Source organism: Gymnoscopelus microlampas (assembly GCF_963454915.1).
Source record: "Gymnoscopelus microlampas genome assembly, chromosome: 4".
NCBI classification, from domain to species: domain Eukaryota; kingdom Metazoa; phylum Chordata; class Actinopteri; order Myctophiformes; family Myctophidae; genus Gymnoscopelus; species Gymnoscopelus microlampas.
This window is the reverse complement of record NC_139941.1, coordinates 51,970,274-52,042,362: the sequence shown is the minus strand read 5'-3', so window position 1 is coordinate 52,042,362 and position 72,089 is coordinate 51,970,274. Positions and strand designations below refer to the sequence as shown.

General features: G+C 41.7%; 2 protein-coding genes and 1 long non-coding RNA gene across 5 annotated transcripts in view; all 3 read left to right on the top strand.

Moving 5' to 3' along the window:
- The window catches only part of cemip2 (cell migration inducing hyaluronidase 2), a 100,145-nt gene extending 69,475 nt beyond the window's left edge, over positions 1-30,670 (top strand). For 2 of the 3 annotated variants that reach the window (XM_084056186.1, XM_084056184.1), the window contains exons 13-26: positions 3,181-3,269; positions 6,658-6,789; positions 8,370-8,405; positions 10,730-10,885; positions 17,065-17,242; positions 20,071-20,286; positions 20,911-21,125; positions 23,364-23,546; positions 24,281-24,500; positions 24,888-24,989; positions 26,307-26,452; positions 26,643-26,749; positions 26,886-27,346; positions 27,463-30,670. In XM_084056186.1, the coding sequence (XP_083912312.1) occupies positions 3,181-3,269; positions 6,658-6,789; positions 8,370-8,405; positions 10,730-10,885; positions 17,065-17,242; positions 20,071-20,286; positions 20,911-21,125; positions 23,364-23,546; positions 24,281-24,500; positions 24,888-24,989; positions 26,307-26,452; positions 26,643-26,749; positions 26,886-27,094 (1,989 nt within the window). In that variant the 3' untranslated portion in view covers positions 27,095-27,346; positions 27,463-30,670. Of the gene's footprint in view, positions 1-3,180; positions 3,270-6,657; positions 6,790-8,369; positions 8,406-10,729; positions 10,886-17,064; positions 17,243-20,070; positions 20,287-20,910; positions 21,126-23,363; positions 23,547-24,280; positions 24,501-24,887; positions 24,990-26,306; positions 26,453-26,642; positions 26,750-26,885; positions 27,361-27,462 lie in introns of all 3 variants that reach the window. The other variant, XM_084056185.1, reaches the window with a different exon arrangement.
- Positions 30,671-33,813: 3,143 nt separating this feature from the next.
- LOC311043021 (H-2 class II histocompatibility antigen, E-S beta chain-like) lies at positions 33,814-51,012 on the top strand. The gene is made up of 8 exons (XM_084054148.1): positions 33,814-33,961; positions 34,879-35,136; positions 39,836-40,108; positions 46,884-47,100; positions 47,345-47,412; positions 49,618-49,731; positions 50,076-50,132; positions 50,772-51,012. Exons 1-7 carry the CDS (start codon positions 33,895-33,897, stop codon positions 50,111-50,113), a joined length of 1,035 nt encoding a protein of 344 aa, XP_083910274.1. The 5' UTR covers positions 33,814-33,894; the 3' UTR covers positions 50,114-50,132; positions 50,772-51,012.
- Positions 51,013-51,248: 236 nt separating this feature from the next.
- Positions 51,249-51,710, top strand: LOC311043648. Its single transcript, XR_014600624.1, has 2 exons — positions 51,249-51,463; positions 51,536-51,710. It is a non-coding gene; the product is annotated as an uncharacterized lncRNA (long non-coding RNA).
- The last annotated feature ends 20,379 nt before the right edge of the window (positions 51,711-72,089 follow it).

Sequence of the window (72,089 nt, the reverse complement as noted above, 5' to 3'; positions counted from 1 at the left end):
CACTTTTCAAAAACAGGTTTACAAAGTGCTTAACAATACAAATACAATACATTTACAGGGAATATAAAAACAATTCAGTGATGGAAAATGTACAAACAAAGGAACCATAGAAAAGTAATAACATCAAAAATAAGACTGAAAGCAGAGAAATAGCTGACTAATTCCTTCTAGGTAAAGGCCGTTCTAAAGTAATGGGTTTTTAAAAGCTTTTTAAAGGTGGGCACAGAAGTGGCCTGTCTAATATGCAGGGGGAGTTGGTTCCACAGAAATGGAGCCCTCGCAGCAAATGCCCTGTCACCTTCTGTCACAAGGTTTGTCTGGGGGGGGGTCTAGTAAAAGTTTGTGTGCAGATCTGAGATTGCGGGTGGGTTTGTGGGGAGACAGGAGGTCAAAAATATAAATAGGAGCAAGTCCGTTCAGAGCTTTAAAAACGAACAATACAATTTTAAAATCAATTCTGAACGCCACTGGTAGCCAGTGCAGTGAAGCAAGAACCGGGGTGATGTGGTCATATCTCCTGGTTCTAGTAAGAACTCTAGCTGCTGTGTTCTGAATGAGTTGGAGGCGATTGATTGACTTTTTGGGGAGTCCAGAAAAAAGTGAATTACAGTAGTCCAAGTGGTTAGTGACAAAGGCGTGAATAAGGGTTTGTGCATCGCTGAATGAGACAAATGATCTGATTTTTGAAATATTCCTAGTTTGGAAGATGGCTGTTTTTGAAATGTTAGAAAAATGCTTTGTGAAGTTTAGGTCTGAGTCAAATAGGACACCCAGGTTCCTTGCTTCATGGGTGCACTGTAACCCCTGTGTGTGTAGTAACTGCGTTACCCTGTCTCTACGGGTTTTTGGTCCAAACACAATGGTGGTTAGCATAAGGTGTGAAAGTGATTAAACACATTGGTACTATACTGTAGGTGATAAAGGATTGAGCAGTATTTGACGGTAATACACCTGCTCTCCTTGTTTTAGTATTACTATTTGTTGTTGTAGCAAACAGCACTGTGTGGACCACACAACATTGCATTTCAATTCAATTCAAAGGGCTTTATTGGCAACATACGTTTACATTGCCAAAACAAAATAATATATGTACAATTAAAGAAATGATGTGTACACACAGAGCCTGTTACGTTGCAACTGAGGGAGGTCTAACTTACACAATCATTAGAATTGTGTAAATAGTTAGCCTATACAGTATATCCACGTAGGAAAGGTTAGCTTTGGATAAGCTTTTGCAAAGTCATGCACAAATAGCATAGCAGCTGTTTTTCAAAAGTGTTTGAAGGTAAATTGCTCTGTTTGTATTTACAGTGTTTCTACCAATTTACACATGTTTTCAAAGAGTGTTAATTGCTGTACATACAAACTGTACATACAAACGAAGGTAATTGCTTTGTTTGTATGCACAGTGTTTCTACATTTCACTCTTATGCGCCTGTATGAGTGTTATATAGTGACCAGGGCAGGAATTTCACGGCGGCCACGGCGGCCATGGCCGTCTGATGGACAAGAAATATATATTCCTTTTGCAAACCACATCCATAATATCTGTTCGTTTGTCAACAATGTTCTAATTGGGAAGTTTATTTCAACAGCTAGAATGTGACAGTTTTAGTCCGTTTGTTGGTGCGCAACACAGCCCTCGTTAAGTGAATTACTTTCACCTGCAGCACAGTGTGTGGAGTGTGCGCAACAGGGTATATCTCCGCCAAGCCAGGGTGACCTACCCAGGCTCATGAAATTGATATGCAGGCATAGTAGCCAATTAGAATGAAATCTGCAAAAACGGACTCATACAGAACCATTGGCTATATATTATGGCTGTGGGGTGGAAATCTTGTATGTTCCTTTTTTATTATTATTTAAAAACAATTTAAAATCGTGAAAATAGCCAATCTACAAGCTGTAATTATTAATAATTAAGAAATACTATATTTTAAAGAGTGAAAAATCAACTAAAGTCATTATTAGTGCAAGTTCAATCACATTTAATTTGAATGAAAATAACTTGTGGTTGTGGGGAAAAGACAAAATCTCTACCAGAGGTCTTCAACAGGGGGTCCACGACCCCTAGGGGGTCCGCGAAGGTACTGCAGGGGTCCGCGACCCCTAGAGGGTCCGCGAAGGTACTGCAGGGGGTCCGCGAAATTGTTGTTTGATTAAAAAATATTTTTGTTTTTAAAAACTTTCAAAACTTTTTTTCATTCTTTTTTTTTCCAAAAATGTAAATTTGACTTAACATGACAAACATAACATGACATATTTGAATAGCTTAGTAATTAATGCACAATAACATGGTATGTTTATACATATTTTGTAGAGAAAGATCAGTGGTGTCAGTTCAGCAAAAGCTAAGGTATGGCAAGGTTAGGGTTGCCAACTCCCAGAGATTAAAATAAGGGACATCTATCCTTTTTTTTAGGGGGTCAAAACCCCTGAAATGCATAGAAACTATGCATTATACCTATAACACAATGCAAACACAATGGTCTTACACCTGCATTAGGTTACTATTCATGATTTTATTTCTCTTTTTTTTTTCTGGAGCCAAGGTATGGCACCTGCCATGCCTTGCCATACCCAATTGACGCCCTGAGAAAGGTCCTTTTGCACACCTACTGGGTCAACCTGTGCGTAGGAGCAGGCAATTTTTTCATGTGTATTTATATAAAACACAATTTTATACATAAAGATATGATATATATAGCAGCCTACCCCCTATCCCTACGAGGTAGGGGGTCCCTGCTCCATCACCCCATCAGTTTGGGGGTCCCTGGCCTGAAAAGGTTGAAGACCCCTAATCTGTGAATCTAATGTGATTAATGTGACCCCTACTTCAGTCAATGAAGTCCAGGGCTGAATGTGACATATTGAGACCTATATAACCAAATATTGGTATTTGCCAACACATTATTTTGTGAAATAAATGGGTTATATTTCACAGATAGTTATACAATTCTTATAATATATTAAAATACAATCATCCTTAACCTTCAAGTTAAATGCATTATTTCCGTGGACTTAAAAAACTTTTTTTTTTTGGGTGGCCTTCCTGCCCTGGCATTTGGCCTTTGTGCCCTCCAAAAAATTACAACACCAAAGGCCAAGTGGCCTTGCCCCTAAAATGACGAAATTCCAGGCCTGATAGTGACAACATAAAACCTTCTTGTTTTCCTACAGGCTGGGCTGTTCATTGACAAAGGAGTGAAGACCTCTAACGCCAGCAGCGCCGACCCGCGAGAATACCTGTGTCTGGATAATAATGCAAGGTATCTGTGTGTGGGTGTGTGTGTGTAAGTGGGGGTGTGTGTGTGTGTGTGTGTGTGTGTGTCTGTCTCGCGCTGCTGCTGCTGCTACGAAAATATTAAGACATCTACGGTTCCACTAATGTATTTATATTAGTCTGTGACCTGTGACTTTCTTGGGAACGGGGTCTATTTTTAGTCTGGTACGGTGTGTATGTATACCTAGGAGGAGGATGTGGCGTGTGAACGCGGGGCTGGTGGGACGGGCGGGGATCTGGTGGGACGGAGGGGAGATCTCTAACACTGGTGTGATAGTGTGTTTGAGTGTCGGGCCGCTCAGCTGTGTGTTGACAGAGAAAACACAACCTCCACAGATAGAGTTTCCACTCTGACTCCTGCCAAGAAAAAACTCCCGTCTCTCCGCCGAGAGCTTGTGTGTGTGTGTGTGTGTGTGTGTGTGTGTGTGTGTGTGTGTGTGTGTGTGTGTGTGTGTGTGTGTGTGTGTGTGTGTGTGTGTGTGTGTGTGAGAGAGATGTGTGAGATGTGTGTGTACTTGAGATGTATTACTATACTTGTGAGGGCCAAATTAGACCCTCCATAAAAACGTGGGTAAAAATCCTTGATTATCCGATGGAATATGCGGGGGTTTTATGTGAATTTATGCGGTTGAATTGCGTGAATTTGCTTAAATTAAAGGAACTTGCGAAAGTTGCGATGTATGTATGATATTCATACATAAATCAATTTAACCACTTTAATCATATAGACAGTACATTGGCTATTTGAAAATAGCCGATCTACTGTACAATCATGTCACTATGTGATGAGTTGTGAGCGTTTAGATCTGCTATTTTCAAAAAATAATCTTGAAAATAGTTGAAAAATGTTGAATGTCAACAAAAAAATTCAGTTGGGGGTCCGTGCCCAAACACACATTCATTTGGGGGTCCTTGGCATGAAATAGTTTGAGAACCACTGAAACAGACATCATGAGGACAGTTTTCCTGGTCCTCACAAAGATAAATGGTGGTTTTATTGGTTAGAGATGATTTTTACAGTTACTTTAGGGACTAGGGATGTTTGGGATTTTTGAGGTTAGGTTTAGTGGTCAGAGGGTTGGAGGAGTTATGCTTGATTTATGCTTCGTTGTTCTACCAGGTGGCGAATAATTGCCGATCTACAAGCTCACAGTGCTCCATAATGATACGTGTTGTGAGTTTGTAGATCTGCTATTTTCGCTTTAGGGTTAAGCTTATTTTTTTTAAATAAATTGCATTAATACAATTGCAGTTTTTAAACGTGAATGTCCTCACAAGTTTAGAAGTACAAACAAACAACGTGTGTGTGTGTGTGTGTGTGTGTGTGTGTGTGTGTATTTTGCATGCTTTGTGGTTTTGTGGTAGAGATTCCGTGTGTGTGTGTGTGTGTGTGTGTGTGTGTGCGCACACGCGTGTGCGTTGCGTGTGCACATGACTGTGTGTATAAGTGTCCATGTGTGTACTTAGGTGAATTTTGTACACATAGTTTTATGTAGGAGATTTGCATGTGTGTGTGTGTGTTGTGTGCACGTGTGTGAGCGCACACGTGTTCATGTGTGTATTTAGTGGTTGTGTGAGGAGGGGGGGATGAGTAGGAGAATGTGTGTTTAGTATTAAATGTGTGGTTATAAGAGAGAGAGACGTGTGTGTGTGTGTGTGTGTGTGTGTGTGTGTGTGTGTGTGTGTGTGTGTGTGTGTGTGTGTGTGTGTGTGTGTGTGTGTGTGTGTGTGTGTGTGTGTGTGTGTGTGTGTGTGTGTGTGTGTGTGTGTGTGTGTGTGTGTGTGTGAGATTGTGAAGATATATTTTTAGAATCGTAGGAAGTGTGTGTGTATGTCTGCACTGTGTGCATTTTATGGATCATGAGTAAATATCCCTTTTCTCGTTTACTACAATTTTCTTTATTATTATTTCAAAAGATTTTCAAACATTTTAAGAAAATTTAAATAAATCCAATATTAACTCAACCGAATTTCATAATTTTTCAAATTACAGTTTACAAATAGAAAAAGAGTCAGGTTAGGATTAGACATTTAGAATTTAGGGGTTGGAATTAGAGGAGTAGTTCCCCCCAAAAATGACATATTTTCTATCAATTACACACCCCATGAAGCCTTGAATTCAAAGAGATGTTTTGTTTTTGTCGCATTCCTAAGCCAAGAGTCCTAAGAGAGTCCTATTGACCGATATCCCGGTCATCAAATTATTGGCTCAGGAATGCGACAAAAAAAAAATCTCCATGAATTCAAGGCTTCATGTGTAATAATAACCAAAATCTACTAAGTAACTAGTAACTACATTTTTCTAATAATTGTAGTGGTGTAAAAAGTACAATATTTTGTCTCTGAGATGTACGTAGTGGAGTAGAAGTAAAAGTATAGAAAATTGGAAATACTCAAGTTAAGTAAAAAAAATCACACCCTGTGTGAAGGAAGCGGTGCCTTTGGGGCGGGGCTTAACTAATTTCAGTGCGTCCCTATTGGTGGTCTGAGTCCACTTACCAAATTTGTACTTGGTAGCATGCTGCAAACTGGAATAATGGCTGTTTAAAGCCCAGCCAATTGGCAGACAGAGGGGGCGGGGCTTAAGTAATAACAGTTCGTCCCTATTGGTGGTCTAAGTCCGCATACCAAATTTGGACTTGGTGGCATGCTGCAAACTGGAGTTATAGCTGTTTAAATGCCGTGCTCAAACGGACGAACATAACATACGGACAGACATACGGACGTCAAGTGTGTGTGTGTGTGTGTGTGTGTGTGTGCGTGTGTTCGTGTGTGCGCATGTGTGCAGTATTGGCTTGTGTGTGTGTGTGTGTGTGTGTGTGTGTGTGTGTGTGTTGAAGTGGCGCATGTGTGCTTCTTTGCCGTGTTCAAACATACGGACGGACATAACATACGGACGGACGGACGGACGGACGGACACACAGACACAGTCAAATGTAGAGCGGCTGGCACCGCTAAAAACTTGCCACAATGCGTCACGCTGTGACGTGTTGTGGGCTTGTACTGTTATGCCCTGCCAAGCCAAAGTGCAGTAACTACGTTTTTGGACACACCGACTTATTTGTGTATCCAAAAGGTCAAATTAGCCTTTTTGATTTTGGGGGATAAACAATTACCTCAAGAACAGATGTACAATTAGTGTAATATAAATTATATGCCGATATCTCAATTGGCTGACCAGTTGAATCACCATTTTTCAGTGATTTTTTTTTTCGTAGTTACTGCACTTTGGCTTGGCAGGGCTATTTTTCGGCTCTAGCTTACTGTCAAGAAATTGTATAAAAATTACAGAAACAACTTTAAAACTGCGTCCTAAAATGTCGATGTGTGTGTGTGTGTGTGTGTGTGTGTGTGTGTGTGTGTGTGTGTTTCAGGTTTCGCCCACATCAGAGCGCGGACCCCAGCCGTCCTCGTGTGGCGGCCCTCATCGACTCTCTGGTCTCCTTCAAGAATAACGACCTGGGAGCCTGGATACGAGGAGGAGACATCATCATCCAGAACTCTGGGTAGGTCTGGGTACGACCGTTCCCTTCATGGGGCCAGGTCTTCTACAGAGCCTTCTATTGGTGAATAGTGACAAAGCCCTGAACCGGAAGTTCACGGAATGCACTGGAGTCTATGAGCGTTTGTCGCTATTTTCCAGTTTACATGAACCACGTGACGCAACTCTCTAATACAAGGCTCTAGGACTCTGGGTAGGACTGTTAGGACTGGTTAGGACTGGGTAGGAGTGGGTAGGACTGGGTAGGACTGGGTAGGACTGGTTAGGACTGGGTAGGACTGGGTAGGACTTGGTTGGACTTGGGAGGACCTGAAAGCCTGGATACAAGGAAGAGACATCATCATCCAGAACTCTGGGTAGGACTGCTGGCCCATATCACTCCAAATCATAAACAATACCACTGTTATTCCAAACGTTTGACTCGATTAACAATTAAAGGTAGGCTATAAAGTGATTTTCTTTGGTTAAAATAAGTGTTAAATAGCTCTATGTTCTAGTACGCATTGCTATTAAACCCTGTGTGATGTCATCAGAGTGAGACAGACCTCATAGTGGTCAGCTGGGGACGGTGCAGCCAGGGACCCAATGACAGCGAAACACTAATTATTCACAACTAAACCACCTCATTGCCAAGTATGAGTCTCATGCTAGGAATTTACTTTGGCTCTTAAATGCAGAAACGACTCAACATAAAATGACTCTCACAGGACACGCGCATGTCATTACATTTAATGGACAGAACCTGGCTCTATGGTGGGTGGTCATATTTCTTAGAGAGACCGACAGAGAGAGGGGAGGGGGGGCACAACTGCAAACAACTCCAGCAACAACGATAAGAAAAAAGCCACAGCCATAGTTTACGGTTACCATTACGTAAGGGCCCACTTGCAATATCCTCATGGCCCACTTGTGGTCCCCGGTCCACAGTCGCTGATTTACTTAATTTTGTTTTATTTTAATTATTTTTGTACATTTACTAATCTTGATTTATGCTTGGTTTGTATAATGATTGCTTTGGCAATGCAAACGCATGTTTTCTCAGGCCAATAAAGCCCCCTTTTCATTGAATTGATCTCAAGAAGACCAGAATTTCACACTCAACTCGGCCCCGTTTAGACGACAGCAGCATTTTTCGGGGGTTGAAACCGCAACAAAGTGAAACCCCCTTCCAGGGTGGAAATCTTTGAAAACGCTTCCGCCTTGCGTACAACGTCATCATGGCTCATGTCGGCTCACGTCACGTATGCTAGCGTGTAAACGTGGCCTCAAAGCTATGACTCACTAACGGAGCAACGACTCTGTTGTTATTCTGAGGTCAACAACTTCCCGGTCTTAATGGATTAGAATTAGAAGTTGGTGTGATATGGAGATAAGAGGTTTCTGCCCGACAGCAACGATTTCTTGTTGATGCCAAGATCATTAACAAATCTTCTCTCGCTCTCTCTCTCTCTCTGTCTCTGTCTCTGTCTCTGTCTCTGTCTCTCTCTCTCTCTCTCTCTCTCTCTCTCTCTCTCTCTCTCTCTCTCTCTCTCTCTCTCTCTCTCTCTCTCTCTCTCTCTCTCTCTCTCTCTCTCTCGGGGACAGGTTTGCAGACAATGGAGTGGGATTGTCCTTTGCCAGGTGTGTATTCATTTCCATTGGTTTGGTTCATGCTTCTTGTATTTTATTCATGCAGCCTTGCCCGGTCCATCCTGTCCCAGAATGTCTGCCAACTAAAGTACTTCCTAGAGAGATCCTGGGCATAACGGCAGACGTAATGACTTTCCTCTTGAGGGTCAAAATGTCTCTCTTGCTCAATAATACCCCTCTCTCTCTCCCTTCCTCAAGTGGTTGTCAGTCAGTGTTGCCAGATTTTGCGAGAGAAATAAGCGTCCAGGTCTATAAAAACAAGCCCCAAAAAAACTATTTTTGAAACATTTTAACAACACAAATATTGTATCTGGGGCGGGGGGGTCCATGGCACAGCATATTTTCAGATGGGGACTGTAGCCAAATGCATGTTAATTTGGGGGTCCTTGACATGAAATTGTTTGAGAAGCACTGGTTTAAACAACATGGAAACAACAGGAAAGAATACACAACTACTGTTCAGAAACGAGCCCAACAAACAGCAACACACAACTGCCAATAATATATAAGCAACAGAAAAAACAAGTCCAAAGCAGACATGGCAGCACTGGATGTCGTCGCTGTATGTCCAAAACACGTACTTTTCAGGAAATGGGGGAAAAAATGGCCTGTTTTACAATGGATCTAATATAGTTGTTATTTAGTCACAAGCTCTTGTTAATACTTTTCATTGGTTCAAAACCACAGACAGACTTAACCACTTTCACTTAAAACAATAAATAATGAATTGCCTCAATATTAATAAAACCACAAAACACACTTAACCACTGTTAGGGAATTGATGTAGTATGCAGTGATATGCAAAGATGCATATTACACATCATGTGTGTTGGTCACACAGACACTATAGTAGAGACTAACTAGTTTCACCGTCTGCTTGAACTATATTCAGATGAATGCAACATGATGACACATATGATATCTGGTAGGGTCACAAAAAGGGACACTTGTGCTGCTGGCCACTAAAGGTCTGGGTTAAATAAAGACTGGACATAATTAGTACAGCAACATGAACTGTGACGATGGAGACAGGAAGGATGCTCATATTGAGCATCCTTACCCTTAGTGACTGGTGGGGTAAGAATAGACATGAAAGTATATAAGCGTCTTGAAATGACTATTATATACTTTCATGTCTATTCTTACCTGAGTTAAAGGAGCTTCTTCTGACGCAGTTTGTTTTGCTGCTTCCGTCGCCTGCTCTTGCATGTGCTAAAACATTGCAATATGTACTTTTTTGCTGAATAAATACCGGTCTGTCGTCATTGCTCACATTTCCTTGCTCAGAAAATCGTATAGCTGATCTACAAGCTCACCACGCGTTGTGAGCTTGTAGATCTGATATTTTCGCGTCTTATGCACGACGCAAAAGTCTGCACAACAGCATTGCTCCTAAAATAGCTTTTTTTTTCACTTTAAATGTACGTTTTACAAGAGCTCTACAACGTACATATCGAAAATATCCTACCCTAACCAAAAGGTGGTAAACGAGGCTACACAAACCCTGGCACAAAATATGTTCAGATGGGGAGGGTACACGGTCAAATACCTATTATTACTTTGGGATTCCTTGACATGAAAAGGATTGAGAATTACTGTTCTAAATCTTCCAGATCAGTGGTTCTCAACCAGTAGTCTGGGGACCACCAGTGGTCCTTGAGGGGGTTCCAGGTGGCCCCCAGCTAAATGATGGAGAGTTGGTAACCAAATTGACCCTTATAGATCTTTAACTCTTGAGAGCGTAAAATGAAACCAAATGGACCCTTATTACATAGATCTTTAACTCTTGAGAGCGTAAAATGAAACCAAATGGACCCTTACATAGATCTTTAACTCTTGAGAGCGTAAAATGTAACCAAATGGACCCTTACGGGTCCATTTGGTTTCATTTTACTCTCTCAAGAGTTAAATAATTGTTAAACATCTGCATTACTTAATTTACAAGAAGTCACACAATTAGAGAATGTAGAAGTTTTGCCTGTCATCTCTCCTATTGGTACCAACTTCAATACAGCATGGATGGAATTGTGGACAAAATCTTATCCAACAATAACAGTTTTGGGTGTGAGAGTCTAAATCTCATCAAATGGTGGTTCCGTGGCTCAAATGACGAATGAATAATGGACCTTGATATGAAAAGGGATGAAAACCACTGCTCCAGATGACCGACAGAATTGTAGTTACAGTGATATGGATGCATTCTGTGTACTATCACAATCATTGAAAATCAATAACCATATTGTTCAAAAAACAAACAAAGAAATATCCTCCTCCTCTCTCTGTCTCTCTCTCTGTCTCTCTCTCTGTCTCTCCAGTGATGGCAGCTATCCTAAGGACGAGGGCTCCAGCCAGGAGGTGACCCAGTCTCTGTTTGTGGGTGAGAGCCAGAACCGAGGCTCCAACGGAGGGCAGAACAAGTACTGGGGTCTGGGAGGAGCGGACGGCAGGTGGAGAACGCTCCCTAGGAACAGGTAGGGCTGTCACGCTTGACCATTAACTGTCACACACATTATTCCGATTAAGGATTTGATAGGAACATATAATTCGAAATTACGTGTGCCTGCAAACAAAACAAGCCATTCTCCCGAGTCCCGACTCGAGGGAACATCGGCAGAGCGGGCGGGGGTGGGGGGGGGGTAGGGGTGAGGGGGGTCCTGCTCAATCGTTTGTGGGCGGATAGGCTACAGCTGCCGGCTGGGAAGGAGGAGAAACACACGCCCGTCACGGTCTGTGTTTTTGTAAACAATGAGATCGATATATTTTAGTCATGAAATACTAGATACTTCCTCAACATAAAACTGCTAGATTGAAACTGCGTTATTAGAATTTGATACTGAGTTTTTCCATAGTATTTATGTATTTATTTATCAGAGAGATTAATCAACATGTCAGTTTTCACATCCACCTAAATGAGCCAGAGTTAGCCAGAAGCACATTTTCATCTGTAGTCCCTGAGCAGGCTGTTAAAAAGATGGTGATATAGCTATCCATACAAAAACAGACATCAATACAATACAAGACAAGTAGACATAGTACAGGAGACAGAACAATTACAGTAAAATATGAGAAATGACACCAGTGACAAATGGAGCTGATAATTACACATGATTACAAATTTGGTTAGCTTTAAGCCATCTCTTAACTCATTGAGTGCCAGGATTGCCAGAATTATTTCAGAATTGATTCTGAAAAGTGCCAGAGTTTTTTTCACAGAAAACAAAAAGTGCTTAGGAAGCAAGATACAGCCTTTCTCAGTTCTAAGTTAAACAAGGAGTGGATGGAGCTGCACATCTTCAGATGATGATATCTTGGGTTCTGAACATGTTTTCACGTTTGACGTGTTTTTTTCAAAAACACGTCAAACACGTTAATGGCACCCAGCGCCATAGCGGTAAAAACACGTGAAACACGTTAATGGCACTCAGTGAGTTAAAGGTTGAATATGAAGGTCAACTAGTTGGTGGTCTCTCTTACTTCGGTAGGGAGACTATATTCCAGTGATGGGAGGCTCTAACAGAGAAGACTGTTTCACCAAACACATTATGTCTGAATAGTAGGCTGTGTGTTCTGATTGACAGCATGAAGAGGCGATTAGTTGAACACGCGAATGAACACGTTTGTCCCGTCTCAACACCCAGTGACCAAAGTCAAGCCATTCATGCGGCTATACAGATGTTTTATCTTTCGGTGGGAACGCGGTTTAGGAGTGAAAACAGCCAAGTAATTCATCAGGATTTCACATTTGGATTGTGTGTGTTTCGTGAGAGCATCGCTGTCAATGGGGCATAAAGGGCGCCTATTCTATTCATGTATTTTTTTATTTTTAATGGTTGCACACCCCCCTGGTCAAAACTACTTCCCGCGGCCATGCATACCGAAGCTACAATGGAACATGTCCATTATCGTTGAATGACTGTAGTAGAGTCTGCTCAATGTTCAAAACAGAGCTTTATTTGTCTCCCACAAGAATGTTGAGCGAGAAACATTCAACCGTTGAATGGAGGGGCATCAAAGAATGGAAGGAAACTGAATGAACTACGTCCCAAATCATTATGCCGTATTGTGTGTTGATGGACATGACAGACATGGACATAATGAGGACGTTTAAATCGTTTTTCTCCTCTCATCTAGGGAAGTGTTTCCCAAACTGAGGGTCGCTTCAGTTTGTGAGGCGTTGTGAGCTTGCAGTTTGGCTATTTTCACAATATTTATCTGTGGAACCGAGTCAAACTAAATGTAAATGCCTACAATTCCAGGTGCTTGTCAGGGTGTTGGAGTTCAAATATGATTATTTTGGGGGGCACTGAAGAGTTTGGGAACTCGTGCTCAAGGGCTGTCACGACTCACCATCATGAAATTTTACTTGACGATTAATTGTCATACGAATAATTGCGATTAACGATTTGAATTGTGTTTATTTTTCAATTAAAAAAAAAGACAGATCTGATTGGCTTTGTAAAAAAAAATTGCACGGGGCAGATTATATGACGAATACCTTAAAATGTTGTTATCACTGTCGGATGGAAACCTTGTATGTTCAAAACAGTTCCTTTTTTATTATTATTTTAAAAACATTAAAATAGTGCAATAGTAAAATAGTGTTGCCATCCAGCACATTGGTGCTGTGGGAACACACAGGCATCGTTCGAGGACGTCCCACATTAACACATTGGCTGCCATGGACGCAGATCTGCGTTCATTTGCGCAAAAGCCCGCAAATTGCCAAGGACGCAGATCTGCATTCTTTCAAAAAAAAAAAAAAAATCAAAATAATTTTTTTTTTTATTTTTTTTATTTTTTTTATTTAAAAAAAAAAAACAAAGACCAAGGAGATATGATTTTCCGAAGATTTAGACTCGCAGACACTTCCTTGTAACTTAAAACTTAAAAATTCTGTATCTCGGCTCCTAAGTACTTTTTTTTCTCATTGAAAAAGTCTGGCAGCCTACAGTAGGAAAAAAAAAAAAAAGCTGGCAGCCAATGTGTTAACATACGTGGACGTACTCAAGAAAGATGCAGGAGCGCAAAGCACCAACAAGCTGACCAGATGTATGGAGAACCCGGATGACTGGAGGCGACGATGGAGGGCTCGTCTGAGGACGGCCTAGAGAGAAAATAGCAGATATACAAGCTCACAGCGCGTCGCGAAGCGAGGCACTGTGAGCTTGTAGATCTGCTATATTCACTACTTTTGTGCGACACTTGTATGACGATGTAGCGCATTCGTTTACGGAAAAAACATTAATGGAGATACAAGGTTTCTGCCCGACAGCAACGATATACAGAAAAATGACTGACATAGTATAACTTTATACTTTCAACCTTTTTTTTTAAATAGTGGAAATAGCCGATCTACAAGCTAATTACACGTTTACAAGCTGCTTGTAGATCTTCTATTTACGCTATTTGTTTGAAAATGTATTCACATTTTTCAACATGGAAAAAAATTAGGATGATTATCTAAAATAATTGCGATTAATTTCTCTCTCTTTTGGAGGGCTTTTGTCTGTATGAAAACTCTGCAATATCTTCAACAGTTTCTTGTGGAAAAAATGAGGGAAACACACAGAAAGTCAGACAAGTGAATTCACAGTTGTCCTGGGTGTGTATGTGTGTCCTGGGTGTGTATGTGTGTGTGTGTGAAAGGGAGGGTGTTAATGTCTTGTGTAACTTCCCCTCCAGTGATACTTGAGAAGTTTGTTAAAATAGATAGGCACATAAGTGTCAATAGCACTTACGTGTGTGTGGAGGAAATTACTCAATTCTCGCTGATCGCCTAAGCAGATGTCTTTTCTCTTTTTTATAAGACCACTCCCACTCTGTTCTTCTTAAAGCTGTCACCAGTTGAGTCATAACATTTATAATAAACGCAAATAAATTCCATGTCATCTTTTTCAAACACACAACAGCTCCAGCACTTTATGCACCACAGTAAGACCTGAGGTGGAACATCTAAGTACATTTACTTAGATTTTAGCTATATAGCAACATAGGTTTTTCAGAAAACTTTCTGATTGCGACCGTAGGTCGCACTTACTACAGAAAGCTGCTCCAGGTGTCCGTCCGTCACTCCGTCACACACGTCACACTTTTGCCCTGCTCATATCTCCGCACCCGTTGCCCCGATCCATGCCACATTTTGCACACACACTCCTTACCTGCCAAACTACACCCTCCAAGGACCCCCGGAGCTCCAGGGACCCCCAGCTGCCTCAGGGACCCCCAAGTGTAAAAAATGAGCACATGTGGACAAATTACCAAATGACCACCCCAACGGGGCTGCTCACGGGGCATTCCCGGGGACCACCCACTCCTGGTGCTCCAGAACGGATGCAAAAGTGGTGGCGCCCCCAGTGGAGGACCCCCTGCCACTGCAGCTCACATAAAATGCCGTAACTCGGGGGCTTGCCCCCCACAAATACAGCCCTCTTCTGTATACATGTGACCTACGGTCGCTTATCTCCCGATTAGGGAGTCTTACTGGTATGGTATACAAGCGTGTACATCTGTGATATTTTATTTTTATTTTTTGAACACCTTCAAAATGTTTGAATGTTTTTTAAATAATGTCAAAAAAATGTTTTAAGACAAATCTTCATTTCTGGGGGTCCCTGGCACAAAACATTTTCATTTGGAGGGTGGGGGGGTCCAGGGCTAAATACAGTACATATTTTGGTATTTCTCTCTCTCTCTCTCTCTCTCTCTCTCTCTCTCTCTCTCTCTCAGCACAGCTAATTGGTGCCTGTGTGCATTCTGTCACCAGTGTGCCCAGTGAGCGTGGTGCTCACCACTGGTTCACATTTATGAGCATTTATACTGGTTTTCCTGACCGCAGCGTGACCTGTGACTGTGTGTGTGTGTGTGTGTGTGTTGACGTCAATGTGGTCACAGTTCAAAAGAATACAAGTCTGCACAACAGCATTGCTCCTAAAATAGTTTTTTTTTTACTTTAAAACGCAGAAAAGGGTTACAGGTGGTACAGCACATGGCTTTCATCAGGTGAAATGATGAAAGCCCTTATTTAAGTGTGGGTCACACAACACGTAACCACAGTGACATGTTACCGGGCAGAAGTACAGTAGGTTACTTTGGTCATAAATCATTTCACCTGATGAAGACCATTTGTGCCCCAAACGTTGTCTCACCTGATTGATTGAATACTTTATTAGCAGTTTGCACAAAAAAGCAGACCTTGTTGTTTCCATTGGGGTCCTGTGTACTCAATTTATCGAAATATTTAATGACAGACACGATACTATGCAAAACATCTTATAGATAGTTAGAAATCAAAAAGAAAAATAGGTACAGTAAACAGTTCAGGTTTAGAGCGGTTTTGAAGGAGAGTAGGGATTTACACTCCTTTATGACTGTTGGTAGAGCATTCCACATTTTTGTGGCATAGCAGGAGAACGAATTGAACTCCTTGTTTGAGACAAATCTGGGTCGAACGTGATTTGTGGAGCTCCCTCTGGTGTTGTATTTGTGGACGTCTTTGAAGTAGCGTGACAGGTATATGGGTGTCTCTGTGGTGTAGTGTATCTTGTAGACCAGGTTGAAGTATTGTGACCACTTTATTGAGCAGATATAGGTTGCAAATGACATTTGGTTCCTCCTTTCCTCTCTTCTGTGCAGTCATTTTTTTAATACAATTGTTTGGTGCCTTCTTTTTTGTTCCCCTTCCCCCTCCCTCCCTCCCTCCCACCCCTCTCAAGGTCTGTCCACCCGTAGGCACTGAATGGTAATAGTACTGATATTCTTGGCAATAATATCCACAGAACCCTTAATCAATGACATTGAAAAATGACTTTTGAAAAGAAAACCAGGCAACATACTGACATTTTAGAACAAAAAAAGAACAAACCCTAACTAAGTTTTACATGAATAAAAACAAACAAAATAAATAAAGATAGACATGGTCAGGCTTTCTGAGAGGCTGTTTATGTGTTTCTCTTTGCTTTTCGTCCTCCTCTACCCCCTATCCCACGACTAACGGTACCTGTCAAGGTCCAATGCTAGGTAGAAGCAAAACTCTTCCCACGCATATTCTAACTTTATGTGTCAATGCCCTACTTGATCATACTACAGCAGTGGTTCTCAACCAGTGGTCCGGGGACCACCAGTGGTCCTTGAGGAGGTTCCAGGTGGTCACCAGCTAAATGATGGAGAGTTGGTAACCAAATGGACCCTTATACCGTAGATCTTAAACTCTTGAGAGCGTAAAATTAGACCACATTTTTAAAGTCTGCATTACTTAAATTTACAAGAATTCTACACAATTAGAGAATGTAGAAGAATTGTTATTTTGATCAACATTTGCCTGTTATCTCTGCTAATGGTACCAACATCAATACAGCATGGAATTGTGACACAATCTTATCCAATGATAACAAACGTTTTGGGTCTGAGAGTCTAAATCTCATGAAATGGTGGTCCATGACCCAATAAATTATAGTGGACTTGATATGAAAAGGGTTGAAAACCATGTACTACAGCATCACATCAAAAACAGCGTATCATCGTATCGTATAATACATCGTATTGTATCATACTGTGGATTCCATCTCAATCTCTCTCACACCTGCGATATTCACACAGTCTCCTCTCCTCTCCTCTCCTCTCCTCTCCTCTCCTCTCCTCTCTCCCCATGCAGAACGTTTCCCATCCGGGGTTTCCAGATCTACGACGGTCCGGTGAGGCTGACTAGGAGCACGTTCCGTGGCTTCGTGCCCACGGCTGAGCGCTTCAGCAGCGCCGTGGGCTTCAACCTGAAGAACACCTGGCAGCTCACCCCCAAAAACAACCTGTCTCAGCTGGCCTTCCACACCACTGTGAGTCAGTAGAGGGAGTCGTTTCTCCAAATGAGGAAACCGTTTACTTAGCCTCACGTGGCCAGACTGTATCACAGCGTGGATATGAGTCACACGTAGCGGTGCCACACCCAAATCGCCACGGGCAATTTTTTTTTGCACTGGCAGATTCGTCTGGTCCCAGGCTACCGTTTATTTACTTCACTTTACTTTATTTATTTAGACCCCCAAATTTATAATATGTACTTAGCCGCGGACCCCCATCTGAAAATGTTCATGTTCCAGGGACCCCCAGAAGAGAAGATTTATGTTCATATTATAGTCCATATTAATGACCAGTAAATCCGGTCTAAATATACAGGCAACAAAGCATGATACATTACAAGTTTTAACAAACCCTCCTTTTCCCCTCAGCTTTTCGTTTTGTTAGCTATAAAAAAAACACTTTGAAAGTGTATTGCCTTAGATCTGTGGTTCTGATCCAGGTTCCAGGGGGTCCCTAGCTGAATGATTGATAGTTTAGATGGACCCTTACAGGTCTGTAACTCAGCGAGTGTACAAATGGAACCAACTGGCCTTAATGCAGACCAAACATGACATTAAAGCAGTTCTAGAAGCACTCAGCCTCAGGTGACCTCCTCCTTATTTGCCGCTTGTAGTCACTAAATTCTCTCCGTCCCTGTGGTTTCATTCCATCAGGTGCCTTTGGTTTTAGCTCCTTTTTTATTATGCTAAACGACAACAGCTCTCTGGTGGTGTTTTTATATCGTCGCTGTCAGGCAGAAACCTCATATGTCCATATTTGAACTTTTTATGTTTTTTTTTTTGTGAAACATAAAATCATACAAGAGTGTCCCACAAAAGTAGTGGAAAAGATGCGAGCCGTTGTGAGCTTGTAGATCGGTGAGCTTGTAGATCTTGTAGAATAGCACATCGGCTTGTACAGTAGATCTGCTATTTTTGAAAAATCTTGAACGTTTGTGCAAATCTTTGAATATATATATATTTTTTTGAAACCACATTTCTAACTCAAATCTTCGTTTTGGAGCCTGGAACAACATATTTTGATGGGGATCGGTGGCCAAAAACATATAATTTTTTTCTTGACAAGAAAAGGTTTGAGCACCACTGATATTATAGCAACAATAGTTTCAGAAAAATTAAGACATTTGTTGAGACATTTGACAGTTACAAATGTTCACTTCACAAAAATATATTTTCAATGATTTGCACACACGTTCGCTTTTTGTGAATAGCCAAAGACATCTTAAAATGACAGATGCGTTCCCCAGTCTTAATGGATTGTATAATAAGGAAAAAAGGAAGGGTTTTGTACTTAGAAGGTTTCCACCCGACAGCAGAGGAATTAGGCTGAAACGAGAAACATGTGAGTTCACATGCTCTGGTGTAGCGCTGGGTCATTCTGAACAGCTGTCTTACTTTGAGCCGTCTTTCATCCACCGTTCTCCCATTGTTGTTCAGTGGTCTGCTTTCTTCTCTCTCTCTCTTTATTCTCTCTCTCCATCTCTCTCTCTCTCTCTCTCCCCCCCTCTCTCTCTGTCTCTCTCTGTATCTGTCTCTCTCTCTCTCTCTCTCTCTCTCTCTCTCTGATTCTCTTCTGCGCTCGAACCGGTGATGACAGATTCTTGTTATTCACCAGGAGCTTACATACTTCCTTCACTTGATCTCTCTCCCTCTCTCTCTCTCTCTCTCTCTCTCTCTCACTCTCTCTCTCTCTCTCTCTCTCTGTGTGTCTGGTCTATCCTGAGGGTGTGTTTGTTTTGTTATACAGTATGGTCCTATTTGTTCCTTAACCCCCCCCCCCCCCGATCTTGATCACAGCTAGGCGAGTTACATGAGTTACTGGTTTGGTTGTGCGCACGGGGGAGAGGGGGGGGGGGGGACTGTGTGTGTGTGAGAGAAGCCCCATGCAGAGTCAGGACTGTCAAAATAGTTTCAATAATAGTTCTACTGCCCTCTAGTGTTGGCAGCGTTGACAGTGTATCAAAATAATAGCGGTGCTCAATACTGGCTCCCTAAAGCGGGGCGCATGCTACCATTTTTGGTGCTTTGAAAACTACGACTACAACATGACGTCACTGACAGTGGCGTGCACAGACATTTTGAGGGGCAGGTGCTCAAGTAAATTATACTTTTTTTGTTGACTTGGTCTGCTCTTTTTTCCCTCTACACCTATACCTCTTTGCCAAAAATAGCCGATCTACAAGCCCACAACGCCTCGCAGCGTGAGGCGTTGTGGGCTTGTAGATCTGCTATTTTTGGCTAAAGTTCTCCTCAGAAAAGGGATGCTAGGGTTCGAGTGGTTTTGGTAAAAAGAAAAATGATATCACATGAAGAATTGGCGGACCCCCTGTAGTGACTCTGAGGACCCCCTAGGGGTCCCGGACCCCCTGTTGAAGACCCCTGCAGTAAACTGAAAGAAAAAAAAAACTTTTCTTTTTCAAAAGGGCACTTCTGGTCAAGAGGGCAAAGGGCAGGTGCTCTAGCACCACCTAGAGTCTATCTGTGCACGTCCCTGGTCACTTGAGCTGCGATGATAAGTGACTCACCGCTCACCTCAACACTGACCGACATCACCGGACTATGAGCGCCTAGTATCACAATCATCTTTTAGGTGAAAATGTTTCCACCTAAAAGATTAAAGGGTTATCACCTACAATGGTAGCATGCAGCCACCTTTACAGTACCAAGGGCAGCAGTTTCACCACCATACAATGCAGTCCTAGAACCACAGTCCTAGGAAAGTTGTTGATGACAACAAAAAACAACAACATAGATTGTGTATTGTTGTCTTCTTTTACTAACGGCGTCCTCTCTCTCTCTTTTAGGTGGGTCTGAGGGCGTTCTTCGGTCGCCCGGGTCAGTGGTTCGAGGAGAACGACCTGGACGGAGATAAGAACTCTATCTTCCACGACGTGGACGGCTCAGTGAGCGGATACAGAGACACCTACGTGGGCCGGGCAGACAACTACCTGCTGCAGCATCCTGCCTGTGTCAACGTCTCTAAGTGGAACGCTGTGGTCTGCAGCGGAGCGTACTCTCAGGTACACAAGATACCGTCGATGTCGGCAAGAAACCTCTTATCTCTGTATTTTTTTACTTTTTGTGTTTTTTTTTGTAAATCAATGCTCTACTTCAGTGGTTCTCAACCAGCGGTCCGGGGACCACCAGTGGTCCTTGAGGGGTTTCCAGGTGGTCCCCAGCTAAATGATGGAGAGTTGGTAACCAAATGGACCCTTATAAATCTTTAACTCTTTAGAGTGTAAAATGAAACCAAATGAACCCTTACGGGTCCATTTGGTTTCATTTCACGCTCTCAAGAGTTAAATAATTGTTAAACATCTGCATTACTTAATTAAATAATTGTTATTTTGATCAGCATTTGTCTGTTATCTCTCCTATGGTACCAACATCAATACAGCATGGATGGAATTGTGGACAAAATCTTGGTTCTGAGAGGCTAAATCTCAAACGGTTCAAATGCCCAATAAATAATGGACCTTGATATGAAAAGGGTTGAAAAACCACTGCTCTACTTGATCATACTACAGCGTCACACACAAGCATTAAAAGTAGCAGATCTTCTTCACTTATTTTCTCTCACTCTCTCTCTCCCACACACACACACACACACACACACACACACACACACACACACACACACACAGGTGTACATCCAGACTCAGGGAGCCCCCAGCAGCCTCAGCCTGTCCATCAGTAGAGATGAGTACCCGGCCGCCCCTCTGGTCCTGAGAGGCATCAACAGCCAGGGGGCGCTGTCCCAGCAGTACCAGCCCATCCTCATGATGAGTAAGAGCTACACGCTGCACTGGAACGGCCTGGCGCCCCGCGAGTTGGTCCTGTCTCTCATCAACTTCAACAAGTATGTCTGTTTCTACCACTCACCACGCACTTTACAATCACTGTTAACCCAAACTCATTCACCGCCATTCTACCGTCCCCTTGCCTGTGAAAACAGTGATTTTACTGTACCTTTGAAGAAAAATCATGGAATATTCTTCGTGACCTCCGTCCTCATGGAGATCGGCTCATTACACTTACGGGGGTGTTGTAGTATAGCGGTGGGGGAATTGGCTTTTTTTTCCTTTTTCAAAAACACGTGAAACACGTGATTGCACCATAGCGGTAAAACATGTGAAACACGTGAATGGCACTCAATGAGTTAAGAGCTATGGCCGTTTGAATGTGGCTTTGATATGAAGACAAAATTAAAACAATGCAATGGCCGCTGGTCCGGGCACTTAGGCCCTAATGTAGCCTGACAGCGCATCGTGGGTTCGAGTCCCGTTCCAGACGATCTGTGTGTGTGTGCGTGAAATAAAAAATGTGATGACTAAAACTATGACTAATTAGAATTGATAATTTCGTCAACAAATAGAAACTAGACTAAAATCTTAGTGGACAAGAGATCCAGCAGAACTATGACACGTCATCTTATGCTTGGTGGCGTGTGGGTGTCACGCTCCGAAAATAGCTAATATACAAGCACACTGTGAGCTTGTAGATCGGCTATTTTCGGCACACAGCAAGTATACATCTGGCATTACGACGCTATCGATGCCTGTCAACATATTTGTCGATTAATTCAACTAGATTTTGTTGACTGAAATCTCTCTCTCTCTCTCTCTCAGTGGCGTCAGTTCAGCCAAAGCTAGGGTATGGCAGCAGCGCGCGTGCATGAGCCCCCCGTGCGCGCGCAAAGCGCGCGCGCGAAATTTTTGTGCGGTTCTGGGCGGATTGGGTTCGTTTTTTTCCAGTTTTTGGTTACTTTATTTCGGTTTTAGGGTTAGGATTCGGGTTAGGTTAGGGTTATGTTATTTAATTCTTATTTTTGCCTGATTTTACCGATTTATTATCAAAAAGATTAAACACAATTAAATTTGCAAAAAGTGGGGGGTATGAAATCTTCTCTGTAGGAGTATGATAATAATACTTTGGATCTGATGGATAGGGTTCTGTGCAGACTGCAGTCCATTTAGAAACACTTTGGACGGGACCCTACCTGCTCGTAGTATCACTGTTGCCTGGTCCATTGCTCCTAACATTATCAGAATGGCAGCTGCTAGATCCTCTGATCTCTGATGACCATAACATTCTCCTCTTCAATACCTTCGGTTTTGGTCAAATTACCCCCCAACTTGGAAGCACCACTGCACCAGGAGGTTGTTTGTTTATAATTATTCACAACGTGGTCGTTAGTTTGAGTCGTGGCGGCCGGCGGGGGTTTATCACTTTTTTTTTTCTTCTTCCTCGGTAGCTTTCACTGTTTTAAAATACTTGCTTAAATATGCACACTTTGCAGCTAGCACAGATAGCTCATGTATCCTCTTATATGTTGTTGAGCTCCTGATTATTTTCTTTCCGACTTGTATTCCACCGGCGACACGTGATTTAATTCACTGCTTGTTCACAAGAACGCCTCGTCCAAAAGCCAAAACACACTCGCCCGGGTATATCTGGCGGCCTCGGTCAGCGAAAAACATAGGGGCGAGTGTGTTTTGGGGCGAGTGTTTTAATTCTCCTCTCGTGTCTCGACACACACACACACACACACACACACACACACACACACACACACACACACACACACACACACACACACACACACACACACACACACACACACACACGGCCCGCCCCTTGATGACAGGCTCCGCTGCTCCTCCGATGCGCACAGCCAGTTAGTTGATAAAATCAAGATTTTAAACGCAAAGTAGGCCTACATTTTATTTTTTTCCCCCTGGAGCCAGGGTATGGCAGCTGCAATAGCCTGCCATACCCAATTGACGCCCCTGCTCTCTCTCTCTCTCTCTCTCTCTCTCTCTCTCTCTCTCTCTCTCTCTCTCTCTCTCTCTCTCTCTCTCTCTCTCTCTCTCTGTCTCTGTCTCTGTCTGTCTATCTGTCTCTCCCTCTCTCTCTCTCTCTCTCTCTCTCTCTCTCTGTCTCTGTCTGTCTGTCTGTCTGTCTGTCTGTCTCTCTCTCTCTCTCTCTCTCTCTCTCTCTCTCTCTCTCTCTCTCTCTCTGTCTCTGTCTCTGTCTCTGTCTCCCCCCCTCTCTCTCTCTCTCCCTGTCTCTCTCTCTCTGTCTCTCTCTCTCTCAGAGATGACTGGGTGCGGGTGGGGCTGTGTTTCCCCTCAGACACCACCTTCCAGGTGATGGCTGACATCAACGACCGTCAGAGCAACAGCTTTGATGACATCACAGACTACGGCATGGTGTCCAGCCTGGTGGAGCTGGAGAAGAGACCCTCTGAGAGGAAGTACTACTTTGACCGCTCCGTAGGGTGAGGAAAACCACCACCAGAACCATGTGATACATACCGCCCCCTCTAGGCCTGTCACACTTATTACATTAAGTGCCTGATCGCAATTATTTGAGACTGGTCTTAACTCATTCAAACCGGGAACGCATCTGTGTAACCACTTAAAGCAAACTATGTTATACTTTGGCTCTTCAAAAATAGCAGATATACAAGCTCATAGCGTGGCACAGAGTGCCGCGCTATGAGCTTGTAGATCTGCTCATTTTGAAAAATCTTGAATATTTGTGCAAATCTTTGAATATATCTATATGTTTTTTAAAGCGAACATTTTGAACTTGCTTCTGGGGGTCCCTGGAACAACAAATTATCTGATGGGGGTCGGTGGACAAATACATATAATTTTGGAGGTCCTTGAAATTAAAAAGTTTGAGAACCACTGATATAAACATACGTTTTTCAGAAACCTGTACATTTGTAGAATCCCCCAGAAGCAAAGATTTGAGTTACAAATGTTCACTTTAAAAATATTTATTATCAAACTAAAGATTAGCAAAAATGTTCACGATAAAAAAATAGCAGATTTACAAGCTCATGCTCGCTATGAGCTTGTATATCTGCATATCTGTATATCTGAAAAAATGTTTTATACAGTATCTGCTATTTTTCTTGTTATTTTTCTGTTATTACCTTTGATTTAGTCAACTATAACAACCTTTCTCTCTTCTCTCTCCTCCCCTCCATTGTAAACCCTCCAGGCTGTTGTGGTTGTTCCTTCGAGCCAGGCACGGGCGGGACGGCAACAGCTACTGCTCTGTGCGGGGCTGTGAGCGGGTGAAGGTGATGGCCACCACCTCGTCCAAGCAGACCTGTAACTGCACCGCTAAGGCCTACCCCAAGTACAGCCGGGTGCCCGCGGCCGTGGTGCCCATGCCCGCACAGAGTGCCCAGCCCTGCAAAGGCTGCGGTGCCAAGCAGGTGAGTTGTTGTTGGGACGACAAACAACGGCTCTTGTGGCGCCATATTGCTTTCTCTTTCCCCCAGGATAATCTTGAACAGTGGTTCTTGATGAATTGTATACATACAGCAGGACCACAATGGAAACAAGCCCTATCTGGGCTTTTTGTGTTATCCATTTAGCATTATTTAGGCATGTAACTATTCACTCAACTCACGATACTATTCAAATCACAATACTAGATTCACGATACGATCACAAATGTATTTTCTAGACAAATGACCGAAGTATTCCAGAGCTTGTAGATCTGCTATTTATCGGCTTTAGGCTTGCGTCCTAAAACGTTGATGTCCTCTCAAGTATAGTGATACAAACTTGTGTGTGTGTGTGTGTGTGTGTGGTTTCAGCTGGTATTTTCCAGTGAGCCGTGGAACTCCTACCTCCAGACTCAGATCAAGTCCCTCTCCCCCAAAGAACAACTGAACAAAGACAACATCTCCTTTATCACTGTGAGTAAAACATCCTCTGGTTTCGCCCTTTGACCTGTGTTGGTCTATTTACCACATCATGTAAGTGTGCTATGCCCTATTAATCCACATCTTATTTCCACGTCTTGCGGTAATTAAGTCACAACCATCTAATGCGCAATCCCTATTTTGCAAGTCGCGCTGAACGAAAACACTTAAAGGGTTAGTTCAGATTTTTTGAGTATTTTCCGTAGGAAATACTTACCATTAATGTAGTGGTTGCAAAGGTATTAATTGATTGCCCGAGTACCATGTGACAGAGGGGTCGAAATTGAACGAAACCTGCTCTATATGGTAGAAATAGGTCTTTTCGACCCCTCTGTCACATGGTACTATTTTTTGTGTCATATATTTTGTGCGTGAGTAGGCTGCAACGGCGCAGTGATTCTGGACACAAACATTAGTACCATGTGACAGAGGGGTCGAAATTGAACGAAACCTGCTCTATATGGTAGAAATAGGTCAACAATACAAATGACGTTAGTTTTATTAATTTATTTATTTTTAATGAGCGGCCCCCACCAAATCTACTAATCTACCGGAACTACTTCATATTTATCAGAAACGGACCATAACTCTGACCACGGGACTCGGGCAATCAATTAATACCTTTGCAACCACTACATTAATGGTAAGTATTTCCTACGGAAAATACTCGAAAAATCTGAACTAACCCTTTAAGGGTCCAATGGCATGGCCCGAAAATATCATATATGTGATACTGTACGTATGTAATATTTTGATGATGTAACATTGGGAATGGCGTAAGCCAATGAAATTCATTTATTGCATTTTTTCTTTATCGGATATTTATTCCTGTACTGTATATTCTCTGTCTGTCGGTCGGTCTTCCCTTGCTCACACCGCAGCTTCCTTGCACTAAACTAGGAAGTGACTTTACATGAAAATGTATTTTATCTGTAAATCTGTGTCAGTCCGAAGATGTCAGCATGAACTTATGGCCAGGTTCAAAGCATCTCAAAGCGAGGACACAGGGGCTATTGCTGGCCGGGAAGAAATGGACATATACATGGCTGCCACAGCATGTTTCTAAACAAACAATTCGTTATTTAATTTTTTTGATCCTAAAATCAACCAGAGCAAGAGCTCTGGTTGATTTTGACCATGGGCCTAAAGAATGGTTCAGAAGCTGTGTTCACGTTCACTCTTCCATTGGAATCAATAGACTCCAACCTGCTTCCCGTCTCCTAAAAAGGCAACCACCTACGTCACACAGAATACGGGAAGTAAACCGGAGATGGCATGTCTTTCTTTTTCTTTTCTTTTGTCATGTGTCAGGTGAACGAGGTGACCATGTCCTTCTCCCAGCCCGGGTTCTTCCTGGTCACTGTGGACGCCTGCTCAGGGAAAGTCACCAAGAAAACCTCCTTCCCAAAGCTGGACTCCAGGATGGAGCAATACCTTACAACTGGAATACCTAAGAGGTGAGACATAGGCTTGCAACCATCATTCTAGTGATTTACTTTTTCAATTAAAGCGGCACTACTTTATGGCAGGCAAAATATGCAGCAACGATATGAAAGAAGGAAACAAAGAGAGAAAGAAGTCTCCTTTTTTTTATTTGTGTAACGTTTCATTGTAACTTCCTGTCATGTGACCTGGTCATGTGATCAGGTCTATAGTGCTGATGGCAACACGAGGTCGTCCAGACGGCCTGATGGCAGTGACGTCACACCTGGTCTCCTTAGGGACCGCTAAGGCTGCTGATCTGCATATGAAAGGTTAGTGTCTTCATCTGCTTCCATCTCCATCTACTGTATCTACATACAGTGGTGGAAAAAATACTCTCTTAGTCTTTGGTTGCTCTCCCTCTGTCATTCACACACTATATGGTTCCATCTCTCTCTCTCTCCTCAGAGGCCCTGGCGTTCTGGGGGTTCCAGGGTTCCGATGGTCCTCCCCCACCCTGGGTGTCCCTCCAGGCCGGCCAGGAGGACCAGGTCCTGGGGCCGCAGGAGCGCTATCTCCCCCTGGGTCTGGAGGCCTACGGCTGCCCGCCGTCCGGAGCTCAGTCACGCAGAGACCTGGAGCTGCTGAAGAAGGCCTTGAATAGTGACCCAATGTGAACTACACAACTTATCTACCCTACACACACACACACACACACACACACACACACACACACACACACACACACGAACACACACACACACAACCAGCCGATGAATGTGAACTGCTGAACTTTTTTAATTTATTAACGATGGCAAAGATGTTTACTGATTTGAAGAGGAGAAGGGAGTTATTTTATTGTGAGTGGGGGGTGATTTTGTTTGTCTGTGTGTGTGTGTGTGTGTGTGTGTGTGTGTGTGTGTGTGTGTGTGTGTGTGTGTGTGTGTGTGTGTGTGTGTGTGTGTGTGTGTGTGTGTGTGTGTGTGTGTGTGTGTGTGTGTGTGTGTGTGTGTGTGTGTGTGTGTGTGCGTTTGTGTGCGTTAAGTAAGTATGGCTTGGGGAGGACTCTTGAATCAATGCACTTTTCCTTTAAAAAAAGACACAACTTCTGCCTTATCAGCCAAAGCAACAACCAGAGCCATACAATAACACTTTGATCTGCAAGATGTCAAACGACAAAGCAACAACGCCTCATGTCAAACATTACAAAACGGAAACGGACCGGAAGCAAATCTCAACATGAAATAACAAGGACGGTATGTGAACACACAGATTAGGATTATTTCACAGTGTGACACTCACTCATGGAATAATGCCTCCATCTCGTGGCGTTACAAAAACAGGTCACCCTCTGACGACATTAACCTGGGAGCCTTTTTTTCCAGGTGTGCCCCCTTTCCACAGCCACGCCCCCTTTCCTGGGTAGGGGTATAAATATCAATGGAAGTGCACGCCCCTTTCTCCGCCCCTTTTCCGCGGGCCGTTTATTGGGACGGAGGCGGATCTCTCCGTCCAAAACCACGTTAGATAAGAGACTAAAGGGTGGATAGGGAAGTCAATGTCTTGTTAACTGAAATTGAAACTAGGTTTGATTGGATTAAGAAATTAAACTAGACTAGATATTGTTGTGTAAAAAATGTTTTAACAGCAATATTAGGCCCCAAATTAACAGAGTGTAAAAGTATAGCACCCTTAACTGTGGTAACTTACTTTTCAGAGATCCTGTTGAATGATCTACAGTACATTGACTTCCAACACCCAGCCAAGCCATTTGTGCCATAAAACCAGTGGTTCTCAGCCTGTGATGTTGGGGACCCCCAGGTTAAGTGACAATTTAAGGACTTTTAATACCCAATACATAAAAGGAAAAAAATATAAAAGTGATGAGATGGAAAAAGACCATTACTGCATCAAAAGTAATCAACAAACTATACTATAAAAACTGGTCAAACATTGTCAAATAATAATATAAGAAAGAGGCAAAGATTTTGAAAATAGCTGATCTAGAAGCTCACAACGCCTCGCAGTGCGATGCGTTGTGAGCTTGTAGAACCGGGTCAGACAAAATGCAATGCATCAAGGGTGGGAGGTCCCCGGTTCAAATATGATTATTTTTGGGGGGGTCACGGCCCTGAAAAGGTTGAGAACCACTGTCATAAACAACACACATCTTTGTGATGTGTGCACGGTCCATTCCATTCAGTCTTTTAACTGTCTCTTTCTTTTCCTCACATTTTATTTATCTTTTCTTTTTTTACACCTAACCTTAAACTGGAAAAGAAAGTGACTTTGATCATCGTGCAGCTGTGGAACAAACAGCGTAACGTTAAGCACCTTTTTTTTATTTGATTCCTACAGGAAGATAGTGGATCTTCTTTCAGTCTCACGTTGGATGGTCAACAATTAGTCGCATGTTTTTTTTTGTATTTAACTTTTTCCACAACAGCGGTGTTCCCCCCAGTGTTACATAATGATTACACATCACAGCACAACTGGTTTCTTTGTTTCTTTCCCCTAAATGGATTGAATGTTTGTTTTTCATTTAATCTGCTTTTTTTCATTTCTTATTTTTATTTGTGTATCTTTGTATCATTGCCAAACACAGATTCATCACAGGGTGCTTATATTCCAGGACTCCCAACCTGTGGTCTGGGGCCCACTGGTGGGCCATGAGGATATTGCAAAATAATTGACCCCCAAAATAATTGGATAAAACATTCAGATTTCATTGATAATCTGACTTTAATATAATTTACTTATATTTATTTATGTAAAAACAAAAGAGGTCTTAAAAGTCATGGTATGTTTTTTTTTCTTCAAAAACCTTGAAAATGTTGTTTTCATTGTGATCTTAACGATATATATACCCATATATTCCCCCCTAGTTCCTGGAACACAATCGATCGATTCATCCTCAAAATCTGACCACTTGTGTGAAGAGGTGGGTTGGTGGGTGGGTCGTGAGATTTTTCAAGTGGGCCCCTGATCCAAAATAAAAGGGTGGGGAACGGATAGACACACATACCAGCCTTTTTACTCTGAGACTTGTACAAATAGACTTTTAGCTGACTGGATGTGAGCAGGGCTCCCCCACTGAGCAGTGAATATCTTTTCTCTACATGTGTGTGTCTGTGTGTGTGTGTGTGTGTGTGTGTGTGTGTGTGTGTGTGTGTGCGTGCATGCATGTTTGTGTGTACATTGAGAGTGTTTGTGTCTTTGTGATATCGTGTGTGTGTGTGTGTGTGTGTGTGCGCGTTCGTGCATGTTTGTGCGTGTTTGTTTGTGATATGACGTGTGTGTGTGCGTTCGTGCATGTTTGTGCGTGTTTGTTTGTGATATGACGTGTGTGTGTGCGTTTGTGCATGTTTGTGCGTGTTTGTTTGTGATATGACGTGTGTGTGCCCGTTCGTGCATGTTTGTGATATGACGTGTGTGTGTGTGTGTGTGTGTGTGTGTGTGTGTGTGTGTGTGTGTGCGTTCGTGTGTGCGTTCGTGCATGTTTGTGGTGTTTGTTTGTGATATGACGTGTGTGTGTGTGTGTGATTGAGAGTATAATGTGAGATGGAGAATCCTCTGGATAGAGGACACATGCCTTTAACCACTCTACTGTTGTACAAAAAAAAAGAACAAAACATTTTTTTTCCCCATGAATTGCCTTTTGTTCACTTGATGCTTTTAAGATGCACAGACCTCTAGCTGTTAAACCACATGAACCCCTGGCATCCCCGTTCTGGGCATATGTCGTAACAGGCCAACCTTTGGCAAAAAAAACATTCGGCAAAAATAGCCGAACACAATAGCCGACACAAGCTCACAACGCGTTGCGCTGTGAGCTTGTGTCGGCTATTGTGTTCGGCTATTTTCGCCATTTGACGTGCTACGAGGTATGCAGGGTTAAAAGTGGTCGTATTAGAAGTGAGCTTTGCAAATATTGCTGTTTTGATTTAATTGCCTCAAATGTATAATGTAAATGCCAAAACATGTCTTGATGGTGGTGTCTGTACCATGGAGATAGAGCATCGTAGATTTTGTTTTCTCTTTTGTGTATTGTTGTTGTGTGTGTCAGTGTTTGTGTGTGTGTGTGTGTGTGTGTGTGTGTGTGTGTGTGTGTTTGTGTGTGTGCGTGTACGTGTGCGTGCGTGAAATGTTGACTCTTGTGAAAGTTTCTGAAGTTCATTCCGTCCCTCCCTGGAAATCTCAACCTTGTTTTCATTTGAAATTGTGAAGTTTAATAAACATTTATGCTTTGTGTTTAAAAACCATAATTCTTTACTCAAAGGTTTTTCTGACCATTGAATCATCAGTCTAACACTGTGCAGTAGGTACAGTAGGTACAATGCTTTTCTTTTTAGTTTATTTAATGTCCAAAAATGGCTGCCGTGAAAACTGTGATTTTACTAGAATCTAGGCCCTAGGACCAACTGAAAATTAAACTGTTTGATTACATTACATTACATTACAGTCATTTAGCAGACGCTTTTATCCAAAGCGACTTACAATAAGTGTATTCAACATAGGTAGGGAACGAAAACTACTAATCACCAGAAGTTTTAAGTACATTTCCTGCAAAAACAAGCAACCAAGAGTATACCTAGCGCTAAGGTAAAAGTGCAATATATCAGCTACCTACTTTCTTAAACAGATGAGACAAAAATGGCAAAATCAAATGAGCACGAGCTAAAACAAATAAGTGTATCGACTAAACAAGATCCAATAAAACAATACAAAAATAAAACAAGAGTTCGTACAACTAGTTAACAACAAGTAGGCCAGGCAAAGAGGAAGGATAGTGTTTCCTGAAGAGGTGGGTTTTCAGCCTGCGGCGAAAGATGGGCAGTGACTCTGCTGTCCTGACATCAGTGGGAAGTTCATTCCACCACTGTGGGGCCAGAACAGAAAAAAGTCGTGACCGTGTTGATCGACCAGAAGGACCGTTGAGTGGCGAGGGAGTCAGTCGCCCCGAGGTGGCAGACCGGAGTGGTCGGGCAGGGGTGTGGGCATTGACCAAAACCCGGAGGTAAGAAGGAGCTGTTCCTTTCACTGCTTGCCATTCCCAGTGGATGAGGTGATCTGCTATTTGTTCTTAACTTTGGTGGTGGGAACCAGGCTACTGTTCAGGTCTATTTGCAACGTTGCAACTAGTTGTTGAAACCACTTGCAACGTTATCCTAAAACTGCACCAACCTGCAATGGGTCAATTCAGACCCCTGCAATTTCTTGTTAACTCTTGAGAGTGTACAAATGTACACTCTCAAGAGTTAAATTAATACTGAGGATACCGTGTAGATCCCAGAGATTTTAACAAAGGCATCAAATGGGGGGTTCATGGTCTAATGCAAATCAAACTGGGGAACTAAACTATACTGGAATCCCTATCCACACTGTGAATTCCTCTGTGCTTATTTTATACAGAGAGAGTGCACAATGGTTCCATTTAAAGTGCACGCTCTGACCGTAAAAAGGGTTTGCTTGGACAGCTGGTGGTCCCCGAACCAGTGTGTTATAGTTGCATAGCTGGATTGAAAACCAGAGAGAAGCAGCTGTGAAGTATCTCAGTTCATTTCTCATTTCATTTGCTTCAGTAACACAATCTCATCACTTGGGGGCAGCATGGTTCTTTCTTATAATAATAATAATCTCTAATTTATATAGTGCTTTTCAAAGTACTCAAAGACGCTTGATTAGACAAAAGAGAAACTTTATTAGGAAAAAACACACTACGAAAAGGCTAAGAGTAAGGAATAAAAACAGTGGAATTACATGACCTTTGAGGAGGTCAAAGAGTGCCTTGTAGGTGGTGAGTAGTATGTTGAAGTGGATTCTTTGTTTGGCTGGGAGCCAGTATAGGTTGTGGAGGACTGCTGTGATATGGTCTCTAGTAGCAGGCGGGCAGCTGACTTCTGGACATATTGAAGTGTATTGAGGACTTTGGAGGTGGTGCCATGGAGGATACTGTTGAAATATTCGAGCCGGGATGACCATTGCTTTCTCCTACAGCTTGTATAGTCCTAAAACCTCCTGTAAAGAAGGAAAGGTCACATAACATAATGTCACAGCAGGGGTCTTCAATGATTCTTCAAGGACCCCTTAGCTGAGAGAAAGAGATGAAGCAGGGACCCCCACTACATCTTGTATAAAAGTGCCTGCTGTATTTATAGCCACAGTGACGGCATCAAACATGCACAAAATAATCACAACACAATATTCAAATGAGCACAAAACATGTGCACATTTATTAAATGGAAACTACACTAACAAAGTGTCAATTCATTAATTGCAAGTTACACACAAGGCAAGGCAAGTGTATTTGTACAACACATTTCAACAACAAGGCAATGCAATGTACTTTATATTGTGCTCTGTTACAAACTGTCACTTTTAAATAGCAAAGAGGAAGGGTGAGGGCAAACACACACACACACAGACACACACACACACACACACACACACACACACACACACACACACACACACAGACAAGCGATTTTAGCCTCTGTCAGTAGGGAGGGGCAAGATTTTGTCGGGTGGGTAGACAAAATGGAACTCTGACTGGTATTATTTTACATAACATTATTTTTTGGAATTGGAAATAATAAACTATATTCAAATGGCGGCCATTTTTTCATTTTGCATTGAAGAAACGGGGTGGCATTTCACTTAATTAACTTAACTTAATAGCAAAATGGCCGCCGTGTGAATATGGTCTTCAGAGACCACACCCCCTTGTCACCCTGCATAATAATACATATGTACAGAGTAGACCAGTGGAGTGCTCCAGCATTTTATTTGGGTTTTCTCTTCTGAAGTGACCAGATATTTTACTTTCTGATTCAAGTTGTCCCCCTTTCTTTCTTTCTTTCTTTCTTTCTTTCTTTCTTTCTTGTGTTCCTCTTCAACATAATCAGAATCATCTTTATTGTCACATCACAGGTTAAAGGTGTAAAGAAGTGGGTGAAATTATTTTTTGTGTAGCTCCATTTTAGTTATTTTCAGAAAGAAAAGAAGACGGGGATGGGGGGGTAAGGAGAGAATAAAAGATTAATTAAACAAAGATATGTGCATACTGTATGTGCATGAGGTTAGACACAAGGTACAGTATGTACATGAGGTTAGACATAGGATGCATAAGGTACAGCATGTATATGAGGAGACATAAGGTGCATGAGCAGCAAATATATACTGTTCATGATATGTGCAATAATCCAGACTGTCGTCTTCTTGGAAACAGATGATGTAACATCATATCTTTAATCTGATTGGCTGATTCTTCTAAACTACAGAACAGATCCTCCTTCATTCTTTTTCAGACTCCAGAACTTCTCTTTCAGTAAACATCTATTTATTCTGATCTGTTTATTCTGATCTGTTTATTCTCATCTGTTTATTCTGATCTGTTTATTCTCATCTGTTTATTCTGATCTGTTTATTCTCATCTGTTTATTCTCATCTATTAAATTCAGTTCAGTTTTGATCAGTGATGATGAAGATTACAGCCACTCTCCTCATCCTCTCCTCTGTACTTCATGTCAAAGCGATCCCAGGAAGTAAGTACATTATATTTATGTTATTATATAATATATACATTTATATCTACTGTTATTATATAACACCAAATATGAACAATGCACAATACAAACAAATGACACACACACACACACACACACACACACACACACACACACACACACACACACACACACACACACACACACACACACACACACACACACACACACACACACACACACACACACACACACACACACACTCCTTATTGAATCTTGAATGTTGGTCCAAATACATAAACATTAAAACAGATGTTAGGAACTGTTGTTGTGACATCATGAAATAAATCATTCTGTATGAATGATTTATTTTGGTTCTTATATCACTTCATATAAGAACCAAACATGCAGTGGTGTAAAGTAACTAATTACATTTACTCAAGTACTGTACTCAGGTACAATTTTGAGGTGCTTATACAGTACTTAATCTTTACTGGAGTATTTCCAATTTCCAGTACTTTTACTTCTACTACACTACATCTCACAGGCAAATATTGTACTTTTACTCCACTACAATTATTTGAAAACTTTAGTTACTAGTTACTTTGCAGATATAAATTATCACATTATAAAAAATACATTAAACACTTTAGCCCTATGTTATACCTAGGCTATTTGAAAATATTATCAAAAATTTTAGCATTTTTACTTTTGGTACTTTAAATACATTTTTATAGCAATACTTTTGTACTTTTACTCAAGTAAAGTTTGAATTCTGGACTTTTACTTGTAACAGAGTACTTCTAAATTGCAGTATTGATACTTTTATTTAAGTAAAATATCTGAGTCGTTTTTCCACCACTGCAAACATGATTGTTTAACATGATGATTATGTGTTATTGTCACTGTGAAGAAGTTTGTTGTTGAATTTAATGTCATCTTTGTTTTATTTCCAGTGTTCCATGAGCACATTAAAGTCACTGGCTGTTCAGACACAGTTAAAGACCCATATAAAGAGTTCATGTTGGCACTGGATGGTGAAGTGATGGCGTACGCAGACTTCAACAAAGGGAAGGTGGTGGAGCCTCAGCCTCCGTTTGTAGATCATATGACCTACGGTGCACGATTTTATGAAAGAGCTTTGAATGAGCAGGCGATCTGCAAACACAACCTGGACATCATTCGCACTGCCTTGAAGAAACCACCAGTGAAAGGTACATGAATACTATGAACACAATAGTTATTAACTAAAACGGTTGAATATATTTAACATTAATGAAAATGTTTAAACATGTATATTAAGCATTTATGGTGAAATATTTTCTAAATAATATGTATTTCTAGTAAACATGAATATGTGCTCAAGGTGCTTTACTTTTATTTTTTTACAACATATGCATTAGTATCTGCTCTGTACAGCCTGAGCTGTAGGTAAGGTGTAGATGGTACAACTATGTAGATGCAGTGGTGTGTTCTACCGTGTTACACTATATACGTATGTATACTGTGCAGATTATTATTATTTTTAAAGCGTATAACATCCAAAAAGCGTCAGAGTAAGTGTATCCAGTGTTAATTTGGTGAATCTATCTCTGGTGGGACACTATTTTAAAGAGGTCACGCGCACGTGTCTTAACACCTACACTACAGGTCACACAATGGACAATTGATATGCATCTATAGGCTCATTCCTATGTTAATTCACCTGGTGTGACACCCGGCAGTCGGCAGCCTTTGTTGAGGTGTGAACTTAAGGGTTATTTTAATCCATGCATGTGTGTGTGTGTGTGTGTGTGTGTGTGTGTGTGTGTGTTCCTGCTCAAAAGACTGGTGGGACGGCGTGTTACCGCGGCCCATGACCAATGACCACTGAGTATCTGATACACTTTACCTTATTTATTTGGATTTTCAATTAAAAGACATATGAATCATGTCAAAATACAAGATAGAATCAGAATCAGAATCAGAATCAGGTTTATTGTCACATCACAGGTTTACAAGGTAAAAAAGTGTGTGAAATTCGTTTTTGTACATCACTCCCATCGCAACGTTAAATTCCGTAGAAAGAAGAGTGGGGAGAGAGAAGAAGAGAGGGGTAGGGGGTTAAGTGGGAAGGAGATCAACAGAGAACAATAGAAGGCCAAAAACAAGTTATCTACATATTTACAAAGTACCTGAGATAGGAGACAAACTAAGGTGCCTGAGCATAGCAGCAATGTATGTATACTGTGCATGATATACTTATAGACGCTAAGGTGCTTAATAATACGATTATACAACAGTTACCATCAAAATGTTCCTGTGATTCATGAATTACATTACAGAGGTGAGTAACTAAGTACATGTTTCTCAAGTACTGTACTTAAGTACAATTTTGAGGCATTTGTACTTTACTCAAGTATTTCCAATGTCCAATACTTTTACTTCTACTCCACTACATCTCGGAGGCAAATATTGTACTTTTAATCCACTACAATTATTTGAAAACTTTAGTTACTAGTTACTTTGTAGATTTTGATTATTGTTACAAAACATATAGTAACAACTTCAGCCCTAAAGGCCATTTGAAAAGCCGATCTACAAGCTCACAATGCGTCACTAATCACGATTTGATGCATTGTGAGCTTGTAGATCTGCTATTTTCAAAATATTTGTATACATTTCAAAACTTGAAATGGGACATTTTGTATAATGAGTATTTTTACTTTTGGTACTTGTAGCAACTCATAATGTAACTAGAAAAAGTGCTCCTCGGAGCACAGGTCTCCGCCAGGTCAGGTAGGTTATTGTGGCCTCCTGGTGGCGCTATAATAGGCCAATGTGAAAAGGGTGGCATTTCTTCTTAGGCCTTTCAATGGGACACTGCATTCATGATTTGAGGCATTTTGTTCCAAAAATGTGTTTTGCTAAATTAGACCTGCTGGTGGCGCTATAAAGGCCAATGTGAATGTAAAAAGGGGGGCATTTCTTCCTCGGCCTAGTGGGAATTTGCATGCAAACTTTCACGGAAATTGCACACTGCATTCATGTTTTGAGGCATTTTGTTTAAAACTGACCAATCCTGCAAACTTTGGAAGCCACTGTAAGCCAAATAGGATGGAATATGAAATATCGGACAGATCCATCAGAATCACATGACTATGGAGATGCAGATGCAGATGTTTTTTGGACAGAATCTGAAGGAATAATCTCCAAAAATGTATTTTACATAAGTCGGCCTCCTGGTGGCGCTGTAAAAAGCAGATGTGAAAAATGCAGTCCAATGTTTTTCCTTGGCCTCTAGGGAGTGTGCGTGCAAAGTTTCACGCAGATCGGTGCAGTTATAGTTAAAAATGCAAATCGGCCAGTTATAGCGCCACCATGAGGCTGATTTGAAAATGTTCAAGTGGCATTTCTTCCTCGGCCTAGTGGGAATGTGCGTGTGCAATTTTATGGAAATGGCAAGCTGCGTTCATGATTGGAGGCAGTTTGTTCAAAACGGACCAATCCTGCAAACTTTGGAAGCCAACCTTAGCCAATGAGGATGCATTATGGGAAATCGGACAGATCCGGGTTGATCACATGACTATAGAGATACTGTGTACCGATTTGCATGACTTTTGCTGTAGGTGTAATGGGAAAAAATGGGTTTTGCACAAATCGGCCTCCTGGTGGCGCTATAACAGGCTCATGTGAAAAATGTGGGGCAGAGGTTCTGAATTGGCATCCAGGGAGTGTGTGTGCACAGTTTCGCAGCGACCGGGCCAACGGTGCCGGAGATTAGCTGGTAACACACAGACAGGACACACGGACACACACACGGACGGACGGACGGACGGAGGTTAAAACATACTCTCTCGCCATGCCTTTCGGCCTGGCGGAGACAATAACGGCTCATAATGTAATAACGGTTCATAATGTAATAACGGTTCATAATGTAATAATTTAAATGTAATAAAAACTCATAATGTAACTAGAAAAAGTGCTCCTCGGAGCACAGGTCTCCGCCAGGTCAGGTAGGTTATTGTGGCCTCCTGGTGGCGCTATAATAGGCCAATGTGAAAAGGGTGGCATTTCTTCTTAGGCCTTTCAATGGGACACTGCATTCATGAGTTGAGGCATTTTGTTCCAAAAATGTGTTTTGCTAAATTAGACCTGCTGGTGGCGCTATAAAGGCCAATGTGAATGTGAAAAGGGGGGCATTTCTTCCTCGGCCTAGTGGGAATCTTCATACAAACTTTCACGGAAATTGCACATTGCATTCATGTTTTGAGGCATTTTGTTTAAAACTGACCAATCCTGCAAACTTTGGAAGCCACTGTAAGCCAAATAGGATGGAATATGAAATATCGGACAGATCCATCAGAATCACATGACTATGGAGATACTGTGTACCAATATGCGTGATTTTTGGACAGAATCTGAATGAATAATATCCAAAAATGTATTGTACTTAAGTCGGCCTCCTGGTGGCGCTGTAAATGGCAGATGTGAAAAATGCAGTGCAGATGTTTTTCCTTGGTCTCTAGGGAGTGTGCGTGCAAAGTTTCACGCAGATCGGTGCAGTTATAGTTAAAAATGCAAATCGGCGTGTTATAGCGCCACCATGAGGCTGATTTGAAACATGTCAAGTGGCATTTCTTCCGCGGCCTAGTGAGAATGTGTGTGTGCAAGTTTATGGAAATGGCAAGCTGCGTTCATGATTTGAGGCAGTTTGTTCAAAACGGACCAATCCTGGAAACTTTGGAAGCCAACCTTAGCCAATGAGGATGGAATATGGGAAATCGGACAGATCAGGGTTGATCACATGACTATAGAGATACTGTGTACCGATTTGCATGACTTTTGGTTGAAAACTGTATGAGTAATGGGGAAAAAGAGGTTTTGCACAAATCGGCCTCCTGGTGGCGCTATAAATGGCCCATGTGAAAAATGTGGGGCAGAGGTTCTGAATTGGCATCCAGGGAGTGTGTGTGCACAGTTTCGCAGCGACCGGGTCAACGGTGCCGGAGATTAGCTGGTAACACACAGACAGGACACACGCACGCACACACACACGGACGGACGGACGGACGGAGGGTAAAACATACTCTCTCGCCATGCCTTCGGCCTGGCGGAGACAATAATCAGCTCATAATGTAATAAAAAAATGAGCGCATAACGTAATAACAGATTTTTCTATAATGTAATAATGTAATAATGTGTTACATTATAAATCTCACATAGCCGTATAATTAGCTTATAATGTAATAAAAGTTCATAATGTGATAATGTCTCATATTGTTGAGAAAAGTAAAGTGTTACATCATAATAATCATTATCAGTATCAGTATCATGGTCAGTATCAGTATCATGGTCAGTACCATGGTCAGTACCATGGTCAGTATCATGGTCAGTATCAGTATCATGGTCAGTACCATGGTCAGTACCATGGTCAGTATCATGGTTAGTACCATGGTCAGTACCATGGTCAGTATCTAGGTCAGTACCATGGTCAGTATCATGGTCAGTACCATGGTCAGTACCATGGTCAGTACCATGGTCAGTATCATGGTCAGTATCATGGTCAGTACCATGGTCAGTATCATGGTCAGTATCCCGGTCCGTTCGTGTGTCCGTGTGTCCGTCCGTGTGTCTGTTTGTGAACAGCTAATCTCCGGCACCGTTAGCCCGGCCGCTGTGAAACTGTGCACACACACTCCCTGGATGCCAAAGCCGAACCTCTGCCCCACATTTTTCAGCTTGTCCTGTTATAGCGCCACCAGGAGGCTGATTTGTGCAAAACACACAGTATCTATATAGTCATCTGATCAACACGTATCTCTCCGATTTTTTATATTCTATATATTGGCCGATAGGAGGCAGTTAGTGTTGATATTATACAGATGATAATATAACTGAACATTAATGACATTTTTCATTGTCTGTTTCCAGATGGATATGTGTTCTATGTGGCTACCCGCTGTGTGTTTAACTCCAGTGAGCTGAAGGACATACAGTTCATACAGTCATATAATTTCGATGGTGATGAGTACCGCAGGTGGGACAGTAGAGTAGATCAGTGGGTTGGATACACTGAGTTTGGTGTGAAGAACGCAGAGCGCATGAATAAAGATCCTACACTGCTGGCTTATATGAGATCACAACGAGAGGCAGGCTGCAAACACAGCATTGAGATCGACTACTCCTCTGTTCTGAACAAGAGAGGTGAGCTGATCTCAGAGCAGCACTCAACACTCATCACCTCATAAACTATAACACAAAATCACATGATTCTATTCAGAGATGATTAATGGTGTTAATATTGATCTGATAATGATTATAAAACATTACTTAATCTGCTGACAAACATTTGAGATCCTCTTAAACACTTAAAGGGATAGTTCACCCCAAAAATTACTTATTTTCTATCAATTACACCTCATGAAGCCTTGAATTCATGGAGATTTTTTAGTTTTTGTCGCATTCCTGAGACAATAATTTGATTGATTCATTTGGAAAGATGCTAATGTCTCTGGTAGGAGACTCAAAGGAGACTCTTTGAGTGTCCTATCGGCAGTGCCGGATTTATAGGAGCCGAGGTCCATGGGCTAGAGTAATTTTCGAGGCCCCCATTCGCGGGAAAAATGCGCGAAAAATGATCGCGGTTTTGGGCGAATTGGGTTAGTTTTTTTTCTCCAGAAGGGAGAAGAGTCTAGGACGTGAGGAGCGTTGTCCAGGGTGTTTTAGAGAAGATTCTGACAGCTTCCCTGTGTTAGCTGATCTGAGTGAGCGGGAGGGGTTGTAAGCCTGTTGATGCTTTCTAGATCATTTGGATCTCATTTGGATAATATACAATTATTAATGATAATGACATGTTCAAATGACGGGTATATATTAATAAGGGTAATAATAATAATAACTAGAAAAAGTGCTCCTCGGAGCACAACTCTCCGCCAGAAGACTTGTGTTGGTTCGAAGGTCGCGAAGGTCGCTATCCCTCTTGTATATGTAAGTGTCCTATCCATCCTGTCTGGGTAAGTGTCCTCTTCCGTCCTGTCTGTGTAAGTGTCCTATCCCTCCTGTCCTATCCGTCCTGTCTATATAAGTGTCCTATCTGTCCTATCTGTCCAATAAGACAGATAGGAACAATTGGACCGCGACTACCTGACTACTTCCGGTTCGAAGGTCTGGGAGTGAGCTAGTGGCCGGATTTTCGGTATTGGAATCTGGCTTATCACAGTGACACATGTATTTATAGGTCGCTATCCCTCTTGTATATGTAAGTGTCCTATCCAACCTGTCTGGGTAAGTGTCCTCTTCCGTTCTGTCTGTGTGAGTGTCCTATCCCTCCTGTCTGTATAAGTGTCCTATGTCATATCCCTCCTGTCTATATAAATGTCCTATCTGTCCTATCTGCCAATTATGTATCAGCCATGCAGCCATTTCATGGTTCCCGTCTTACCTCACTCTGACAGTGGCGGAGACACTGTCAGAGTGATGCCATGTATATATAGGCCCGGTGGCGTCACTAGCCAATCAGATCACAGTATTTCACGTGTCACGTGAGGCTTGACCAATCGGTGTGTCATGTTTAGAAAGTGAAAACGCAGTGATAACAATACTCTCCTGGCGGAGAGTAATAACTAGAAAAAGTGCTCCTCGGAGCACAACTCTCCGCTGTTGGGAATGTTGGGAATGTTCTATCTGTATAAGTGTCCTATCCGTCCTGTCTGTATAAGTGTCCTATCCCTCCTGTCTGTATAAGTGTCCTATCCGTCCTGTCTATGTAAGTGTCCTATCCGTCCTGTCTGTGTAAGTGTCCTATCCGTCCTGTCTGTGTAAGTGTCCTATCCAATTGTTACAGTATCCGCCATTTCTCAACCATTTCGTGATTGTTCCTGTCTTACCTCACTCTTACCAGACTTGTGTTGGGAATGTTGGGAATGTTCTAATTCTTATGTTCTAACTGTCCTATCCATCCTGTCTGTGTATAAGTGTCCGATCCGTCCTGTCTGTATAAGTGTCCTATCCGTCCTGTCTATGTAAGTGTCCTATCCCTCCTGTCTGTGTAAGTGTCCTATCCCTCCTGTCTGTATAAGTGTCCTATCCGTCCTGTCTGTATACTGTAAGTGTCCTATCCGTCCTGTCTGTATACTGTAAGTGTCCTATCCGTCCTGTCTGTGTAAGTGTCATATCCCTCCTGTCTATGTAAGTGTCCTATCCGTCCTGTCTGTGTAAGTGTTCTATCCGTCCTGTCTGTATAAGTGTCCTATCCGTCCTGTCTGTATAAGTGTCCTATCCGTCCTGTCTGTATAAGTGTCCTATCCGTCCTGTCTGTGTACTGTAAGTGTCCTATCCGTCTGTGTAAGTGTCATATCCCTCCTGTCCATATAAGTGTCCTATCTGTCCTATTTGCTAATTATGTATCAGCCATGCAGCCATTTCGTGATGGTTCCTGTCTTACCTCACTTTGGCAGTGGCAAGACACTGCCAAAGTGACGCCATGTATTTATACAATATTTCACCGTATTGTCACGTGTCACGTGAGGCTTGACCAATCGGTGTGTCATATTTAGAAAGTGAAAACAAAACTCTCCTGCGGAGAGTAATAATAATAATAATAACTAGAAAAAGTGCTCCTCGGAGCACAACTCTCCGCTGTTGGGAATGTTGGGAATGTTCTATCTGTATAAGTGTCCTATCCGTCCTGTCTGTATAAGTGTCCTATCCCTCCTGTCTGTATAAGTGTCCTATCCGTCCTGTCTATGTAAGTGTCCTATAAATACATGGCCAAAGTGACGCCATGTATTTATACAATATTTCACCGTATTGTCAAGTGTCACGTGAGGCTTGACCAATCGGTGTGTCATATTTAGAAAGTGAAAACAAAACTCTCCTGCGGAGAGTAATAATAATAATAACTAGAAAAAGTGCTCCTCGGAGCACAACTCTCCGCTGTTGGGAATGTTGGGAATGTTCTATCTGTATAAGTGTCCTATCCGTCCTGTCTGTATAAGTGTCCTATCCATCCTGTCTGTGTAAGTGTCCTATCCGTCCTGTCTGTGTAAGTGTCCTATCCAATTGTTACAGTATCCGCCATTTCTCAACCATTTCGTGATTGTTCCTGTCTTACCTCACTCTTACCAGACTTGTGTTGGGAATGTTGGGAATGTTCTAATTCTTATGTTCTAACTGTCCTATCCATCCTGTCTGTATAAGTGTCCGATCCGTCCTGTCTGTATAAGTGTCCTATCCGTCTGTAAAGGTGTCCTATCCGTCTTGTCTGTATAAGTGTCCTATCCGTCCTGTCTATGTAAGTGTCCTATCCCTCCTGTCTGTGTAAGTGTCCTATCCCTCCTGTCTGTGTAAGTGTCCTATCCCTCCTGTCTGTATAAGTGTCCTATCCGTCCTGTCTGTATACTGTAAGTGTCCTATCCGTCCTGTCTGTGTAAGTGTCATATCCGTCCTGTCTGTGTAAGTGTCATATCCGTCCTGTCTGTGTAAGTGTTCTATCCGTCCTGTCTGTATAAGTGTCCTATCCGTCCTGTCTGTGTACTGTAAGTGTCCTATCCGTCTGTGTAAGTGTCATATCCCTCCTGTCTATATAAGTGTCCTATCTGTCCTATCTGCCAATTATGTATCAGCCATGCAGCCATTTCGTGATGGTTCCTGTCTTACCTCACTTTGACAGTGGCCTATCCGTCCTGTCTGTGTAAGTGTCCTATCCAATTGTTACAGTATCCGCCATTTCTCAACCATTTCGTGATTGTTCCTGTCTTACCTCACTCTTACCAGACTTGTGTTGGGAATGTTGGGAATGTTCTAATTCTTATGTTCTAACTGTCCTATCCATCCTGTCTGTATAAGTGTCCGATCCGTCCTGTCTGTATAAGTGTCCTATCCGTCTGTAAAGGTGTCCTATCCGTCTTGTCTGTATAAGTGTCCTATCCGTCCTGTCTATGTAAGTGTCCTATCCCTCCTGTCTGTGTAAGTGTCCTATCCCTCCTGTCTGTGTAAGTGTCCTATCCCTCCTGTCTGTATAAGTGTCCTATCCGTCCTGTCTGTATACTGTAAGTGTCCTATCCGTCCTGTCTGTGTAAGTGTCATATCCGTCCTGTCTGTGTAAGTGTCATATCCGTCCTGTCTGTGTAAGTGTTCTATCCGTCCTGTCTGTATAAGTGTCCTATCCGTCCTGTCTGTGTACTGTAAGTGTCCTATCCGTCTGTGTAAGTGTCATATCCCTCCTGTCTATATAAGTGTCCTATCTGTCCTATCTGCCAATTATGTATCAGCCATGCAGCCATTTCGTGATGGTTCCTGTCTTACCTCACTTTGACAGTGTCAAAGACACTGCCAAAGTGATGCCATGTATTTATACAGTATTTCACCGTATTGTCACGTGTCACGTGAGGCTTGACCAATCGGTGTGTCATATTTAGAAAGTGAAAACAATACTCTCCTGCGGAGAGTAATAATAATAATAACTAGAAAAAGTGCTCCTCGGAGCACAACTCTCCGCCAGAAGACTTGTGTTGGTTCGAAGGTCGCGAAGGTCGCTATCCCTCTTGTATATGTAAGTGTCCTATCCATCCTGTCTGGGTAAGTGTCCTCTTCCGTTCATTCTGTGTAAGTGTCCTATCCCTCCTGTCCTATCCGTCCTGTCTATGTAAGTGACATATCCCTCCTGTCTATATAAGTGTCCTATCTGTCCTATCTGTCCAATAAGACAGATAGGAACAATTGGACCGCGACTACTTGACTACTTCCGGTTCGAAGGTCTGGGAGTGAGCTAGTGGCCGGATTTTCGGTATTGGAATCTGGCTTATCACAGTGACACATGTATTTATAGGTCGCTATCCCTCTTGTATATGTAAGTGTCCTATCCAACCTGTCTGGGTAAGTGTCCTCTTCCGTTCTGTCTGTGTGAGTGTCCTATCCCGCCTGTCTGTATAAGTGTCCTATGTCATATCCCTCCTGTCTATATAAATGTCCTATCTGTCCTATCTGCCAATTATGTATCAGCCATGCAGCCATTTCATGGTTCCCGTCTTACCTCACTCTGACAGTGGCGGAGACACTGTCAGAGTGATGCCATGTATATATAGGCCCGGTGGCGTCACTAGCCAATCAGATCACAGTATTTCACGTGTCACGTGAGGCTTGACCAATCGGTGTGTCATGTTTAGAAAGTGAAAACGCAGTGATAACAATACTCTCCTGGCGGAGAGTAACTAGAAAAAGTGCTCCTCGGAGCACAACTCTCCGCCAGAAGACTTGTGTTGGTTCGAAGGTCGCGAAGGTCGCTATCCCTCTTGTATATGTAAGTGTCCTATCCATCCTGTCTGGGTAAGTGTACTCTTCCGTTCATTCTGTGTAAGTGTCCTATCCCTCCTGTCCTATCCGTCCTGTCTATGTAAGTGTCATATCCCTCCTGTCTATATAAGTGTCCTATCTGTCCTATCTGTCCAATAAGACAGATAGGAACAATTGGACCGCGACTACTTGACTACTTCCGGTTCGAAGGTCTGGGAGTGAGCTAGTGGCCGGATTTTCGGTATTGGAATCTGGCTTATCACAGTGACACATGTATTTATAGGTCGCTATCCCTCTTATATATGTAAGTGTCCTATCCAACCTGTCTGGGTAAGTGTCCTCTTCCGTTCTGTCTGTGTGAGTGTCCTATCCCTCCTGTCTGTATAAGTGTCCTATGTCATATCCCTCCTGTCTATATAAATGTCCTATCTGTCCTATCTGCCAATTATGTATCAGCCATGCAGCCATTTCATGGTTCCCGTCTTACCTCACTCTGACAGTGGCAGAGACACTGTCAGAGTGATGCCATGTATATATAGGCCCGGTGGCGTCACTAGCCAATCAGATCACAGTATTTCACGTGTCTCGTGAGGCTTGACCAATCGGTGTGTCATGTTTAGAAAGTGAAAACGCAGTGATAACAATACTCTCCTGGCGGAGAGTAACTAGAAAAAGTGCTCCTCGGAGCACAACTCTCCGCTGTTGGGAATGTTGGGAATGTTCTATCTGTATAAGTGTCCTATCCGTCTTGTCTGTATAAGTGTCCTATCCCTCCTGTCTGTATAAGTGTCCTATCCGTCCTGTCTGTGTAAGTGTCCTATCCGTCCTGTCTGTGTAAGTGTCCCATCCAATTGTTACAGTATCCGCCATTTCTCAACCATTTCGTGATTGTTCCTGTCTTACCTCACTCTTACCAGACTTGTGTTGGGAATGTTGGGAATGTTCTAATTCTTATGTTCTAACTGTCCTATCCATCCTGTCTGTATAAGTGTCCGATCCGTCCTGTCTGTATAAGTGTCCTATCCGTCTTGTCTGTATAAGTGTCCTATCCGTCCTGTCTATGTAAGTGTCCTATCCCTCCTGTCTGTGTAAGTGTCCTATCCCTCCTGTCTGTATAAGTGTCCTATCTGTCCTGTCTGTATACTGTAAGTGTCCTATCCGTCCTGTCTGTATACTGTAAGTGTCCTATCCGTCCTGTCTGTGTAAGTGTCATATCCCTCCTGTCTATGTAAGTGTCCTATCCGTCCTGTCTGTGTAAGTGTTCTATCCGTCCTGTCTGTATAAGTGTCCTATCCGTCCTGTCTGTATAAGTGTCCTATCCGTCCTGTCTGTATAAGTGTCCTATCCGTCCTGTCTGTGTACTGTAAGTGTCCTATCCGTCTGTGTAAGTGTCATATCCCTCCTGTCTATATAAGTGTCCTATCTGTCCTATCTGCCAATTATGTATCAGCCATGCAGCCATTTCGTGATGGTTCCTGTCTTACCTCACTTTGACGGTGACAAAGACACCGTCAAAGTGACGCCATGTATTTATACAGTATTTCACCGTATTGTCACGTGTCACGTGAGGCTTGACCAATCGGTGTGTCATATTTAGAAAGTGAAAACAATACTCTCCTGCGGAGAGTAATTAGAAAGTGAAAACAATACTCTCCTGCGGAGAGTAATAATAATCTTATTTATACAGTGGAGCCCAAAGTGAGACTGAAGTCAGAGACTCCCCCTCGTCGTGGTGAACACACTCACATGCTGAGGTGCAGCAGCTACGACTTCTATCCTAAAGTGATCCTGGTGACCTGGTGGATAGGTCAAGAACCTTTGACCTCCGGTCTCTCCTCTACCAATGAGCTGTCTGATGGAGACTGGTACTACCAGTACCACTCCTACCTGGAGTACACACCCAGGTACACACCTAACAGACACCTATACATAGAAGTACACAACTAATAGACACCTCTACTGGTACTACCTGTGTGTGTGTGTGTGTGTGTGTGTGTGTGTGTGTGTGTGTGTGTGTGTGCGTGTGTGCGTGTGTGCGTGTGTGCGTGTGTGCGTGTGTGCGTGCGTGCGTGCGTGCGTGCGTGCGCGTGTGCGCGTGTGCGCGTGTGCGCGTGTGTGCGTGTGTGTGTGTGTGTGTGTGTGTTACAGATCAGGAGAGAAGATCACATGCATGGTGGAACATCCCAGCCTGACCGCGCCTATCAAGATGGACTGGGGTCAGTTACTGTAATCTAGTGTAATCTACTGTCAAAATAGCAGATATAAAAGCTCATAGCGCGGCACCGAGTGCCGCGCTATGAGCTTGTAGATCTGCTATTTTTTAAAAATTGTGAACATTTGTGCAAATCTTTGAATATATGTATTTTTAAAGCAAACATTTGTAACTGTCAAATGTCTCTCAACATATGTCTTCATTTTTCTGAAGAAATATATCAGTGGTGCTCAAACTTTTTCTTGTCAAGGACCCCCAAATTGATATGTTTTTGGCCGCTGATCCCCATCAAAATATGTTGTTCCAGAAGAAAATGTTTGAGTTAAAAATGTTGTTTAAAAAATAAAAAATATAAATTATATTCAAACATTTGCACAAATGTTCAAGATTTTTCAAAAATAGCAGATCTACAAGCTCATATGAGCTTATTGATTTGATAAAAGCAGATTAAAGACCAGCTTGATTTGATAAAAGCTGATAAAAGACCAGATTGATTTGATAAAAACAGATCAAAGACCAGATTGATTTGATAAAAGCAGATCAAAGACCAGATTGATGTGATAAAAGTAGATCAAAGAGTCATCATGGTTTTATCAATGTGAAAACAAGACTGTTTTCTAAGACAGAACAAGCGCTGATGTTCTTTTTTACAAACTTCCTCACAGTTCTGAGTCTATGACTCTGTCCCAAGATACTTTCTGCACATTCCACAGCCTGGTTTATAATCATCATAGTAAAAGGTTGATTCATGTCTTCTAAAATCTATCATCATATCCTTTGTTTTGGATGTATTTAGCTCTAAGAAGGACATGTCACATCAGGTGACAAACTCCTCAAGGACTGGACCAATAGGGTTGGACTCATTATTACTGAACAGACTCACAATGACTGTGTCGTCTGTTTATTGTCTCCGCCAGGCCGAAAGGCATGGCGAGAGAGTATGTTTTACCCTCCGTCCGTCCGTGTGTGTGTGTGTGTGTGTGTGTGTGTGTCCGTCCTTCTGTCTGTTAACAGCTAATCTCCGCCACCGTTGGCCCTGTCGCTGTGAAACTGCACACACACACTCCCTGGATACCACAGCAGAACCTCTGCCCCACATTTTTCAGATCAGCCTGTCATAGCGCCACCATGAGGCCGACTTTTGCAAAACACATTTTTTGCTATTACTCCTACAGATTTTGTCCAAAAAACACGCAAATCGGTACACAGTATCTCTATAGCCATGTGATCAACACGGATCTGTCTGATTTTCCATATTCCATCCTGATTGGCTAAAATTGGCTTCCAAAGTATGCAGGATTGCTTCATTTGGAACAAAATTCACGTTCACATCAGCCTCATGGTGGCGCTATAACAGGCCAATTCACGTTTTTAGCTATAACTGCACCGATCTGAATCAAACTTTGCACGCACACTCCCTAGAGGCCAAGGAAAAACCTTTGCCCTGCATTTTATGCCTTTTAGAGTGCCACCAGGAGGCTGAGTTTTGTAAAAACAATTGTTTTGCTCTTACTCCTTCAGATTCTGTCCAAAAATCACTCAAATCGGTACACTGTATCTCTATAGTCATGTGATCACGATGGATGTGTCCGATATTTCATATTCCATCCTAGTTGGCTAACATTGGCTTCCAAAGTTTGCAGGATGGATCCCTTTTGAACAAAATTCCTCAAATCATGAACGCAGTGTGCCATTTCCGTGAAATTTTACACGCACATTCCCACTAGGCCGAGGAAGAAATGCCACCCTTTTCACATTGGCCTGTTATAGCGCCACCAGCAGGTCTAATTTAGCAAACCACATTTTTGGAACAAAATGCCTCAAATCATGAAAGCAGTGTCCGATTGTCGTGCAAGGCCTAAGAAGAAATGGCACCCTTTTCACATTGGCCTATTATAGCGCCACCAGGAGGCCACAATAATCTACCTGACCTGGCGGAGACTTGTGCTCCGAGGAGCACTTTTTCTAGTTGTTTATTGTGTTTGGTTGTTGTAGCTTATTGTCAGATGACTCCATGTCTGAGTCAGTGAAGAACAAGGTGTTTTAATCTACTGTAATAATATGATATATGATATAATATAATATAATATAATGTAATATAATATAATATAATATAATATAATATAATATAATATAATATAATATAATATAATATAATATAATATAATATAATATAACATAATATAATATAATATAATTGTATTGTCAGATTTCTCCATGCCAGAGTCAGTGAAGAACAAGGTGGCCATGGGAGCATCAGGTCTGGTTCTGGGTCTGGTCTTTTTCCTGTCTGGATTCATCTACTTCCAGTGGAAGAAACAAGGTGATTAGTATGTTTGATTAACATGTTTTTAACATGTTTCATTAATTATTATACTACCAGTGGAACAAATGAGGTCAGATCAACAGAGGATCACATGACATGTGGAACCCTCACAGAAATGCAAACAAACAAACAAACAAACAAACATGTAAAGCCACAACCTAAACTGGTTTACTGTATATTGGTTTCGAACCTTAACCGGTTTAGACCAGTTTAGATGACCTAGTTAGAGGTCAAAGTGTGTTCTATGTTGTCACATTTAGCTTTAATACATCAGTGTTACATTTAGAGTACACACAATACAGCACATACTGCTTTAACTGTCTCTCTTCTTCTTCTATCAGGTCGTATTCTGGTGCCGACAACCAATGATGATCTTTAGACTCCTCCCACACACCCAGGTTCACTTCCTCTTTCTTTTTACTGAACTTTTTTCTTTTTGTTCATGTATAAAAGTGTATAAAAGTAGAAAACACACAAAAAACAACATGCTTGTGTAAGAAGTGAAACAACTAGCCTGGTAAACCATCCCGGTCGCGTGAATTTACATTATCATGTGTCGTCTGCTTAATTTATTATAATAATGAATCTAATAATCAAATGTAATAATCAAATGATTTGTTGTATCAGACAACACTGTGACAATGTGGTCAGATGAGGGGGGGGGGGGGGGGGGGTTGTGTGTGTTTTCATCAGTTTGATGAACCGCACACACTAATTAGGACTCCCTCTTCCTTTGGTGTGTCGGCTAGGTGGCGTCTAAACCCTGACCTTTAACCTCACATAAACTATGTCTATAAACCTAGCCTTAACCCTAACCTTACTAATAACTTGTTCATGATCTATTAACCATTTATAGCATAGTTTTAAATCATTAAATCTTTAACCATTAACACACATTTAACAAGTTATGAATAACACATTAACTAATAATTTGGGAATGATTCATTTACTATTATAGGGGAATGTTATTCTAAAGTGTTAACATGTTCACACAGTTAATACATTCTGATTCTTAATGGTTTATTGTCTTTTCACAGAACACCTGGGTGTGTTTTCAGAGAAGCAGAGAGTCATCCCTGGTGGAGAGAGGAGGAAATACATGTGTGTCCATTCAGCTTTTAAATACTCATAACAGCAGCACAATGATGACATCATCAACCTTTTTCACTAATGTGTCCTTTAAACAATTAAAAATGCTAATTGGCTAGCTAAGGCTAACGATAATTACTGTCTTTTCCCGGTGTTTCGCCACCAAAGGAAGAGGGAGTCCCAATTAGTGTGGGCGGATCATCAACTTACTTTGTATAGTTTCTGTCTTCAGAAAACACAAACGTAATATTTCAGTTCTACACTATATTGAAACATACAATAAATGATCACACACACACAATCAGAGTTCTTCATAACATATATAATATTAATATCCATCTGAATGGAAGTCAGTCAACCATGTTTGTGATTGACCATGAGTCATTTATTATTATGGAATCATTTATAATGTATGATAATTAATGTGTTACGATCATCATGACATCACTGTTTCCCTGTGATGGGTGTACCTGGTCCTCTAGGGTGGTCTGAGGTGATGGGTGGACCTAAACCCTCTAGGGTGGTCTGAGGTGATGTGTGGACCTGGTCCTCTATGGTGGTCTGAGGTGATGTGTGGACCTAAACCCTCTAGGGTGGTCTGAGGTGATGTGTGGACCTAAACCCTCTAGGATGGTCTGAGGTGATGTGTGGACCTGGTCCTCTAGGGTGGTCTGAGGTGATGGGTGGACCTGGTCCTCTAGGGTGGTCTGAGGTGATTATTTATCTTTCCGTTTTTCAGCTCCACTGTTGTGTTTCTATCCGTTCCTTCCCCCCTGGGATCTGGGCCCCTGATCATGAATGGTTTGAAGTTCAGATGTTAGATTTTGGCTTTAATTTGCTTGGTTTGAATGGAATGTCACAATATCAATAAAGGAATGAGAAAACATCATTGTGCCTCATGTTCTCTTACATTTCACTGCAGGTGGGTTGCCAATTTCAACCAATCAAGAGAGAGTGCCCATTCACAATATAGAGCTATTTAACACTGTTACTGAACAAACACTCTATAGTAATGATTACTATCACAATATAGAGCTATTTAACACGGTTACTGAACAAACACTCTATACATGTACGTGTTGTAAATGAAGGAAGTGCCAAAACCAGAAATTCCGCCATGACGCTCGTGACAGACAAGCGTCATGTGAACCCTGGCTAGTTTTTTTACATAAAGTCCCTCAGTTTGGCTGTTGTGATGTGACACTATTGTGAGCATGTACTGTATATCTGCTATTTTTGTTATATATTTTTTTCAATTGTGAAGTAGTGTTTCTTTTCCGATAATTTGTGAAACGTTTTTGAACATTTTTTGGGACATTTTAGCCTATAGTAACATGTCATAAATAGGGACACCAAGTTGAAAACGGCTACAGCATGACTTTGGAAAATCCAGAAAGTTCTTCTTCACCCACTGATGACTTCCTCAAACATTGCTTTAACTATTGATGCTTTGACCTCCTCACCCTCCATCACACAACCACACGCACACACACACACGCACGCACGCACGCACGCACGCACGCACGCACGCACGCACGCACGCACGCACGCACGCACGCACGCACGCACGCACACACACACACACACACACACACACACACACACACACACACACACACACACACACACACACACACACACACACACATCATGAGAGAAGATATGAAATGCTGTCTCAAATAAGCCACATTAAATAAAATTACCATAATTAAAATGACTGAAATTGCAGATGAGGTGCATTTTGGGTACATTAATTGATTTATTATAATTATATGTTTTATTTTTGAATTAAACATTTACCAACATTTACAAAGGAAAAGTTTTAATTCCATGCTTTTACTTCATATTTGAAAATAAATTATATGGTAAATATAATGGTGTAATTATTACCTCCATTAAACCACCAAAATATGTTTCTTCTCGCACACACCCAAGAGCAGTGGTTCTCAAAGTGGGTTCCGGGGACCCCCAGGGGTCCTTAAGGTTGTTCCAGGGGGTCCACAGCAAAATTAGTTAATAGCATCACAATCATTATAACCATATTGTATACTTTGGCTATTAAAAAATCGCAGATCTACAAGCTCACAGCTGCAAGCTTCTATATCTGCTATTTTTGAAAATCTTTGAAAAAATATCAAAGGTTTGAGAACCACTCAGGCAGTTCAAGCACCCCAAGGGGGGTGCAGACACCCCACTTCCAATCCCTGCCTGTTTATGGAGGTTTCCTACTGAGATGTCATTGCAAAAAGTGGTGTTGTGGTTTAGCCATTCTTTGATATAAGGCCTGGTTGGCCTGCTGGGAATGTCTGCACAAGATGTAGATCCACAGATATTGGAAAGCCCCTCCCGTCTTCTCAAAGAAGTCTTTGGTTGGGCGCCCGCTGGCCTAGCGGTCCAGGCGTACCACATAATGTTTATTGTTTATTAAGGATCCCCATTAATCCCCACAAATATAGGCTCTATTCTTGGTGATTCCCAATCCTGATGACCTTTGCTGCGTGTCACTCTCCATCTCTCTCTCTCTCTCTCCCTCTCCCTGTTTCCTGTCTGTCTATCTACACTTGTACTATCAATAAAGGCCTAAAAAATATCTTTGGTTGTGTAAAACCCAAGTGTATTATTAGTGTTACTTCAGTAATACATGCCTCCCCTCAGCAGGTGTCCCTGTTGCCTTCAGACATGCTGTGGCACAATCCTTTAATGAAAAAGAAACAGATTCATCAATCCAGTGGCGTCAGTTCAGCAAAAGCATGCACGCGCGCAAAGCGCGCACGCGAAATTTTTGTGCGGTTCTGGGCGGGTTGGGTTCGTTTTTTTCCAGTTTCTGGTTACTTTATTTCGGTTTTAGGGTTAGGATTCGGGTTAGGTTAGGGTTATGTTATTTAATTCTTATTTTTGCCTGATTTTCCCGATTTATTATCAAAAAAGTACTTCTTTTTTTTTTCTTCCCTGGAGCCAGGGTATGGCAGCTGCAATAGCCTGCCATACCCAATTGACGCCCCTGCATCAATCTATTAGATCTCAAATTTTAGGCCTATTTATCAGCTTTGTCCAAAGTCTTGAAGAAAGTACTTTATGCTCAGTTGCAGTCATTTTTCTTTTCATCAAAAACATGGCCTTCACGGAAAAGTCTGGCTTCAAACCAAGCCACAGCACTGAGACGGCTCTCTGGAGAGTTTTTAAACGACTCATTACGGTTTCTAACGGCTGGTTATGGTAGCCCTGCTGGTTCTTTTTATGCTCCTAGATCTATCAGCTGCCTTTGACAGTGTGGATCAGACCAGCCAGGGGTTCCCAAGCTTTTCAGCTCAAGACATTTGGGGGTCTGTCTCCCCGCCGGGACCGAAATTTACAAACTTTGATGAAATCTGTCGTGATTGATGTACTTTATTTAGTACATCAATCACGACAGATTTCATCAAAGTTTGTAAATTTACAAACTTTGATGAAATCTGTCGTAAGAACAAACTCCTTCCATCTGAGCCTTGCCAAGGTTAAAGCGGCACTTTGTGACTTTTGTTTTAATGAATAAAATGTAATTTTGTCCAATCTGTTTGGTAGAGTAGGCTATGCACGATATCGTCTCTGTCGGGTGGAAACCTCATATGTCACAAAATTGTCACTTTTCAGGATTCAAATTCAAAAACAGCTTTTGCCTGTTTTGAGCTTCTAAATTCTAGAAGCTCAAAATGAGCTTGTAGATCTGCTACTTTTGATGCTTTCGTGTGACGCTGTAGTATGATCAAGTAGGGCATTGGTTTTCAAAGTGGGGTCCGGGGACCCCCAGGGGTACTTGAGGGGGTTCCAGGGGGTCCCCAGCTAAATGATGGATAGCATTTCTACACTCAGAGTTATATGAACATTGATTTTACTATATAAATTGGGGTCCCAGGGATAGAAATGCCATTAAATGGGGGTCCGTAGCCTAATGCATGTCAAACTGGGGGTCCTTCGATATTAACATTTTTACGGCTAGAGCCGTCAAAATCTTCTCTTATGGGGGTCCCTGGCTTATCTTTTCAAATGGGGGTCCCCGGGCTAATAAGTGTCAATTTGGGGGTCCTTGACATGAGAAAGTTTGAGAACCACTGAAGTAGGGAATTAATTTACGAAAAAACAGTTAGAATATGGAGATTTCTGCCCGACAGCAACAATATAACTAATAGAATGGGGGTGGTTGTATTTTAGATCCTGTGTCTATAGGTGAGACTCTTTGACACCATCCTGTTTTTGGTTTGACACGAATTCTGACCATCAGGTCAAGATTCAATTTATCCCCTGAGCAAGCAGACAGGCTCTATTAACTCAATAGTACAAAAATATATATCAGCACTTGGCAGGAGACCTGGGTTCAAGTTCAAACCCAGGGTAGAAGAGCAAATTTACATAGTGCAGCTTTAAAGGGATAGTTCACCCAAAAAAAACGGAGACTTGAATTCATGGATATTTCTTTTGTTTTTGTCGCATTCCTAATAAGCCAATAATTGGATGACCAGCGGACCGGTAGGCAGGGGTTCCGGTAGGAGACACAAAGGAGTATTTATGTTGACATTGATCAGTCTCCAGTCAGGCGCCAGTGGAGCCAGATCAAAATGCAGCTGCTCGCCTCCTCCTCACACTGGCACCAGAATTGGCTCCCCGTCAATTTTATGATTGATTTCAAGCTTTTATTATTTGTTTTTGTGAAGCTCTAAATGGGTTGTCTCTGCTGTATCTTGCTGAACTTCTGCAACGCCACACACAGTCAAGGTTGTTATAGTTAAAGCTGCATTGTGTAACTTTTCTGTTTTACCCTGGATTTGAACGCATGGGTCTCCTGTACAAGCACTGACATTTTTCGACCACTGAGACGATAGAGCCAGTGTTGCCAGATCATGTGAGAGAAACAAGCAACCAGGTCTAGGAAAACCAGCCCAAAATAAGCGACAATGGGCCACATGTGCACTTTAACATGTACATCAGCTAGTTGAAAATAGCAGATCTACAAGCTCACGACGCGTCGACGCGTCGTGAGCTTGTAGATCTGCTATTTTCAAATAAAATCTTGCGGGGAAATTATAATAAGCAGATCTGGCAACCCTGAATAGAGCCTGCCAAACTTAACCACTTTCACTCTAAAAAAAAATTAAAAAAATCTACAAGCTTGTAGATCGGCTATTTTCGGCTAATTTGGCGCGACGCTGTCCGACAAATTAGGGCATTCATTTACAAAACAATACATAAAGAATCCCCCCAGCTTCTTTGAAGTTACTCTGTGATATGTGTGTTGACACATGGTGGACATTTACATTCATACTGAGATGTTCTATCTCTGTAAAACACACACATACAGTAGAGCCTAATGATGCCTCTGAAGCCGACAACGCATTTCACAAACATTTTCACGCGGGCGGGTGACATTTCGTTTGATGTCGGGAAGGAACCTTGTATCTCCAGATCTACAAGCTCACAACCCGTCACAATGCTTCTAGATAACTTCTAGATCTGCATTTCTTTTGCTATTAGTGGTTGTGTATGTGGGTTCTATAAATATTGAACAAATGAAAAGTATTAACTTGTATCTAAATAATAACTATAGGCTACATTGGATCCATTTGGGACACATTTTTCCCATTTCCCTAAAAGTGACAGTTTTGGACATACAAGGTTTCCACCTGATTTATTTTATTCCCTGTTCTTTCTTTTTTTCCCCCTTTCCCAGAGTAGCCTATAGCCTTTGATACCTATAATCTGCAACGGCGCGTTAAAGTAAGGCGAGCGCTTTCTGTGGCAGCGCTTCAATTATGTAACACGCATGCTTTTGAAGTGTGTAAATACAATTAAGAGAAAATGCCAGGGCTAAAAATATGACACTTTAGTGAATGCACGTGTGTGTGTGTGTATGTGTGTATGTGTGCAGGGAGCGGAGGCGGTTTACCCCCCTGCCACCACCACCTTAGCGACCTTAGCAACGCGCAGGCGCAGCGTAAATTGAGGCAACACATCCTACTGTTAAAGGAAAGGCAGGTTCATTTGTATATTTTTCAAAGCACTTAAAAACAAAATAATGAAATCTTTGAAATGTTTTTGCACATAGCAGATCTACACATGTGACACATGGTGAGCTTGTAGAGCTGCTATATTCGCTATTCGTCATATGACGAAGCGTATAGGGCAATTATTTGTTTACCAGCTTTGAGACCAATTCTTTGTCAATAGTGTATCTTAGTAGGAAGGGCAGCTCAGTTGGTAGAACACTCTCCTTTGGACCACAAGGTTCTGTCTTTGATCCTTCTAGTGATGGAATGATTAGTGTTTTAACTGTACTGAATCATTGGGTACAGTTCACTGAAATGTTTAGTTCAACCAAGAGGATCCCCCCCCCCCCCATCTGATCACATTGTCATCAGTGATACAACAAATCATTTGATTATTAAATGTGATTATAGACCAATTATGTGTTTACCAACATTGAGACTGGATGCACAGGTGATTGTTTCACTGGTTTCAGCACACCCCAACCCCCTCTTGTGTGTTGGCTGGTGAGGCGCGTCCTAGCGAGACCTGACAGAATGGGTTTCATAGAGCGCATACTGGTTGTACGCATACTGGTTCTTATCAGTGTGACGTTGTCTGTTAAGGGGTCTATAGGGCAATTCAGAGTGCTCATGCTAAACATTAAGAGCATCTTATATGATAAATGCACAAAAACATCCATCTGTAGTTCACGCATCTCAAGAACTGTCTGACCGACATATAACTCGGCACACACGTTAGGTCGCTGCTGATGACCCATGCACCGGTGCCCGGCGTGGAGTCGGATAGGCGGTTGTCCAGAACTGCTAATCCAACCGATATGCCCATATATGGGAATATACTGATGACATCAGGGATCTCTATATTATGGCATAAAAGGGGAAAGGACTGACAGATACTGAGATCTCCATATATGGGCATAAAAGGGACACAAGGGTATAAGGGGTGCATAATTTGTATCGTTCCCGAGTAGATATCTAATTGTCCAAACCAAATTACAAAACAATAAACACATTAAGGACATTTGAATACATTTGAAAATAGTTTTTAAAGAGAGAATAGAAAATAAGAAGCTGTATAAAACTCAGTGAACACAGGAGATAAATCAATGAAAGGTCAACAGAAAAGTCTTTGATTTAAAATCACTCAGCGTTGCAGCAGACCGACAGTTTTCTTGAATTTGTTACAGATAGTGTGGTGCATACAGTGATGGGAAAAGTAGCCTACATTTTATTTTTACTCAAGTAAAAGTCAATACTGCAATGTCTTTTGAAAATAGCCGTAGGCTATATATATATATATATATATATATATATATATATATATATATAGACCCCTTAACAGACGACGTCATACTGGCTGCGTGCAGCCAGTATGCGCGCAACGAAACCCATTATATCAGGTCTCGTTAGGACGCGTCTCACTAGCCAACACACACAAGAGGGGGTTGGGGTGTGCTGAAACCAGTGCACCCCGAAACAGGTTGGGAATTGATTGCGTGAAACAATCACCTGTGCGTCCAGGCTCAATGTTAGTAAACAAATAATTGGTCTATATATGGGGTGCCCTATTTTTGTAGGAGTAGTTCAATACAGCATTCTCATAATCACACATACATCTAATAAATATATGGGGCCTGCCCAAATGTCTAATTCAAACAAAACAGGCATGCACACATGCCAGTCAAATACATGAGCCATTTTAGTTAATTATTATTAATAGCCTACAGGCTACAGCTTGAGATATTTCTCCTGGATCTAGTCCAGGAAACTGAAGAAAACTACAAATGGCTGCCAACTTTCAGTGCTTCTTTCCTATTGGTTGGCTCCAAACATAGACTGTATCAAGTCAAAGTTCACCATGCAGGGTGTCATGTGACAAAAACAACAGATCTACAAGCTAACAACGCGTCGCATCGCAACGCGCTGCGAGCTTGTAGATCTGTCCTTTTTGACAAGTGACGCTGTGAGCAGAAGGGACACTGCCTGGACCACAGACAGCGCGAGCTTTGAAGTTTGGTCGCGAGCAGAACGGTACAAACAATCCTCCTGAGAATAAAACAATATAACTGCGTCATCGTTGATTCATCAAGAAGATAGAAGAAAGCAGCTTAAAGAAGAGGGATTTTTTAAAGGTGAGTGTCTAATGGCAAAGAATGTGGCTTTTGACGTTACAAGGGAAACTTTTTATTCAGGGAATTAGCGATTTTGTACCGTGTTTTTGTCATGTATTCTGGTGGCTTTGAAGACAGTGAGTAATGGATGTTATGGATATTAAGTATTTTAACAATATGAGCCTCCTACGTGGCAAAAACACAGACTTTAACTAGACGTATCTTGATGGGTAGAGTTGCCCAAATGATAGTATTATTACAACCATGTTGTGTCTGTCAACAGAGTTTAACAACTGTCAACCTAGCGTCCCTATTGGACATGTCATTATAAGTGAAAACAGGGAAAATACCCTATTTACAAGCTCACAACAGTCGCATATGTGACATTATCTATGCTTAGATAATCTATTTTGCTATAGTACTGTGGTCGTTCTCTAAGGTCTGGGGGCTTAAAGGGCTGTCAGTGGGCCCCCAGCAACATGTTAAAATAGCATTACAATTAGTTTGTCCACCATAAGCCTATTTTATAGTCACCCTATTTATCTATTTACATTATTTATGTATAAGTGAGTAGGTATTGGTATGAAAGTGTTAATGCATCACATTGAAGATTATTTAGTTGAATTTGCCTTTCAAATAAATGCGAGACAAGATGGTTAATGCTATTCCCTCTTCCCCAGGGCCAAGCTCAGACCAGCACTTCTGGCATGTCAACACCAATGCAGTCTGACCACATCCTGCTCACATTGGATGGACAGGTGATCACAGATGAGAGTGAGTACATCTCCATGGCGCTAGGACTCCTATTGTGTGTATATTTTGTGTTCAGAATCCAGTACCCTAAAGCAGTGGTTTTCAACCTTTTTTGCGTCAAGGACCCCCAAATTGACACATATTAGCCCACGGACCCCCATTTGAGAATATATGCCAGGGACTCAACCATTTTGATTTCTTGGGGGTCCCAATCTACACTGAAGTATCATCATCAGTGTTCATTTAAATGTACCTAATGGGTCCATTTGGTTCCATTTGTACACACTCAGAGTTACAGACACACAAGGGTCAATTTGGTTCCTAACTATTAAGTTGTCTGGGGACCCCCTGGAACCCCCTCAAGGACCACTGGTTGAGAACCACTGCCCTAAAGGACTGAACAAGACACTGACCTTTTTGGAGTTGTGTTGTTCTGAGATTGAAGGGTGCAGGCAAACGTCCTGTCACAGTAAAAAAGAAAGTCCATCTGTGAGTAGGAGAGGTGAGGATGGCCACTTGAAGAGAGTCAGTTGAAAAGAGACAAGGACTTTGTCACTGGGCTAGGCCTCTTCCAGTTCTAGTTCTGCAGTTTACATTTTGTTTTTTGAAATCCTGAAAGACTGTGAAATAAGTGTGTTGTTGACAATGACATATTGTGCTTCAGAAATAACTCAGTTTACAAGAAGTTTAAGGAGATCTGCTTTCAGGCTTATAGTAAATGGCTATGGGCCAATATGTTTGTAAAGCAGGACACCCTCTCTCTAACAGTTTAAACTTTTCATTTTGTTTGCATGTTGATTCCTCCATATTTTAACTTTTAATGTTTTTTCATCATTTAATGCTCTACTTTGTCATGCTGCTACAAGTCACACAAATGTAGTAAGAATAGATGATATAAAAGCTCAAAATGCATCGCAATACGTTTTGAGCTTGTAGATCAGCTGTTTTTGTTTTTTTTCTTCTTTTGAATCCTGAACAGTTTTGGACAAATTAGGTTTCTGTCCTGCAGCATAGAATTGTTATATATTGTGATCTTTATATACCGGTATCTATGTATTTATACATTTAGATTTTGTCCTGACATTTCAGCACTGATGTTCAAGTTAGCGACATTGAGTATATTGTAATGATAGAGGATATTTGTATTATAGTTTTATGAATACATTATTTATTTGCTGAATTAAATAACACGTTTGAAAAGGTTATGTATTGTGTTTCTCAGTATGCTTCTAGTACAGAATTCCGAATGTAAGCCCTATGTGGTAAGAGACGATCAATATTTTTGAGTAAAAGTGTGATTTAGAACCATATTAAGTAATCTACAGTATGGTGGTATCTGGCATGATTTAATTGCCATACTATACTGTAAACAATATAGTGCTATTTAGCACCTCTAGTGGTGCTATATAGCACCTTTGTGGTTCTATTTAGCACTATTTGTCAAAAGCCCAAAGAACCGATTTTGGTGCTATATATAGCACCGTTTGTTTTTATTGTGATACTATGTATAGTGCTAATTTTGGAAGTGGGGGAGCGCATCTATACTGCCTTTTTCTCTCTGCACCAAACCACCACACGTTGTCAGCTTGTAGATCGGCTATTTTTGGCTAATGTTCCCCCCAGTATATAGATGCTGGGGTTCAAGTGGTTCATCAATCGACCAAAACTAGGGCTGTACGATTATGGCCAAAATGATTATCATGATTTTGTGACAAAAATGTTTTAGTTTGCACTGTCACATAAACTGCTTTCACATTCATGCTGTGCTACTTAACATTCCTGCTAATGTTCACATATAGTTTTATCAAAAATAAAAAAAATATCTTATTCACCTACTGTACTGTGTAAATTCAGTGCATCTTAGAATAAATACCAAAACGTAACACTAAATTAAATCAACAGAGCACTGCTTTCCCTTTTACATTGTGCTAATCAACGCATCAATAATTATATCAATAATCAGACGATGTTCATTTAATTGTGGGAAGGAAAAATTGTGATTATGATTCAAATGTGATTAATTGTGCAGCCCTACCCCTGTATACTACTCAGTGTTGTTGCTGTCTGAGTTTCTTGAATCGAACACGAATAACTCCAATAAATAAATACAGTATTATTGAGTCATTTTCTCCTCTTTTCCACATATTTTCAGACCAACATAATGATGGAGAAAATCCACCAAGGAACAGACGGAGAGGATCTCAAAGCGTTTTTAAGAAGAGGTATTGTGCATTCTTTGCTCATTCTTTGCCCAACCAAAGTTAACACAGCACCACAATCATTTTATCCATTTATATGTTAGCCATACAAAAAAAATAGCAGATGTACCAGCTCACTGCGTGCTTAAGCAGATCTGATATTTTCAAACATCTTTGAAAAATCTAGAAAGTGTAAAAAAAAAAAGAAAATCTTCTCCTGGGGGTCCCTGGCACACAACCCTTTTCAGATGGGGGTCCGCGGCCAAATGCATATCGATTTGGGGGTCCTTGTCCTTGAGAAGCACTGATCTAGGCAGCTGTTGTATTGACGGGGCGTGTATGGCCACCCCCCCCCCCCCCCCCCCCCCAGTGAGGAGGAAGGGGGGTGCTGAATAATGTAATGGTTCCGACAGCCGTGCAGGGGGTCCGTTTCCATGCCAACTCTTCTCCCGGTCGGTGGCTCAGGGTCTCTCCTGTTTGCTTAATGTCACACAACAACCCAAGTGCCACCGCGCCCGTTAGCCGCTTGGAAAGGTCAACTGGAACTATGGTGTCCATGCCCGCAACATCGATGCAAGACAGTCTATGTGTGTGTGTGTGTGTGTGTGCGGTATTTTGGTCATAAAAAGAAAATTCAATGTATTCATTTTTTCTTTTCTTTTTTTTTACATCTGAAAGATGTCAGTGATTTACCAATCAGAATTGAGCATTCAACCAAGCTCTGTGAAACCTTCAGAGAGAGATAGAGAGATAGAGAGAGATCACTTCTGAGGTCTGAAACGTCCACTCTTTTCACTTTTGCACCTGTGTCACCTTTTTGTAAACACATAAAAACTAGGAATAAAGGCCAGGGATAAAAGGCGAGTCTTGAGTGATGATGTAAAACAAAACATCTATGGACTGGCCCGATCTAATATAGGGTATAGCCCTGTTTTATTTGTTTTGCCGAGATCTTGGGACAACCAGTAGCAGCTGTCCAGCCCACCCTCACAGATCTATAGCTGGAGTGTGGGAGAAAATATTGTACTTTTACTCCACTACTATCACATGAAAACTTGAGTTACTAGTTACTTTGTAGATTTTGATTGTTATTACAAAACACACTAACCACTTTAGCCCTATATATATTTTGTCCGTTTGAAAACAGCAGATCTACAAGCTCACAATGCGTCGGGATGTGACACATTGTGAGCTTGTAGATCGGCTATTTTCAAACGATTTTCATACATTTTGAACTTGTGAAATGGGACTTTCTGCACAATGTGTACTTTTACATTTGGTACTTTAAGTATATTTTGATGCTGATACTTTTGTATTTTTACTCAAGTACATTTTTAATACGGGACTTCTACGTGTAACAGAGTATATCTACACTGCCGTATCCGTATTGATACTTTTACTTAAGTAAAACATGCGAGTACTTTTTTCCATCACTGGCGGTGAGATCGGCAAGACCGGGAGGAGCCAGCCCATTAAGAGCTTTAAAAACAAATAGTAAAAAGGTTAAAATAAATTCTAAAACAAACAGGGAGCCAATGGAGCAAGGCCAGGACCGGGGTGATATGGTCATAGTCTTTGGTACAGGACCGGGGTGATACGGTCATAGTCTTTGGTACAGGACCAGGGTGATATGGTCATAGTCTTTGGTACAGGACCAGGGTGATATGGTCATAGTCTTTGGTACAGGACCAGGGTGATATGGTCATAGTCTTTGGTACAAGACCAGGGTGATATGGTCATAGTCTTTGGTACAGGACCAGGGTGATATGGTCATAGTCTTTGGTACAGGACCGGGGTGATACGGTCATAGTCTTTGGTACAGGACCGGGGTGATACGGTCATAGTCTTTGGTACAGGACCAGGGTGATATGGTCATAGTCTTTGGTACAGGACCAGGGTGATATGGTCATAGTCTTTGGTACAGGACCAGGGTGATATGGTCATAGTCTTTGGTACAGGACCAGGGTGATACGGTCATAGTCTTTGGTACAGAATACAGATGACACCTGTAGCTTCATTCGTAAACAACTGCAGGCTATAGAAAAAGAATAGGCCCCAAAATGGAGCCCTGGGGCACCCCACGGGTTAAGCTAAGAGAGGAGGCCGTACGTGGATGATGAAAATTCCTCGTAATTTCACAGTGAGTCAGATAAGACCTGAAGCGGTTCAGGGCTGTTGTACCTTTGAGGCCAACGCAGTGTTTCTAGACATGACAACATGGTGTCAAAGGCCTCTGTTAACCCATTGAGACCTGGAAATATGTCATTTTTAGATTTGAGCTAAAAAAGCATTATTTTACACTTTGGGCTATTCAAAAATAGCAGATATACAAGCTCATAGCGCGGCACCGAGTGCCGCGCTATGAGCTTGTAGATCTGCTATTTTTGAAAATTTGTGAAAATGTGTGCAAATCTTTCAATATATACATTTTTAAAGCGAACATTTTTAACTCAAATCTTTGCTTCTGGGGGGTCCCTGGAAGAACATATTTTGATGGGGGTCCGCGGCCAAATACATATCATTTTGGGGGTCCTTGACATGAAAAAGATTGAGCACCACTGATATAGAAACATACGTTTTTCAGAAAACTGTTGAGATTTAGGAGACATGCAGAATCGGCTTCAGGTCTCAATGGGTTAAGATCAGATAATTAAAAACTTTTTAAAAGTGCCGTTTCAGTCGCTGTGGCTTGGTTTAAAGTCAGCCTGAAAGTTTTCATGGATGGAGTATTTGATTAAAACATTTTATAATAAAGCGAGTAGAACATTAGTGCGCTCGCTGCCCAGTGAGCATACTAATGACTGCAGCTGAGGAGAAAAAAAAGTAAAAGTATCAAAAGTAGCAGATCTGCAAGCTTAATCGAGCTTGTATATCTGCTACTTTTGAATCCTGAAAAGTAACAGTTTTGGACGTACTGTATGAGTTTTCCAGCCGACAGTGGCGATATTAACCATGCTTTTCTATCTCTCTCTCTCTCTCCCCCCGACACACACACACACACACACACACACACACACACACACACACACACACACACACACACACACACACACACACACACACACACACACACACACACACACACACACACACATTACATTACATTACAGTCATTTAGCAGACGCTTTTATCCAAAGCGACTTACAATAAGTGTATTCAACATAGGTAGGGAACGAAAACTACTAATCACCAGAAGTTTTAAGTGCATTTCCTGCAAAAACAAGCAACCAAGAGTATACCTAGCTAGCGCTAAGGTAAAAGTGCAATATATCAGCTACCTACTTTCTCGACTCGACTAAACAAGATCCAATAAAACAATACAAAAATAAAACAAGAGTTCGTACAACTAGTTAACAACAAGTAGGCCAGGCAAAGAGGAAGGGTAGTGTTTCCTGAAGAGGTGGGTTTTCAGCCTGCGGCGAAAGATGGGCAGTGACTCTGCCCATCTTTCGCCGCACACACACACACACACACACGCACACGCACACGCACACTCGCACTGCCACTCAATTACCCTTTTAAAATCAAATGGGTTTGTCAGTCCCTCAGGCCATTAGACAGTGAATTAACCTTATCTGTTGTCCCTTCATTATGAAGCCTTCATGTCTGTCTGCCCTGAAACGGGGGCAGACAGAAAACACAACGGCATGTACTTTTCAACGCAGCACCACGCCGGCTTATCAAGCCCCCAGAAACTCAATAAAAATGGAATTATGACGCATTCACAATCTATTGTCCGAAGCGATTTACCAGCAGCAGATTTTTAACCCGTTAAGACCGGGAACGCATCTATGTGTCATTTTAAGATTTTTCTTTGGGCTATTAAAAAATAGCAGATCTACAATGAGCTTGGAGATCTGCTGTTTTTTGAAAAATCTTGAACGATTGTGCAAATCTTTGCTTCTGGGGGATTCTACAAATGTTTTCCAAATCCTAACGGTTCTTTAAAAAAAAAAACTATGTTGCTATAATATCAGTGGTTCTCACATTTTTTTCATGCCAAGGACCCCCAAAATTATATATATTTGGCCGCGGACCCCCATCTCAAAATATGCTCTTCCAGGGACCCCCCAGAAGCAAGTTAAAAATGTTTGCAAGTTTTGCAACAAAAAAAAACACGATTTTCGAAAATAGCAGATCTACAAGCTTGTAGCGCGGCACTCAGTGCCGCGCTATGAGCTTGTAGATCTTCTATTTTTGAAAAGCCTAAGAAATCTAAAAATGACACACAGATGCGTTCCCGGTCGTAAAGGGTTAATCATTGGCTCAATGAACGTGTTTGTGTGTTTAACGTCTCAGGGAAGGTGGTACGAGGTGAGGGCTATAGAGTACTAAAAAAAAACAGCAGAGGGTTTAGAAAAAGCCCAGGTTCCAGCACATACAGTACAGAACACCCTTAAACTCTTCTGCTAGTGAATTTGAAAAGCTCCTGTGTACAGTGGTGGATTACCGCACGCCACGGGGCCCCTAACCGGGCCCCAAGAGCTCAGGGGCCCAAGAGCTCAGGGGAGTCCCTATAGCCCCCGGAGCCTTTGCCTTGAATTTGTCGCTGATATTAATTTAGCATTTCTTGTCAAAGGGGCTTAGTCATTCATGTCAATAACAAGGGCCCCAAAAGTCCTACTGAAAAACTGAAGGAATAACAGCCTAAACATTCCCTTTGTGGATGTAACACGAAAGAAACCATGCATTGTGATACCTTTTTATTTTTTTGCATGTTTATCCTACCAGTGTTCTATATTGAAATCCTCTCGGCTGATGCCGACAAAAAGCCTCTCTGACTTATTCTCACAGGCGGTGACAGACTTTTTACAACCTGGCAAAGAATTACAGTCTGATCAAGATGCTTGAGTTGTTCTTGAATAATTTATTATATAATGATCATTTGGGAAATGAACAGTGGAGGATCATTTCATTCTGACTGATTAATCCTTTTGTTTTATTCTCTGCTGTAATGCCACCATGATGAGGGCTGTTCACCCCTGAAAAGAAGTTTCCTTTAAAAAAAAACATCATTAAAAGATTACACATCATTAAATATAAAAAAGATAAACTGTGTTATAATGGATCCAAAGTGGTTTATTATTTAGTCACAAGCTCTTAATACTTTTCAGAATTTCAGTATTGATAAAACCCACAGACACAGAAATTCAATAATGGCAATAATAGCTGATCTACAAGCTCACAACGTGTCACAGATTGATACAGTAAGTAATATACGTACACTAGCAGCTACACAACAACCAAGCGTTGCCACTTACACTGTCTCATTATCACTGTTAATTGTTGCCTTTGTCGTTGACAGCACAAAGCATAGCTGTGTGTGTGGGAGCGACGAGCAAGAATATAAACGAAAACTATGCTCTCTGTCGGGTGGAAACCTCATTATGTCCAAAAACTATTACTTTTTTTTCAAACACACCAACAGTAGCAGATTTACTACAAGCTCGAAATGTGGTGCGAAGTGGATCTGCTATTTGTGTGATACTGTGTGATCAAGTAGGGCGTTAATTTACGTAAAAACACAACAAGTTAGAATATGGAGATAAGAGGTTTCTGCCCGACAACAACAATATAAATGCTTAGGTTAAATAGAACAGGGAACAGGCTAACGGCAATAATGAGTGGTGTCCCCCCCCCCACCCCCATTACAAGCAGTAATAGAGTGGAATGGAGTGTATTGTAAAGCGTCCTTGGGTTTTTGAAAAAATCACCCGCAACAAGTGGCTTCATTGAAAATGAACAGTGGTGGAAGAAGTACTCAAATTCTTTACTTAAGTAAAAATAGCAATACTGCGATGTAGAAAAACTCTGTTACAAGTACAAGTCCGGAATTAAGAATTTACTTGAGTGAAGGTACAAAAGTATTGGTATCAAAATGTAATTGAAATTACAAAAGTAAAAGTATACTCATTATGCAGAATGTACCATTTCCCCAAGTTTTCAAATGTATAAAATGTATAATAGTCTTTTGAAAATAGCAGACCTACAAGCTCACAATGCGTCGCATCGTGACACAATGTATATAGGGCTGAAGTGGTTAATGTATGTTTTGTAATAATAATCAAAATCTACAAAGTAACTAAAGTTTTCAAATAATTGTAATGGAGTAAAAGTACAATATTTACCTCTGAGATGTTAACTGGTGGTCCTGGTCAATAACACGGGGCAGCAGAATGTTGTATAATATGTATTAATATGTGTAAGTTGTAGCTGATTTGTGACTGGATGGATCTCTGATCAGCGCCCCCTGGGGCCTCCAGTGTGGATCGGGGTTTGATCGGCTCAAGGCTGTTACCTCAGATCCTCTGACCAGAGACCCATCAGGGCCTTACCGTAGAACAGGGGTCTTCAAGGTTTTTCAGGCCGAGAGAGAGAGATGAAGGAGGGACCTCCACTACATATTGTATACATTTGTGTTGTAGATGAATGTTTTTTTTCATAGATTTCATAGAGCTTCATAGACTTGTTTGACAGCATATTATATCATCAGTGTGTCAATTCATGTTTTTTTGTGCTTGTTTGTTGTTGACATTTAACCACTTAAACCCTATTGTAAACTTGACCTTTTGGCTCTGCACTTGGTTTGCTCCTTTTTCCCTCTACACCAAACCGCTTTGCTGAAAATAGCCAATCTACAAGCTCATAACACCTTGTAGCGCGAGGCGTTATGACCTTGTAGAACGGCTATTGTTCCCCTCAGAATAGGGTTGTTAGGTTTCAAGTGGTTAATGTAAAAAGGAAAAAAAAATCCTATCACACAAAGGTTTGATGCCCAGTCGGGGTCCCGGACCCCTGTTAATTGAAGACCTTTGCCGCGTAGAGCCTAGCCTTAGTGGCGAGTGTAAAGCTGAGTACTCAGTTCACTGATCCGAGTGACAAAATACATTTACTCGAGTACTGTACAGTACTTACGTAGATTTTATTTGAGTATCTGTTTCTGAGGTTTTTAAGCTCATGTATTTTACCCCACTACATTTCAAGGAAGAGACCCCCAGGACCCCCAAACTTACATAAAATACATTATGAATCATCCACTTAAGTCTGACATGTCCAAAGTCCGGCCCTGGAGGGAGCCATGCGTTGCACAAGGTTCAGATTTGATTTGGCCCGCGGCTAACCCTTCCCCAAATGTATTATTCATGACCCGGCCAATAAATGTGAAATTCATACATTGACATTTGTGTATCCTTTTGCCATATCACGAAAACAGTGGATGAATTTACTAAATTCCCTGGACCTGAGTCGGCTCTGACCTTGGACCGCTTTGTCCACATCTACAACAAATCGCTTCACCAAAAAATTGCAGATCTAACCCTCCCTCCTCCCAGAATATGGATGCTGGGGTTAAAAAAAAATGCATTCATGCTTATCAACTTTTCAGCTGACCTCAGTGCGTGGCGTGATTGATGGCTTTGCTGTGGTAAACCGATGATGCTGTTAAGTCTATTGGTGGTGATTGTGTGTTGTGAAGGGAGAGCTCAGGGCTGTGCCATAGCAACGGCAGAACCTGTTGATTACTTATAGATTTTCTCCATCATCTTCGGCTCTGAGACGAGCGGCGTGGAAACAGAGGAGGCTTGGCTGCTCTCTTACTACAGTACGCCGTGGTGTTGATTGACTCGCTGATTGAGGGCTCATTGTCTTTGAACCTCAAATAAAGAGCCAGCCGTTGACTCTATTATACCTGGCCTTGGTATGATAAAACCATCCAAGACAAAGCCCTGCTCATATAAGCTGCTCTGGTCTTATGTGTATTGGAGAATAATGTTGTAAGATTGTGAAATGTTCAAACTTGTTTTGCATTTGTTATCAAATCAAGGAACATGTGAGCCATAGAAGTCTCTTCTCTCTCTCTCTCTCTCTCTCTCTCTCTCTCTCTCTCTCGCAAGCACACACGCACAGCAGTGCCGGCCCTGAGCAATTTGGTGCCCTAGGCAGGATTTTACCTGGCTGGATACACTTGGCTGGGCGAAACCAAACACGTATGAAAGAGAGGGGTGCATTTATGGGGCGCATCTAACTTTTAGTTTTTCAAATAACTTAAAACGTACAAATTCGATAGTTCTTTTTACTGCCTGGGGTCGACGTCAGCAAGGGCATGTGGTCGCAGCGGGTTCTTAACGCCAAATCAAATGGGTTCAGATGTGAGCCAAGTCTCCTGAGGAGGCGCGTCTGAAGCATAGACTGTAAAAAAGAATGGACAAAGCCACTCCCCTGCTTTCTACAGAACGGAAATGAAGCCGATAGTTCAGGAACATGCATTCCTCCATCGTTAATATGTACAGTTGGCCACGTCCGGAACTCAAACGCTATTGGTTGAGACCAGACACGTGACCAGCGAACCGGAAAACACCCCCAAAAATGCTATTGGTTGGGTAGCTTGTCAATCAAGAGCGGGGGCGGGGAATGAATGCTATTGGTTGTGTAGGTTGTCAATCAAATCATCCCGCCCCTCCTGGAGCATAGCCTACTTTATCGTCAATTTTAGAATAAATGGGACCATAATTTAGCAAAACGCATATCATGATGATTGAAAGGAGACTTTAAACTAGCGACTGGAAGCATATAGAATTTATGACAATTTTTATTACGGTATGAAAATCTAGTCTAAAGTTTGTCAAAAAGCCATTCACTTGCGCTAAAATAAATTCTTTCTGACACTTCAGGTCGGCGCAGGGTAAAACAGCGCCACTCTGGCCATTCATAAGCTTCCGTGTTGGCCTCATCGTAAATATCCAAGCCTTGCCCCTTGGTCTGAAGCCTGTCCTGGACATGGGTCTCCAGACGTAAAAACAGATGATGATGATGATGATGATGAAATATACATTTTTCAATTCTTAGAAAAAAATCAAACAAATCTAGGCTCGGTGGGTGCCCCTCCAGCCTCATGGCGCCCTAGGCAATTGCCTGCTCTGCCTAATGGAAGGGCCATGCTCTGACACACAGTATACAGTATATATGTGTACTATATGTTGAGAGAACTAAGCACCGTTTCTGGTATCTGGTCTCACTGTATATTGTATTACAAGGGAGATTTAGGGTCTCGCTTGGACTGCCTGGGATTTGCATGTTCATTTGATCATTTGCAATGTAGTCATTTTGATTTAGCTTCAGAGCCATACATTATATATTGTATAATTATCTTGCATCTTGCAATATTGCATCACAATAGCTACATCCACCACTACTCTGCTCTTCATGCTCCTCCGTGTCTTTCCTGTCCATCTCCTCTCCTCTCCTCTCCCGTTAACTACTGTAACCAGTGGTGGAAAGTAACTAAGTACATTTACTTAAGTACTGTACTACAATTTTGAGGTATTTGTACTTTACTTGAGTATTTCCAATTTCCGGTACTTTTACTTCTACTCCACTACATCTCGGATCCAAATATTGTACTTTTACTCCACTACTATTATTTGAAAACTTTAGTTACTAGTTACTTTTCAGATATAAATGATTATATCATGAAACATGAATTAACCATTTTAGCCCTATTTTATACATGAGCTATTTGAAAATAGACGATCTACAAGCTTACAACGCGTCGCATCGCGACGCGTTGTAAGCTTGTAGATCTGCTATTTTCAAACATGTTAGTACTTTTACTTTTGGTACTTTAAATACATTTTGATACCAATACTTTTGTACTTTTACTCAAGTAAATTTGGAATTTTGGACTTTTACAGAGTATTTCTATATTGCAGTATTGATACTTTTACTTAAGTAAAGAATTTGAGTACTTTTTCCACCACTGACTGTAACCATCATCATCACCTTGGTCTGTGAGCAATCGGCAATCAGCAACCGTACCTGATGTGACGGTGTTCAAGAGACACTCCACTTGGATATCCCTGGTTTAAGTGCTAATGGGACACCACTGTGGCGGGTCCTACAGCCTTTGAATAACGGTCCTTTCCTTTAGTGGTATTGTACAGGAACGGACAGGGTCATATATAGAGAGAGAGAGAGAGAGATGGGGAGAATATTAATGTGGCATCAAACATCACAGAAACGGAGTAGATGGCCATAGAAGGAGAGAGATAAATGGGGAGACCATTAATGTAAGGGAACGGAGGACCGGGCCATGGAGGGAGAGAGATAGAGATGGGGAGACCATTAATGTAAGGGAATGGACATGGCCATTGAGAGAGAGATGTTAATGTGGCACCATGTGTCTGTTTGGA

Coding starts and splice junctions, on each gene's coding strand:
- LOC311043021 (XM_084054148.1), top strand. CDS start 33,895: ATGATGAAGATTACAGCCACTCTCCTCATCCTCTCCTCTGTACTTCAT. Junction 47,101..47,344: donor TACCTGGAGTACACACCCAG/GTACACACCTAA, acceptor TGTGTGTTACAG/ATCAGGAGAGAAGATCACAT. Junction 49,732..50,075: donor CTTCCAGTGGAAGAAACAAG/GTGATTAGTATG, acceptor TTCTTCTATCAG/GTCGTATTCTGGTGCCGACA.